General features: G+C 37.5%; 1 protein-coding gene and 1 long non-coding RNA gene across 2 annotated transcripts; one reads left to right on the top strand and one right to left on the bottom strand.

Moving 5' to 3' along the window:
- Positions 1–18,693: 18,693 nt before the first annotated feature.
- On the bottom strand, positions 18,694–35,381 carry LOC144340716 (uncharacterized). Its single transcript, XR_013416987.1, has 4 exons — positions 35,284–35,381; positions 25,374–25,492; positions 22,213–22,261; positions 18,694–19,107 (listed from the first exon to the last, which is right to left on the bottom strand). It is a non-coding gene; the product is annotated as an uncharacterized LOC144340716 (long non-coding RNA).
- Positions 35,382–40,572: 5,191 nt separating this feature from the next.
- Positions 40,573–71,798, top strand: TMEM244 (transmembrane protein 244). The gene is made up of 5 exons (XM_078001067.1): positions 40,573–40,732; positions 56,307–56,392; positions 58,525–58,598; positions 68,554–68,679; positions 70,773–71,798. The coding sequence occupies exons 1-5, from the start codon at positions 40,700–40,702 to the stop codon at positions 70,838–70,840; spliced, it is 387 nt and encodes a 128-aa protein (XP_077857193.1). The 5' UTR covers positions 40,573–40,699; the 3' UTR covers positions 70,841–71,798.
- The last annotated feature ends 291 nt before the right edge of the window (positions 71,799–72,089 follow it).

Here is a 72,089-nt window from a genome sequence, read left to right as displayed (position 1 = left end):
TACACTGTCTTTTTTGTCCCTTTTGTTCTGCTATAACAGAATACTTGAGATTGGGTAATCTCTACAGTACAGAGATTTATTTCTGAAAGTCCTGGAACTAGGAAGTTCAAGGTCAAAGGGCCCACATCTGGTGAGAATTGTCTTGCTGCGTCATCCTATGATGGAAGGCAGAAGGAAAAGAGAGCAATGTGCATGAGAGAAAGTTGGAGAGTGGGGGAGAAGGGACTGAACTTATCATTTTATCAGGAACCTACTCCTGTAATAATGGTGTTAATCCATTCATAACTGCAGAGCCCTTGTGACACAATCACTTTGTTTTGATTTATTTATGTATTTATTTTATTTTATTATTATTATTATTATTTTGAGACGGGGTCTTACTCTGTCACCCAGGCTGGAGTGCAGTGGCACAATATCGGCTCACTGCAACCTCTGCCTCCCAACTTGAAGCGATTCTCCTGCCTCAGCCTTCTGAGTAGCTGGGATTACAAGTATATGCCACCACACCCGGCTAATTTTTTTATTTTTTTATTTATAGTAGAGACAAAGTTTCACCATGTTGCTCAGGCTGGTCTTGAGCTCCTAACCTCAAGTGATCCACCTGCCTCAGCCTACCAAAGTGCTGGGATTACAGGCATGAGCCACCACACCGAGCCCTAATCACTTTTTAAAGGCCCCACCTCTTAAGGCTGTTGCTTCCAACACATGAACTTTGGGGGACACATTTAAATCACAGAACACAACTTGTAAGAAATTATGCTAAGATTCCAACCTGGCAGTCTAGCACTGAAGTCTTCTCACATAGCATCGTCTCTCCTATTCCCAAGAAGGTTGTATCAGATGGAGAAAGAAAAATCCCAGCAGTGCTTTCTCTTTCCTATATCCGACATGTTATAAAAATTGATGACTATATAGAATCCATGAAGCCAGACAAGAAGCCCAAGGACAAGAAGTTCAAGGTCTCTCAGGGCTATAGAGTTTCATCATCAGTGTATTGTCAACCATAGAGAGATGCCTAACTTGGAGAGCACAGATGAGATAATTAATAAATGTCCATGTTCCAGTTCCAAATAATGACAAATGTTAGAATTTAAGGTCAATATCTGCTATTCTCATTCTGGTTTTTTTTTTTTTTTTTTTTAATCTTACTTAAGACAAAAGAAAGTTTAACTCCTCAAAAAGTGCATTTGTCACTGTACTGTTAGGCTTGTTTCCAAGTAGTGATATTATTCACAATATGCAGAAGATACTGCATTAACCATCTACTTTGCACTGTCTCATTTAATATGCATATATGATATAGTGCATTTATAATTTTCTCTTTTGTTTAAGTCTATGTGTAGATTGTTTGCCACCTAGTGGCAGTTGTTTTCAACTCAAATATTAATATTCATGACCAATTCTAATTAGTTTGGCAATGTACTTTTTTTTTTTTAAGGAAAAATTCCAAAGTCATAAAATGTTTAAAAGTGTTGACAATGACATTATTCTGCTCTAGCAAACTTTAAAAAATGCACCTTGCAAATTTGGTTCATATTTAATCCTTGACAATGACAAATGAGGCAGTGTATTCAGAAGTCATTTCCTGTTGCAAGAAGAATGTAGAGAATGATAAAATGAACATTTCAGTTTTTAGCAAATAACACTAGGATGTTCTTTGGATGTGGTGGTTTTCTGGTTTGCATTCACTATTGCTTGGCAAAATAGATACACATAGCTACTAAATTCATTGACTTATCTCATGCGAATGTTGACCTATGTAACTTAAAAGAGTGAATCAGTTATTAGTGATGTTTTAATTGTTAACATTTTATTAAAAGTTATCCAGTCAGAATCTCATAACAGCCTGGACAGCAGGGCTGAAATAATTCCCACAAATAATATAAAAACAACATTCCACATTTTACAAAAACATAAAATCCCAAACTTCTGTATTTAATGTATTTGAATATATTAGAATGGTAGGAGGAAAGAGACATGGAATCAGGAAGTGGATATAAAAAGGAACAAGTGAAGGAATGAATTAATGACTAAGCTAACAGAAAGGAGCTTAGAGGCCGGGCGCTCACTTGTAATCCCAACACTTTGGGAGGCTGAGGTGGATGGCTCACCTGAGGTCAGGAGTTCAAAAAGGGGCTTAGAGGATAATGTGTCTTGAACTGAAAACTCAATGATGATGAAGATCAACTCAATCTCTAAATGTGAGCTCCAAACAACAATGACGGTGTTTTACATTTAGGAATCAAATTTAAAAGTATTTTTTCAAAAACAAAATTTTCCCTTTTAAGCAAAGGAGGTATTTCTCTCAAGTACAGGAGATACTTATTTTAGCTGGCTGATTTGGGGTTTGGGATCACTGTAAACAGCCTGAGGTTATTTATATTTCGAGTCCACCAGGTCTTGAGATTTTGAATATATGGTTATTAAATGGACAAAATTTTGAACTGAAAGGCAACTGTCTGATACAAACACTTGGTAGAAATAGAATAAAAGAGAACAAAGATGTAACAACAAGAACAACAAAAACACCAGAGATATTTCAGGAGAGAAATAGCTGGCGCACTTGGTTTGGGTCAGCATTTCTGAAACGTTGGCCGTTTCCCCTCTCATTAAAAAAAAAAAAAAAAAAAAGATGTCAGGTGCTGCTCCATAGGAAAAGATGGTGTTGTAGGGACACCATCTACTCTCTCCATTTTGCAGACTCACAGAGAGCATGAGCACATTAAAGCCTCAGAGATGGCCTGCATTAAATAAATAAACCTGCTTGACTTCACCAAACTTCGTATTTCTTAGACATATTTGACCAAATGATCTTTACTTCTGTAAAAGCCATTAACATCCTGCATTTTGCAAACTCAGTCTTCCACGGTCGTTTTGCAAAATGCTAGTTTAGGCAGACTCCTCTCTTCTATCCTTTTGTTTTAACCTCTATTTTTCATTTCACAGGAGTCTTTGTGATGCCTGTAACTTACATGAATTTCCTTGAAAATACTCACACACAATAGTAAAAATAGTGTATTCTTGAGGAACGGGACCAATAGGATATACCTTATGGAGAGAAAGAGACATATAGGAAGCAATTTATTATGAGAGGTTGGCTCATGTGATAATGGAGGCTGAGAAATCCCAGGATCTGTGATCTGCAAGCCAATGGTGTACTTCCAGTCCAAACCCAACAGCCCAAGAACCAGACAAGAGGAGCCAGTGTCCCAGTCTGAGTCTAGAACTGGGGTTGGGGTGCTGAGCAGGCAATGGTATAAGTCCCGGACTGAGTCAGAGAATCAGGAGCACAGAGGTTCCAAATATATATGCTTGTTGAAAAACTTTAGACCATAGAGACTTTTAAGTAACACATTTTATTTGAGAAATGAGATCATAGCACACCTCCTAAGCTATACCTCCCCTTCTTCATTCAATAATACACCTTAGACACCCTCTTCATCAGAATAGTCACATCATTTAATTTGTCCTTCCTTCCTTCCTTCTTTCTCTCTCTCTCCCCTTCCTTCCTTCCTTCTTTCCTTCCTTCCTTCCTTTTTCTTTCTTTCTTTCTTTCTTTCTTTCTCTTTCTTTCTTTCTTTCTTTCTTTCTTTCTTTCTTTCTTTCTTCCTTCCTTCCTTCCTTCCTTCCTTCCTTCCTTCCTTTCTTTCTTTCTTTCTTTCTTTCTTTCTTTCTTTCTTTCTTTCTTTCTTTCTTTCTTTCTTTCTTTCTTTCTTTTCTTTCTTTCTTTCTCTCTCTCTTTCTCTCTCTCTTTCTTTCTCTCTTTCTTTCTTTCTTTCTCTTTCTTTCTTTCTTTCTTTCTTTCTTTCTTTCTTTCTTTCTTTCTTTCTTTCTTTCTTTCTTTCTTTCTTTCTTTCTTTCTTTCTTTTTCTTTCTTTCTTTCCAGCCACAGAGTATTCCAGAGTAGGGATGAACATGAGATCTGAGGGCAGGTTTAGAAGCAGCTTTGAGGAACAGGACACACCCAGTCCACGCAGACAGCCCATTGGAGTAGAGACCCAGGAGAATGTGGCAACAGGTGAAGGAGCCTGTGGCCCTGGGCAGTGTGAGGGAATCAAGAATCCATTTTAAACATGAGAGGAATGAGGCTAAGGCAGGAGATAAAATGAGCAACCACGGAAGTTAAGAACAGACGACACAAGGCTGGGCGCAGTGGTTCACACCTGTAATCCCAGCATTTTGGGAGACTGAGGTGGGCGGATCACCTGAGGTTGGGAGTTCGAGACCAGCCTGACCAACATGATGAAACCCCGTCTCTACGAAAAATACAAAATTAGCCAGGAGTGGTAGTGTTTGCCTATAATCCCAGCTACTCAGGAGGCTGAGGCAGGAGAATTGCTTGAACCCGGAAGGTAGAGGTTGCAGTGAGCTGAGATCATGTCATTACACTCCAATCTGGACAACAAGAGCAAAACTCCATGAGGAAAAAAAAAAAAAAAAAAGAATAGACCAGGCAAGAAAATGAGATATGTATAAAGCAAAACAATATTATTCAGGAAAATTTTTGAACATTTACTATACACCAGGCACTAGAACAAGTACTTTACTAAGTACTTTTTAAAAATTGTCACACACACACACAAAAAAAAATCTTGTGAGAGAGAGATTATTATCTCCATTATACCTATGAGGAAATCAAGGATTAGGAAATTCAAGCACACTAGTAGAGATGAGAAGGCTAGCAAACTTCAGGGCCATGTGTCTGACTTGAACAGTCAAGCCTCACTTATCACTGCAGCTCACGGTCTGGGGTACACATACACACTAGGTGAGAGAGGCTATGATAACTCATATGTAGGGACATGGTGTGACCACATGCCTCAGGACAAGCCTTTTACCCAAGATGACCAATATTTTTAGTAGCATAGGAGGTAGGGAAGGTGTTAATGACAAGGTGGGAAAAATGCCACAATGCCCTGTTCTTTTCCTGAATTTAGATGTTTTCTCATCTCTTTCCTTCTAAAGCCAGCTGAAGAATGTCCCCAAACCATGTGACTTGACATCTTTTAAACTTACATTCTCCTGGTGCCCTCACTGTATTTTCTGCTCAGCTTTCTCACACTTTGTCAAAAAGTCATCCCTGGCTCTCCCTGCTCACTCTGCATTTGGAGGAGGACTTTCCCTCCTCCAGCCTCCTCCATGTCCAAGTCAGTCTCACTGGCTCCACCACCCAAACTGAGCTTCTTCTGATTCAATTGTGAGCTCCTGGAGAGCAGAAATAGTGAATTCTTGTCTTTGCACATGCAGTGCCTCGTGTTGCTCTGCCTGGAACAGACACTGGCATGAGAACAGTTCGGACATGTTTATTGTATGGAGGTTGAGACATTTGGCCACAATTAAGGAAGAAGAGAAGACAGGTGTGTAAGATTCACTTTCTTGGTTTCCGTGGGAATGACATGAATGAGAAAGACAAAATAATGTAAGTGGACATGATGTTAAGATGATTCACCAAGTAGCTAGAAGGTGTGTGGCTCACATTACACAGGGAAAGAAAAGGAATTGAATTTACCTGTTTTTCAAATGTTGTACTCAATTTTCCCTGTCTATTGTTCAGATATAAAGTAAGAGTCCGACCATATATTCTTTACATATACATATACACATATTTATCTCCATCATATATATATACACACACACACACACACTTTTCTTATATGTGTGATATCTATATAAATATCTATATACTTTATACACATGTAAGAAGCTTAGTCATCTGTACCTAAAAATCCAGCTATCATTGGGATATACACTTATAGGCATTGACATATCATGCTTTTATTTTATGAAACACTTCATCATAAATTAATTCCTTCCATATTGAGAAAAGATTTGCAGAACAAAAAGTTCTCACAATAGAGATGTTGGTGAGTCACTCCCACTTTGGTGACTCATGCCATTTTGGTTTTATAACCATTTAGTAATATGATAATAGTAATTCTTGAATTCCATGTGCCTCTACAGACCTCTAAAGATCACACAGGCAGTCTGAAGCAGCAGAGAGAGGCCTTAGAATTTTAATTCTAGCTCTACTGCTTCTGAAGTGTGTGCATTGGGGTAAACTCTAAGCTTTCATCTCTCTCTGTGTAAACTATCTACCTTAGGCAGCTACTTTGAGGATCAAAGGAGGTAAGCAACTGAAAAAGCTAACTCATACTATGTTCTCAAAAATGTTAAATGTATTTTTACCCTCCTGCTTCTTCTCCCAATGGCGATAAAAGTGTTAGGTAATAGGCACAACAGACATTAACATTCATTTAAGTTAAAGCATACATTGATATATTTTAGCCTATTTTTATCAATTAGCAAAGTGAGCTAAGATTAGTTGCCTGCCTAGATGGTAAGTGTTTAACGCAAGACTTGCATTCATGTTTTTTGTCAAAGGTATTGTGTTCTAGCATTCAGCCTTTTCTGGGAAGAGAGGCAAGGGAAAGATGAAGGTAAGAAACATGAAATTGATTATTTTGAGCATTCACTTCTCACAATCTTTCTAGGGTAGACCATACTGTGTAGTTGATAAAAGTGAAACACAGAAAAGTCGAGTAAACTTACCAAAGGTGATAGCAAAGCCAGGAACCCTGAGTGGGCAAAATTGGAAAGCTAGTATTTTATATTCCAGGGGTCTCTGTGGTCTCTTGTTACTATTGTGACTTGTTTGAGTGGCTATGGTTTGTATGCTGTAGCAATTTGCAACAATTAAAAAGATGACATATTGAAGGCCTATTTATGCCAGCTTCCAAATATTTCAATTCAGCCAACATCTACCCAGTCTCATCTGCAAATGCTACGTTTAAATGTTTCTTCCATCCGCAACATTTCCCTTGTCTTGCTAATAAGTGAAAATCTGCCATTAAAAATTAAATTTCTAGATTAATGGTTTGCTTATTGTTAAAATGCAGAGTGTTTTCCCCCATAACAGTATCAGTATCAATCTTCCCCTATATCAGTAATTTGTATCTTAAAGTGAATTAGCTTGCCAGATCCTTGCCTTCTACATTTTTATAACAATGAGGAGGAACGCCATACAGCAGTAAAAGATGAAGACTGTGAGTACATTGTGTAGGCTGACCTCACAGGACATGAACTTGATTCTCTGCTCCACTTGGCCCATTTAGATCTGTTCAGAAAAGGCTGTAGTGTATGTACATAATAGAACATCATGCAGTTATTAAAATCATATTTTTGAAGAAAATGTAAGAAAATGGGAAGACACCCCTAATGAATCATTAACTAAAAATAATAGGGCTGGGCATAGTGGCACGCACCTGTAATCCCAGCTGCTTGAGAGGCTGAAACAGGAGATCACTTGATTCCATGAGTTCAAGGCCAGCCTGGGTGATATAATGAGACCCCATCTCAAATACTACTACTACTAATAATAGAAATAAAAGTTGTACTTACCACATGATACTAGCTTTTTAACATAGATAGGTGTGTGTGAGAGACACACACACACATACGCACACACGCACACACACACAAACACAAAGAGACAGGAGACAGTATTTGGGTCAAATCAGAGACAAGATGATGTGAGCCCAGCTGCTTGCAGCATGAAACCTACCATGCTGCAGAGGTCACCTGTGAGCTAAGGGTGAAACAGCCTCTCACCTGCCATGAAATCCAGGAGCTGTTGCTGCTGCTGCTGTATCTCCTTCCACTTCCCCATGAAATAAAAATAAAAGAACTTCAAACGATACTGAAGGGTGAAAATAAAAGGGCCTTAAGATCACGTAACTCCTTGTCATATCCTAGAGGTAAACTCATCATTTCTTATTGTGGCTTCCAGAAATGTTTTATTCATATGGAAGTAGGTATCTCACCTCTATCATTTCTTTTCCATATATGGATATACTCTTCTGCCCCACTTTACTTTCTACTTCACGTACTTTAAACGACTTTCCATGTATTTATTATATTTCACAAAAACTTATATAGTGCTTTCTATGTGCCAGACCCTTTTCTAAGTGCCTTGCAAATAATGTATCATTTATCTTCATAGCAACTAGTGAGTAGGTCCTGTTCTTGTGTCCATTTCACAGACAAGCAAAATGAGACGTATGGATATTACGATACTTTCTATAGATAACCCCATCTATAAATGGTGGGGCCAAGTTTCAAACCCAGGTATGATTCCAGAGTCTGCACTGAGCCTTCAGAATCTATTCAGTAAGCTGAACTGCTGGTTTGCATACACAGTATATATAAATCTTGGTGGATAAATAGATATCATCCTTCTTAACAGCTGAGTGATATTCCCTTGTATGAATGGCCACAATCTATCAATCTAATCTATTTATAAAACAGATTGTTTTCAATTTTTTTATAGTTACAAAAATTATTACTATAGACATTATTTCATTTATCTGTCTCTGTGTAAATGCACAAGACAGACTCAGGATAAATGCTTAGTAGTGGAATTGCAAAATAAAAATCACTTAAACATTTGATAAGTAATGCCAAATTATTTCACAAAAGTATGCACCAATTTTTCTGTTATTAGCAGCCCATAGAGTGCTTATTTATTTCACACCCAGAAGCTTTTTGCTTGCCAACTTATCAACAGGGCAAGGAGGAAGCTCAGATTGGTCTCTCATTATTTCCATTTGCATTTTTTAAATTAAGAGTAAGATTGGGCATACATTTATGTGTTTATTGAACAATTATATTTTGTCTTCTAAGAGCTGCCTTTCACGCTTTTTATCCTTTGCCAATTTCTCTAGTAAGTTAAAAAAATTGATTACCAAGTGCTTTTCATCTTTTAGGGATGTTAGCTTTGGTCTGTCATATGTCATGCATATTTATTTTCCCAGGTTGGAGGAAGTCTGTATCAGCCAAGTGAACATTGTGAGGTAGGATTTTCAGAAATGGCAGCTCATGTAAGCACTTCCTTCCTTCCTTCCTTCCTTCCTTCCTTCCTTCCTTCTTCCTTCCTTCCTTTTTTTCTTTTCTTTCTTTCTTGTGATGAAGTCTCTGTCACCCAGGCTGGTGCAATCATAGGTCACTACAACCCTGAACTCCTAGGTTCAAGCTGTCCTCCTATCTCAGCCTTCTGAGTAGCTGGGATTATGCGTGTATGCCACCAGGCCCACGAGGGTATTTCTTGAAAGTTCTCTCAGTGAAAAGCAAGGTAATAATGAAGCCCAGTTAAGACAATTTCATGGGGCAACAAAACAACATGGCTCCAGTACGTAGCTTTTGGATCATCACACATGATTAGAATTAGAATATATAGTGAAATGGAGACATTGTTTTCCTTCAAAGAAACACTTTTTCATATATCTATATGCCTATATTTAGATAATGATCTACATCAAACCTAACATATAATAAAGATTTGTTTCATAGCAATGGAAAAAGAATGGACTATAAAATACATGCTATTTCGGGGCCGGGGGGGCGGAGCAAGATGGCCAAATAGGAACAGCTCCAGTCTCCAGCTCCCAGCGCGAGCTACACAGAAGATGGGTGATTTCTGCATTTTCAACTGAGGTACTGGGTTCAGCACACTAGGGAGTGCCGGACAATTGGTGCTGGTCAGCTGCTGCAGCCCGACCAGCAAGAGCTGAAGCAGGGTGAGGCATTGCCTCACTTGGAAGTGCAAGGGGGAAGGGAATCCCTTTTCCTAGCCAGGGGAACTGAGACACACAACACCTGGAAAATCGGGTAACTCTCACCCCAATACTGCACTTTACCAAGGGTCTTAGCAAACGGGCACACCAGGAGATTATATCCCACACCTGGCCGGGAGGGTCCTACGCCCACAGAGCCTCCCTCATTGCTAGCACAGCAGTCTGCGATCTAACGGCAAGGCAGCAGCGAGGCTGGGGGGGGTGATCACCATTGCTGAGGCTTAAGTAGGTAAACAAAGCTGCTGGGAAGCTGGAACTGGGTGGAGCCCACAGCAGCTCAAGGAGGCTGAGACTCCACCTCTGGGGACAGGGCACAGTAAACAACAACAAAAGCAGCAGAAACCTCTGCAGATGCAAACGACTCTGTCTGACAGCTTTGAAGAGAGCAGTGGATCTCCCAACATGGAGGTTGAGATCTGAGAAGGGACAGACTGCCTGCTCAAGTGGGTCCCTGACCCCTGAGTAGCCTAACTGGGAGACATCCCCCACTAGGGGCAGTCTGACACCCCACACCTCACAGGGTGGAGTACACCCCTGAGAGGAAGCCTCCAAAGCAAGAATCAGACAGGTACACTCGCTGTTCAGCAATATTCTATCTTCTGCAGCCTCTGCTGCTGACACCCAGGCAAACAGGGTCTGGAGTGGACCTCAAGCAATCTCCAATAGACCTACAGCTGAGGGTCCTGACTGTTAGAAGGAAAACTATCAAACAGGAAGGACACCTACACCAAAACTCCATCAGTACGTCACCATCATCATCAAAGACCAGAGGCAGATAAAACCACAAAGATGGGGAAAAAGCAGGGCAGAAAAGCTGGAAATTCAAAAAATAAGAGCGCATCTCCCCTGGCAAAGGAGCGCAGCTCATCACCAGCAATGGATCAAAGCTTGACGGGGAATGACTTTGACGAGATGAGAGAAGAAGGCTTCAGTCCATCAAACTTCTCAGAGCTAAAGGAAGAATTACGTACCCAGCGCAAAGAAACTAAAAATCTTGAAAAAAAAGTGGAAGAATTGATAACTAGAATAATCAATGCAGAGAAGGCCATAAACGAACTGACAGAGATAAAAACCATGACACAAGAAATACATGACAAATGCAGAAGCTTCAGTAACCGACTCGATCAACTGGAAGAAAGAGTATCAGCGATTGAGGATCAAATGAATGAAATGAAGTGAGAAGAGAAGTCTAAAGAAAAAAGAGGAAAAAGAAATGAACAAAGCCTTCAAGAAGTATGGGATTATGTGAAAAGACCAAATCTACGTCTGATTGGGGTGCCTGAAAGTGAGGGGGAAAATGGAACCAAGTTGGAAAACACTCTTCAGGATATCATCCAGGAGAACTTCCCCAACCTAGTAAGGCAGGCCAACATTCAAATTCAGGAAATACAGAGAATGCCACAAAGATACTCCTCAAGAAGAACAACTCCAAGACACATAATTGTCAGATTCACCAAAGTTGAAATGAAGGAAAAACTGTTAAGGGCAGCCAGAGAGAAAGGTCAGGTTACCCACAAAGGGAAGCCCATCAGACTAACAGCAGATCTTTCGGCAGAAACTCTACAAGCCAGAAGAGAGTGGGGACCAATATTCAACATTCTTAAAGAAAAGAATTTTCAACCCAGAATTTCATATCCAGCCAAACTAAGTTTCATAAGTGAGGGAGAAATAAAATCCTTTACAGATAAGCAAATGCTTAGAGATTTTGTCACCACCAGGCCTGCCTTACAAGAGACCCTGAAGGAAACACTAAACATGGAAAGGAATAACCGGTACCAGCCATTGCAAAAACATGCCAAAATGTAAAGGCCATCGATGCTAGGAAGAAACTGCATCAACTAACGAGCAAAGTAACCAGTTAATATCATAATGACAGGATCAAGTTCGCACATAACAATATTAACCTTAAGTGTCAATGGACTAAATGGTCCAATTAAAAGACACAGACTGGCAAACTGGATAAAGAGTCAAGACCCATCAGTTTGCTGTATTCAGGAGACCCATCTCACATACAGACACACAAAGGCTCAAAATAAAGGGATGGAGGAAGATCTACCAAGCAAATGGAGAACAAAAAAAAGCAGGGCTTGCAATCCTAGTCTCTGATAAAACAGACTTTAAACCATCAAAGATCAAAAGAAACAAAGAAGGCCATTACATAATGGTAAAGGGATCAATTCAACAGGAAGAGCTAACTATCCTAACTATATATGCACCCAATACAGGAGCACCCAGATTCATCAAGCAAGTCCTTAGAGACTTACAAAGAGACTTAGACTCCCATACAATAATAATGGGAGACTTCAACACCCCACTGTCAACATTAGACAGATCAACGAGACAGAAAGTTAACAAGGATATCCAGGAATTGAACTCATCTCTGCACCAAGCGGACCTAATGGACATCTACAGAACTCTCCACCTCAAATCAACAGAATATACATTCTTCTCAGCACCACATTGCACTTATTCCAAAATTGACCACATAATTGGAAGTAAAGCACTCCTCAGCAAATGTACAAGAACAGAAATTGTAACAAACTGTCTCTCAGACCACAGTGCAATCAAACTAAAACTCAGGACTAAGAAACTCAACCAAAACCACTCAACTACATGGAAACTGAACAACCTGCTCCTGAATGACTACTGAGTACATAACAAAATGAAGGCAGAAATAAAGATGTTCTTTGAAACCAATGAGAACAAAGATACAACATACCAGAATTTCTGGGACACATTAAAGCAGTGTGTAGAGGGAAATTTATAGCACTAAATGCCAACAAGAGAAAGCTGAAAAGATCAAAAATTGACACTCTAACATCACAATTAAAAGAACTAGAGAAGCAAGAGCAAACACATTCAAAAGCTAACAGAAGGCAAGAAATAACTAAGATCAGAGCAGAACTGAAGGAGATAGAGACACAAAAAACCCTCCCAAAAATCAATGAATCCAGGAGTTGGTTTTTTGAAAAGATTAACAAAATTGATAGACCGCTAGCAAGATTAATAAAGAAGAAAAGAGAGAAGAATCAAATAGATGCAATAAAAAATGATAAAGGGGATATCACCACCGACCCCACAGAAATACAAACTACCATCAGAGAATACTATAAACACCTCTACGTAAATAAACTAGAAAATCTAGAAGAAATGGATAATTTCCTGGACACTTACACTCTCCCAAGACTAAACCAGGAAGAAGTTGAATCCCTGAATAGACCAATAGCAGGCTCTGAAATTGAGGCAATAATTAATAGCCTACCAACCAAAAAAAGTCCAGGACCAGATGGATTCACAGCTGAATTCTACCAGAGGTACAAGGAGGAGTTGGTACCATTCCTTCTGAAACTATTCCAATCAATAGAAACAGAGGGAATCCTCCCTAACTCATTTTATGAGGCCAACATCATCCTGATACCAAAGCCTGGCAGAGACACAAGAAAAAAAAAGAATTTTAGACCAATATCCCTGATGAACATCGATGCAAAAATCCTCAATAAAACACTGGCAAACCGAATCCAGCAGCACATCAAAAAGCTTATCCACCATGATCAAGTGGGCTTCAACCCTGGGATGCAAGGCTGGTTCAACATATGCAAATCGATAAACGTAATCCAGCATATAAACAGAACCAAAGACAAAAACCACATGATTATCTCAATAGATGCAGAAAAGGCCTTTGACAAAATTCAACAGCCCTTCATGCTAAAAACGCTCAATAAATTTGGTATTGATGGAACGTATCTCAAAATAATAAGAGCTATTTATGACAAACCCACAGCCAATATCATACTGAATGGGCAAAAACTGGAAGCATTCCCTTTGAAAACTGGCACAAGACAGGGATGCCCTCTCTCACCACTCCTATTCAACATAGTGTTGGAAGTTCTGGCTAGGGCAATCAGGCAAGAGAAAGAAATCAAGGGTATTCAGTTAGGAAAAGAAGAAGTCAAATTGTCCCTGTTTGCAGATGACATGATTGTATATTTAGAAAACCCCATTGTCTCAGCCCAACATCTCTTTAAGCTGATAAGAAACTTCAGCAAAGTCTCAGGATATAAAATTAATGTGCAAAAATCACAAGCATTCTTATACACAACTAACAGACAAACAGAGAGCCAAATCATGAATGAACTTCCATTCACAATAGCTTCAAAGAGAATAAAGTACCTAGGAATCCAACTTACAAGGGATGTAAAGGACCTCTTCAAGGAGACCTACAAACCACTGCTCAGTGAAATAAAAGAGGACACAACAAATGGAAGAACATACCATGCTCATGGATAGGAAGAATCAATATTGTGAAAATGGCCATACTGCCCAAGGTAATTTATAGATTCAATGCCATCCCCATCAAGCTACCAATGACTTTCTTCACAGAATTGGAAAAAAACTGCTTTAAAGTTCATATGGAACCAAAAAAGAGCCCGCATTGCCAAGGCAATCCTAAGTCAAAAGAACAAAGCTGGAGGCATCACGCTACCTGACTTCAAATTATACTCCAAGGCTACAGTAACCAAAACAGCATGGTACTGGTACCAAAACAGAGATATAGACCAATGGAACAGAACAGAGTCCTCAGAAATAATACCACACATGTGCAGCCATCTGATCTTTGACAAACCTGAGAAAAACAAGAAATGGGGAAAGGATTCCCTATTTAATAAATGGTGCTGGGAAAACTGGCTAGCCATAAGTAGAAAGCTGAAACTGGATCCTTTCCTTCCTCCTTATAAGAAAATTAACTGAAGATGGATTAGAGACTTAAATGTTAGACCTAATACCATAAAAACTCTAGAAGAAAACCTAGGTAATACCATTCAGGACATAGGCATGGGCAAGGACTACATGTCTAAAACACCAAAAGCAATGGCAACAAAAGCCAAAATTGACAAATGAGATCTAATTAAACTAAAGAGCTTCTGCACAGCAAAAGAAACTACCATCAGAGTGAACAGGCAACCTACAGAATGGGAGAAAATTTTTGCAATCTACTCATCTGACCAAGGGCTAATATCCAGAACCTACAAAGAACTCAAACAAATTTACAAGAAAAAAACAAACAACCACATCAAAAAGTGGGCAAAGGATATGAACAGACATTTCTCAAAAGAAGACATGCATACAGCCAACAGACACATGAAAAAATGCTCATCATCACAGGCCATCAGAGAAATGCAAATCAAAACCACAATGAGATACCATCTCACACCAGTTAGAATGGCGATCATTAAAAAGTCAGGAAACAACAGGTGCTGGAGAGGATGTGGAGAAATAGGAACACTTTTACACTGTTGGTGGGATTGTAAACTAGTTCAATCCATTATGGAAAAGAGTATGGTGATTCTTCAAGGATCTAGAACTAGAAGTACCATATGACCCAGCCATCCCATTACTGGGTATATACCCAAAGGATTATAAATCATGCTGCTACAAAGACACATGCACACGTATGTTCATTGTGGCACTATTCACAATAGCACAGACTTGGAATCAACCCAATTGTCCATCAGTGACAGACTGGATTAAGAAAATGTGGCACATATACACCATGGAATACTATGCAGCCATAAAAATGGATGAATTTGTGTCCTTTGTAGGGACATGGATGCAGCTAGAAACCATCATTCTCAGCAAACTATCACAAGAACAGAAAACCAAATACCGCATGTTCCCACTCATAGGTGGGAACTGAACAATGAGATCACTTGGACTCAGGAAGGGGAACATCACACACCGGGGCCTATTATGGGGTGTGGGAAGAGCGGAGGGATTGCATTGGGAGTTATACCTGATGTAAATGATGAGTTGATGGATGCTGACGAGTTGATGGGTGCAGTACACCAACATGGCACAAGTATACATATGTAACAAACCTGCACGTTATGCACATGTACCCTAGAACTTAAAGTATTATAATAAAAAAAATACATGCAATTTCTGACAATTGGAACATTTGGGGAAAAAAAGCCTAAACTTCTTTGTAACCCACAAATAAAAATAAGTTATCAGATTGGCACTACATTTTTCTGGGATCATATCCAAAGGAAAATAGACCTTCATATATACTGAAAGTGTAAATCAGTGTAGGCCTTTTGGTAGTCTCTATCAGAGCTGGAAATCTGCGTCTCTTTATCCAGTGGTTCTACTTATAGCACTCTATCCTTTAGAAGTAGTCTTATTTGTGTAGTACACAATATGTGTTGCTTGTACTACCAAGCAAACCAACAACCAAACAAAGCAACCCACAGAGGAAACAATCTCAATACACACATGTAGGTGAATTACTAAGCAATTTATGGTGCATTCCTGTTACTCAATAACATAGGTGCATTCCTGTTTCTCTGTTTCTCTAAAGAAATAAGATGGCTAATGTTAGTCAACATTTATTAGCACTCAGTATATGCCACATACTGAGCTAGGTGCTTTGCATATTTTTTTCTTATACTTTAAGTTCTAGGGTACATGTACACAACGTGCAGGTTTGTTACATAGGTATACATGTGGTATGTTGGTTTGCTGCACCCATTAGGTCATCATTTACATTAGGTATTTCTCCTAATACTATGCCTCCCCCAGCCCTCCACCTGACGACAGGCCCACAGTAATACTTGCATCTTTCTACTCTTATTGAGACATTGGCTTAAACCATACATTTCACGTATGGATGGATTATCTTGAGAACACAGATCATATTTTCTAATTTCTTTTCTATACTCACATGTGATGCATTTGGAAATTTAAATTGCACTAACTGGTTTGATCCAATGCCACAAACATATTCCTTTTCATCTTTAGCTGTCAATACAAGAATTTCAAAAGCAATTTATTTTTATATTTAGTTTGGACAAAATTAGTTAGATACTTCAAATTATATAAGTCTTTATGAGAAAACATTAAAGCTAAGATCCTTTTATTGCATGGAATTCAGAAATGCTTTATGTCAAAAATTGGGGTTGAAATGCTCCTTTAACTTACGTCTTCCAATCACTTTGCATATTTGGAAAACACTTCAAATTGATGAGGTGCTTTCTTCATCAGAATACTTGATGTTAAAATCCAGTTATTGCTCTGATTTCCCTGCAATGTGTGTTTTAAATCAGAAACTTAAAATAAATCCTAAGCTTACTTAGGTATGATGAAAAGGCAATTAAAGATACACAAAATCATTCCCCTTTTATATTAGGGCTACATAAGACAATAATCATAAATTCCAACTACTTCAGTAACCCGTCTCAAAAATTAGCATTTCAATATTTTAAAAAAATATATTCTTCCCTAACAAAGTGTGGTCTGGAAGGATTGATTGCTTCCAAGGGTTGTCTGGTTTTTTTATTTTGTTTATTTAAATTCAGGAAAGACTACAACTTCCTAAAATATCACAAATTTGGGATATTGACAGGTTTATCTTTTTATCTGTGGTATAATTATATAGATCTCTTTTGCATCTACTTTGGTACTTGCCACTCTTTCATCAACTCAAATAAAGAAGTCTTTTTATGCCTTGTATTGCTTTAACATATTTCCTCTTGATATGAAAGACTATTTCACTGTCAAATTATTGTAACCTGTGCAGGGCCATATCTGCATTTATGTTGAAATCTTATTTAATTTTACTTTTGTCATATGGGAACTGAAGTAATTTAAGATGTGATATTAAATTTTGGATACTAATAAATTTATTTTTACATTAATAAAAATTCTTTTTATACCAAAGCCTTGCTTATTATTCCAATTGCCCTCTGGAAACAGCTGAAGGACCTCCTTAGGGTGAATTATGTTGCACTAAGGATTTTTTGCTTTTCTGATAATTAACCTCCCTTGGCAGACCAAGACAGAGCCACACAATGCCAAATATCAACACTGTCTTTGAATGTGTAGTCAAAATTTTTATTGAACAGAATGACTGATGTGATTTTAAAAAATTTTTAAAAAAGCTAATTTACAAATTTTAGGATCTCATAAAACTTGAAGCATATTTTGAAAGCCAATTGAATATAATCATAACAATGTTAGCAACTCTTCCAGTGTTTTTCTGAAAGCAGGTTTGAAACAAGAAGATAAAGATAAAATGAAGGCCTTTCTAAGTATAAAAAACTTATTTAGAAAAGGAAGCCAATTTCATCATGAAAATAAGTCATTACTGCCAGTGAAGATACTGAGCTAAATAGTGCTCAGATAGATTCAATGAAAACATTAATCCTAAGGTTTCCTACATTAGATGAATTGAAGGATCTCATATAATACATTTCTATTGCACTTATAATGAGTGTTATACTACTATTGGCAGCTAAGATTTAGTGGGTACTTACCATATGTCAGGCAAAAACTATATTACTGAGTTCTCACATGAACTCTCTGGGGTAGTTGCTATTATTATTCATGTTTTGAAGATGAAGGGACTGATACATACAGAGAAGTTAAGCAAATATCCCAAAGTTATGTGATTATTAAGTGGTAAGTAGCTGGGATTTGAATCTATAATCAGGCTCTAGAGTCAAATATCTTAACCACCATATCAACTCAACTGGGTCATATCTATATTTTAATAGTAGAATTTGCTTGTCATCAAGATAAGTGATTACATGACAAATGAAGTAACTGCAGACCAGAAAGTTTAAAGAAATGATCCCAAGTCATTCAGTTAATAGGAAAGCCACGAATGAATCCTGGTTTCCCTGTCCAATGTGTCCCTCCAAACTGCTGCCTCCCAGTTATATAATATGTTAAGAAAACCAGAAAGTAAATTCAGAAATAAAGTCTGTGGCAAAATGACCACAGGATAATGAAACATGACCAAAGTGATTTAATCATTTCGATTCTCATCGCCTGTCTAGGTCCCCTTCCCAACTCCCACTCAAAGTTTTCTATTCATCGTGGCATTTTAAGAAGCCTCAATAAATTGATCTGACTGAATTTCTTAGACACATATAATTCTGCCAGTGTCCTGAGTTACGGCCATGGAGATGACACAGTTTTAGCTCATTTGTAAATGATGTTATTAAAAGCATGTTATTGTTTGGATTGTAGATTAAGAAGGTAGGAGCCTTCTGAGCTATTCATCTGCCATCTTTTATTAATTTTTAATTAACCTAGAAATTAAACTGAATTACTTTTATGAGGATGAAAAATTGGTTTGGTAATTATCAGAATAGTCACTAGATTGCATTTGATTCTTAGGTCATGTCTTGAGTTGCTTATACAACCTTCAGAAAGTCAATAAATCTCTCTGTGATCCGCGGAGAGGAAGGAAGAGCAATGTGGTTCGGTGACCCGCCTGAGAGCCACAACTGGGCAGGGGAGCCCCCACCTCCCAGCCAAGGGAGGCAGTTGGTGCCCCTCGAGGTCAGAGGTCTCAGAAGAAAAAAGCAGGCACCCATCTTTGCCGTTCTCCAGCCTTCTTGAGTGACATCTCCAGGCACGGGAGCAAACCAGATGAATAGGGCCTGAAGTGAACCCCCAGCAAACCGCAGCAGCCCTGCAGAAGAGGAACTTGGCCATTGAAGGAAAAACAAACAGAAAGCAACAATAGCAACATCAACAACAAAAAGTCCCCACAAAAACCCCATCCAAGGATCAGCAGCCTCAAAGATCGAAACTAGACAAACACAAGAAGATTAGAAAGAATCAGCAAAAACACTGAAAACCCAAAAGGTCAGAGTGCCTCTTCTCCTCCAAATGATCATGACAACTCTCCAGCCAGGTTGCAGAACTGGCCAGAGGATGAGATGGATGAATTGACAGAAGTAGACTTCAGAAGATGGGTAATAAAAAACTCCACTGAACAAAAGGAGCATATTCTAACCCAATGCAAAGAAGCTAAGAACCTTGATAAAAGGTTAGAGTAGCTGCTAACCAGAATAACCAGTTTAGAGAGGAATATAAATGACCTGATGGAGCTGAAAAACACAGCACGAGAACTTCATGAAGCATACACAGATCGACCAAGTGGAAGAAAAGATATCAAAGTTTGAAGACCATCTGCTGAAATAAGGCATGCAGACAAGATTAGAGAAAAAATAGTGAAAAGGAATGAACAAAGCCTCCGAGAAATATGGGACTATGTGAAAAGACTGAACATACAATTGACTGGAGTACCTGAAGGACGCCGGGAGAATGGAAAAAGGCTGGAAAACACACTTCAGGATATTATCCAGGAGAACTTCCCCAACCTAGTAAGGCAGGCCAGCGTGCAAATTCAGGAAATACAGAGAACACCTCTAAGATACTCCAAGAGAAGATTAACTGCAAGACACATAATCATCAGATTCTCCAAGGTCGAAATGAAGGGAAAAATGTTAAGGGCAGCCAGAGAGAAAGGCCAGGTCACCTACAAAGGGAAGCCCATCAGACTAACAGCAGATCTCTCGGCAGAAACTCTACAAGCCAGAAGAGAGTGGGGGCCAATATTCAACATTCTTAAAGAAAAGAATTTTCAACCCAGAATTTCATATCCAGTCAAACTAAGCTTCATAAGTGAAGGAGAAATAAAATCCTTTCCAGGAAAGCAAATGCTGAGGGATTTTCTTACCACCAGGCTTGCCTTGCAAGAGCTCCTGAAGGAAACACTAAAAGTGGAAAGGAAAAACTGGTACCTGTCACTGCAAAAACAGCCTAAAATATAAAGTCCAATGACACCATGAAGAAACTGCATCAACTAATGTGCAAAATAACTAGATAGCATCATGATGACAGGCAAGTTGGATAAAGAGTCAAGACTCATTGGTGGGCTGTATTCAGGAGACCCATCTCGTAGAAAGACACACATAGACTCAAAACAAAGGGGTGGAGGAAAATTTACCAAGCAAATGGAAAGAAAAAAAAAAAAAAAAAAAGCAGGTGTTGCAATCCTGCTTTCTGACAAAAGACTTTAAACCAACAAAGATTAAAAAAAAAAAAAAAAAAAAAAAAAGGGCATTACGTAATGGTAAAGGGATCAATTCAACAAGAAGAGCTAACAATCCTAAATATGTATGCTATGTATGCACCTAATACAGGAGCACCCTGATTCATAAAAGAAGCTCTTAGAGACCTACAAAGAGACTTAGACTTCCACACAATAATAGTGGGAGTCTTTAACACCCCACTGTCAATATTAGACAGATCAACAAGACAGTAAATTAACAAGGATATTCAGGACTTGAACTCAGCTCTGGATCAAGTGGACGTAATAGACATCTACAGAACTGTTCACTCCAAATCAACAGAATACCCATTCTCCTCAATGCCACGTGGCACTTATTCTAAAAACAATCACATATTTGGAAGTAAAACACTCCTTAGCACATGCAAAAGAACTAAAATCATAACAAACAGTCTCTGAGACTACACTGAAATCAAATTAGAACTCAGGATTAAGAAACTCACTCAAAACCACACAATTACATGGAAATTGAACAACCTGCTACCAAATGACTCCTGGGTAAGTAATGAAATTAAGGCAGAAATTGGGAAATTCTTTGAAACCGGTGAGAACAAAGAGACAATGTACCAGAATCTATGGAACACAGCTAAAGCGGTGTTAAGAGGGAAGTTTATAGCATGAAATGCCCACATCAGAAAGTGGGAAAGATCTAAAATTGACACCCCAACATCACAATTAAAAGAGCTATAGAAGCAAAAGCAAACTAATCCAGAAGCTAGTGGAAGAAAAGAAATGATTAAGATCAGAGCAGACTTGAAGGAGACAGGGACACGAAAAACCCTTCAAAAAATAAATGAATCCAGGAGTTGGTTTTTCAAAAAACTTAACAAAATAGACCACTAGCTACACTAATTAAGAAGAGAGAGAAGAATCAAATAGACACAATAAAAAAATGATACAGGGGATATCACCGATGACCCTGTAGAAACACAAACTACCACCAGAGAATGCTAAAAACACCTCTACACAAATAAACTAGAAAATCTAGAAGAAATGGATAAATTCCTGGACACATACACCCTCCCAAGACTAAACCAGGAAGAAGTCAAATCCCTGAACAGACCAATAACAAGTTCTGAAATTGAGGCAATAATTAATAGCCTACCAACCAAAAAAGGCCCAGGAACAGACAGATTCACAGCTGAGTTCTACCAGAGCTACAAAGAGGAGCTGGTACCATTCCATCTGAAGCTATTCTAAACAATTGAAAAGGAGGGATTTCTCCCTAACTGGTTTTATGAAGCCAGCATCATCCTGATACCAAAACCTGGCAGAGACACAACAAAAAAAAGAAAACTACAGGCCAATAACCCTGATGAACATCAATGCAAAAATCCTCAATAAAATATTGGCAAACTGAATCCAGCAGCCCAACAAAAAACAGCCACCATATGGATCACCTGAAGTCAGGAGTTTGAGAGCAGCCTGACCAACATGGTGAAACCCTGTCTCTACTAAATATACAAAAATTAGCTGGGTGTGGTGGCGCATGCCTGTAATCCCAGCTACTCAGGAGGCTGAGGCAGGATAATTGCTTGAACCCGGGAGGCAGAGGTTACAGTGAGCCAAGATTGCGCCATTGCACTCCAGTGTGGGCAACAAGAGTAAAATGCCATCTCAAAACAAACAAACAAACAAACAAACAAAAAACCAACTTACCTATCATGATTAAGTCAGCTTCATCCCTGGGATGCAAGGCTGGTTCAACCTATGCAAATCAATAAACATAATCCATCACAAAGCAGAACCAAGACAAAAATCACATGATTATCTCAATTGATGCAGAAAAGGCCTTTGACAAAATTCAACATTCCTTCATGTTAAAAACTCTCAATAACCTAGGTATTGATAGAACATATCTCAAAATAAGAAGAACTATTTATGACAAACCCACACCCGATATCATATTAAATGGGCAAAAGTTGGAAACATTCCCTTTGAAAACCAGTATAAGACAAAGAGGCCTTCTCTCACCACACCCAGTCAACACAGTATTGGAAGTTCTGGCCAGGGCAATCAGGCAAGAGAAAGAAATAAAGGGTATTCAAATAGGAAGACAGGAAGTCAAATTGTTTCTGTTTGCATAATTCTATATTTAGAAAATCCTGTCATCTCAGCCCAAAAACTCCTTAACCTGATAACCAACTTCAGCAAAATCTCAGGATACAAAATCAATGTGCGAAAATCACCAGCATTCCTTTACACCAACAATAGACAAGTAGAGAGCCAAATCATGAGTGAACTCCCATTCACAATTGCTACAAAGAGAATAAAATACTGAGGAATACAGCAACAAGAGATATGAAGGACCTCTTCAAGGAGAAATACAAACCACTGCTCAAGGAAATAAGAGAGGACACAAACAAATGGAAAAACATTCCATGCTCATGGATAGGAAGAATCAATATCTTGAAGATGGCCATACTGCCCAAAGTAATTTATAGATTCAATGCTATTCACATCAAACTACAACTGATATTCTTCACAGAATTAAAAGAAACTACTTTAAATTTTATATGGACTCAAAAGAAGACCTCATATAGCCAAGACAATCCTAACCAAAAAGAACAAAGCTGGAGGCATCACACTACCTGACTTCAAACTATACTACAAGGCTATAGTAACCAAAACAGCATGGTACTGGTACCACAACAGACATGTAGACCAATGGAACAGTACAGAGACCTCAGAAATAACACTACATATTTACGACCATCCGATCTTTGACAAACCTGACAAAAACAAGCAATGGGGAAAGAATCTCCTGTTCAATAAATGATGCTGGGAAAACTGACTAGCCATATGCAGAAAACTGAAACTGGACTCCTTCCTTACACCTTATACAAAAATTAAGATGGATTAAAGATTTAAATGTAAAACCTCAAACCATAAAAACCCTGGAAGAAAAGCTAGGCAATACCATTCAGGACATAGGCATGGGCAAAGACTTCATGACTAAAACACCAAAAGCAATTGCAACAAAAGCCAAAATTGAGAAATGGGGTCTAATTAAATCAAAGAGTTTCTGCACATCAAAAGTAACTATCATCAGAGTGAATAGGCAACCTACAGAATGGGAGAAAATTTTTGCAATCTACCCATCTGACAAAGGTCTAATATCCAGAATTTACAAGAAACTTAAACATATGTACGAGATACAAACAACCCCATCAAAAAGTGGGCAAATATGAACAGACACTTCTCAAAAGAAGACATTTACATGGGCAAGAAACATATGAAAAAAAGCTCAACATCACCTATCACTAGAGAAATGCAAATCAAAACCACAATGAGATACCATCTCATGCCAGTCAGAATGGCAATTATTATAAAGTCAAGAAACAATAGATGCTGGCAAGGCTGTGGAGAAACAGGAATGTTTTTACCCTGTTGGTGGGAATGTAAATTAGTTCAACCATAATGGAAGACAGTATGGCAATTCCTCAAGGATCTAGAACCAGAAATATCATTTGCCCCAGCACCTCATTACTGGGTATATATCCAAAGGAATATAAATCATTCTACTATAAAGATACATGCACACATATGTTTATTGCAGCACTATTTACAATAGCAAAGTCATGTAACCAACCCAAATGCCCATCAGTGATAGGCTGGATAAAGAAAATGTGGTACATATACACCATGGAATACTATACAGCTGTAAAGAGGAATGAGATCATGTCCTTTGCAGGGATATGGATGAAGCTGGAAGTCATCATCCTCAGCAAACCAACACAGGAACAGAAAACCAAACACTGCATGTTCTCACTCATAAGTGGGAGTTGAACAGCGAGAACACATGGACACAAGGAGGGGAATAACATACACCAGGACCTGTTGGGGGTTGGGGGGTGAGGGAAGAGAATTTAGAGTACAGGTCAACAGGTGCAGCAAACCACCATGGCACAGGTTTACCTATGTAACAAACCTGCACTTCTGCACATGTATCCCGGAATTTAAAATAAAAATAAAAAATAAAATAAATCTCTCCTACTCTTAAGATAAAAATTATGAAGCTTAATTTTATCATGCTTTCTGTCATTTAGCACTGGCCAACAATTCTCCTATGTGTAATATGTTCCACTTACAAGATTACATGGAATAAGCAGAAGTCAAAGAAGCACAGTTGCACACATGTTTAGCAGGGCTTTCCCCTCTCCCAAATTCTAGGCCTCAGGCCCCATGCTTTTAAGACTTACTGAGACAAAATTGCAAGGGCTGAGATGGAAGCCTTGAAAAGAACCTCACCTTTCCTACATGGCTGGTTATCAATCAGTATAACCTTTCTAGAGGAGCATTTTCAATACACAACAAATGCCTAGAAAATGTGCAAATTACCTAGCAAATCCACTTTTGGTAATTTACTTTATTCAAATATTTATTCACAATCATAAAAGAATTCACATCACAGCATCATTTAAAATAGTAAAACAATAGCAACAATTACAACTAAGCCTGTGTGTGGTAAAAGTCTGGCAATAAGAGATTTGTTAAATAAAATGATACCTCCATAGTGTGCAGTATTCATTCTACAGCCATTTTAAATATATAATAGTTATTGACACATGGAAATGTCAATTAAAAGTTAATAAAACATGATCTCTATTTTTTTAAAAAAATTATGTTAATAGTCTAAAATTTAACAAGGATTATATCTGAGGAATGAAATTATGTGTTTATTTCTTATTCTTCTTTGTGAGTTTCCCTATTCCCCTACTTTCCCTAAACAAACTTGGCACATTTCCTGGTCTGATCTCTTTGTAAGTACTGACTTTGGATTATCATTAAATTTGGGTATTTCTTATCTCAATGCTCACCTTGGCCAGGTGCAGCTTCCACTATATTTATCTTCAGCAATGGTGACACATCCATCTCTTTCCCAGCATCAGTTTGACTGTTTTGTTTTGGTTTTGTTTGCCGTTGTTCCATCAATGTTCTGTTGGTAAGGTCAAGGGGAAGTCCTGATAAGAATCTTTTTCTCCTTTCAGTAATCCTTGAGCATGTTACTCATCACTGTGAGCTGAGCGATTAATTTATTCAAAGCAAAACTTCAGAGTAACTGACAAATAGGAGGAATCATTCTCTAATTAATTTTATAGATGCTATTTATGTTAGAATAAATAATGCCCTGGGGATAACCAGGCTTGCGAATGAACATTTACTTAAACATTGACAAAGGGAGTGATGTGTACGATTATAAGACTTTCTCCAAAGTCTCTATCTTACATAATAAATGTGCTCCCCAAAGTAATGGGGCATGAAGAAAAAAATGCGTGACCTTGCAATTGAAAAGAGAAGGAACAAAGAGCTTCTTACAAGACAAATATTCATTCTGTAATTTTCTGATTGGTAAGTTTAAATCTGACATATAAACTATGTTTAGTTAATAAACATATTAACTAAACAGTTAATGTCTTGAAAAGGGCAAGGCAAAGCTTTCTTGGAGGAAACTTTGTTTATCTGAGTAACTTCAGTTTTGTGTGGGTTTGGTTTCATGCAATTAGGTTTCACTTCCTGTAATAGATCATTATTTTTTTAACCCATGATGAAGAAAGTATGTCAGTTTATATCATAGCAATTTGAGCAAGCTAGCATAATTTAATTAATGTATCAGGTCTTATCTCACATGGGATTTTTCTGCAAAACTTCAAATTGTCCAAGAATGCCATTACTATATGCAAACATAAATATTTTCTGTTGGCACAAAACTTTCTATGTAAATTTTTCCATATTCAATTATGCTTAGCTGAATCGCCAGGCTCAAGAGTCATTATGATTGAGTTTCACGAGAACACTGGGCTGGAAGTGCAAATACAGAGCCTATGGAGTTATTTTTGGAACACCTGTCTGCATTGTGGTGTCTGAAACAGTATTATTGAATGGTTCTTTTTATAAATGTTCAATATGCTTAGTTCTGTAACAGTATCTTATTTTTTGATTCAAAAAACACTTATTTCACTGTCTTAAACAAAAACATAAAAACCAGACAGGCAGGGGAAGTCTAGATGACTTATGATTGAAGCAGCTCTATACAGAAATAAAGATGGTCCAATGCTGTGACTTCAAAGAAAATGACGAAAACAAACATTCACAAACATCTTCATGTTTGTAATAATATATTAATGCACAAAATATCAAAAACGCAAAGTCTGTTTTTTTCCCTATAGGTTTATGATAAGCTATCAAACTTCTATTTAACACATTTACTTTTACAAGCCTTCAGTGTTTAGAAGTATACACTATACAAGTACATACCTGCTGGGATTTTACCATGAAAATTTTAGTTTCAGTTTTAGTTTTAGTCTCATACTAGTGACTTGCCTTTTTATTCATATTTATATACATTTCACTTCCATTGTAAGCCATGTAATACCTTTCTAGTGGTATATTTTAATCAACATATATTTTTAAAATATTGATTTTTAAATGAATCATTTTAGTGCTGTGACATGATAGGTTTAGCAGATGAAGCACAATATGGTAACTACATTGTACTGTTTAAGCTAATTCACAGTTGTAGGAAAATGTTTGGTTATTAAAATATAACCAAGATGAGGCTGGACAGTAATAAACACTGAAATACTAGAAAACAGTGAGTGAATAAGTAATATGACTTTTCATCAGTGACCATTGATTATTTTGTTTTTAGAGACATGGAAGAAGTTGTCTTGAGTTTTAAACATTCTGGTAAATTGTAACAGTATCTATTTTAAGTCCAGTGGTAGTTTAGACTCATTTATTTCCAGATACTTCTCAAATACTTCAGGTTTGTTCAAACTCAGAAGACCTTCATCTAACATCGCCTTCCTACCATCCATTTGAAACTGTTCATGCCCTGGGGGTAAATTCTAGAGAAATGTGCAAAGTTAACCATCAAGTTATCATGGTGTCATTTTCTCTACCCTTTTTATTTTCTAAAAGTTGCGGAAGTTATTTCACGAACTGCTACTGCTCTTTCTCCTCCTCCTCCTTCTTTTAAACTGCTGGAAAGATGCACTCCCTAGTGCTAGGCAAAGCAAAACCCAGAAAGAGCTGGAAAATTCAGTGTATTCTAAACTTAGATTCCATGAAGTTTTGAGTGGGTCTAAATTTGGTAAAACCTGTTCTCTCATTTTTACTGTCGGCTTGTTTTAGATCATCTGGACTTGATTTTCAGAGAGAAGAACCTAAGGATCAAAATTCAGCGGCATAACTTATTGCCAAATCAGTACTTTAATGGGCATATGCATGTAGGATGTATGTGTTTGCATGTGTACGTGCGTGTGTGCTCATATATGCCTTTAAATAAAAGACAAGCTATACATTGAAACTAATGATTAATCAAATCAAGTTTTAAGGTTCCTACCCCCATCCCTGGTGCTGACCGTGGGTTTGCATTGGAAGGAAAAGTGGAAAGCTATAAAGAAATGGGTATAAATAGTCTAAAACTGTTTTTTAGAATTTTTTTAAGGTACCAATCAGTGTAGAGAGTTGTTTTTTCTACAATTTATTGGTCAAACTACTAATGCCTTTATTGACCTATATTACATTTGAAAAGAGGATGTCAAAATTCATACTTTTTTCACAGGTTCCTTCACAAGACCCTGTATATAGCAATTTTTCAATACATTTTAGTGAAATGAATGTTTGGATAAATGAGTCAGTGATCGATCCTGTCTTCAAAGGTATGCAGAACATTCAGTGATTAAAATAATTTCATGTTTTCCTATGAATATGCTATAATTATGCTTTTTTATTTAAAACTATACTCATGTTACTGATTGCTATAATCAATTCATTTCTCTTAACTTTTGTAATGTAAAAATCCTTGTTTGGTCCTCAGGCACCCTCTAATCATATTATCTACCCAAGATGTTAATATTTAATGATATTTGTGTTAGCCTCCAAAATGATCCCCAATGACCCACACCCTTATAGAGCCCTCTCTGGATTTAGTAGATGAATCAAGGCTGGCCCTGTGTGACGGAGAGAGTACAAAAGTGATTGTATATGGTCTCAGGGGTGCAAAGGTATTGTATTTATCACCCTGATCTGTTAGATTGCTTTCTCTGGGGGAAGACAGCCACCATACTACGAGGGCATTAAAGTGGCTCCTTGAAGAGGAAAACTGGAGCAGCTGATCAACTTCTCACACCTGTAAGGAAGGCACCTTAGAAGAGGATCCTGAAGCCCCAAAACCTTCAGATGACAGTCACCCCAATCAAAATCTGACTGTAGTCCTAAGTGAGAAATAACCAACAGTGCCCTTGAACTCCTGACCTAGAATTTATGGGCATAAAAAATCATTACTTTATGCCATCAAGCTTTCTGTAACTAGAATAATATTTAAAGGTCTTCATAGTTAGCAAATTTATGAATTAATTTTCACTTTTAAGAGAATTGAAAATCAATAGTGATTCTGAGATCAAGTACATGCTTAATTGTCCAAGAATCATCTATCAAATTTCTCTTAGAAAAATTTCTATGTTGAGTGTATTCAGTTCTGAGTCACTAAGTTCCTTGTTGGTTTTGTTACTATTTGACACTGAAAGGCTGCAAAGCAGTCAGTTCCAGGTCCAGCTTTTCTAGACTTTAACTGCTTTGGTGGATTTACTTCTTATCCCTCTCTGGAGACACGCAGACAGGGATAAGAAGTAAATTTTATAATCGATATCTGCAGCTTCTCTTGGGATTGGTGAGCTAGACCTGGTGAGTGAATAAATTAAGGGATTAACAAATAATAAGTGATAAACATATAAACCAATGAACAGATTTTAGTGCCTAATATGTGCTGGGGACTGTGTTAAGTGTTCTCACACATTATGCTCTGTGTTTCCACCCACATTACCCCTTTCTATGTATGCAGTGAGTTTTGTAGTACCTCGCATGCATTTGATCTTTCCAATTAGCCTGATATTCAGAAAAAAAGAAATCTCCTGGACAAAGGGAGTTTGTTAGCATTTGGTATCTTCCTGACATAATTTTCTCGTGAAGAATGTAATCAGCTTTTGATTTGTGTTAAAAAAAAAAAAAAATCTGAGAATTACCCATTAATCGAGAGCTTCAACTTCCTCCAAGAGCCACAAGACCCCTGCTCTCCAAGGTCTTCATTCTTTTAGAGAAAATGACACTAAACAAAAAGAAGAAAATTACTAAAGAGCAATAAGCTCTGTGCAGAGATGTAAAACAGAATGGTATGCTAGAGTCACTGAGTGGCTGTTTCAGAGGACAGATAATCTGAGATTTGAAAGAGGTGACAAAGATGAAGGGAAGGGTATCACAGGCAGAAGGAGCAGAAAGTAAAGGCCACACGAGGTGGGAAAGAGGTTGGCATACTTGGGATGCAACAAAGGCCAATAGGTGGAAGAAAAGTGTACAAAAGTGTACAATGGGCAGGAGAAGGGTGTACTTGTCAAATGAGGTCAGACAATTCAGCCATTCCAGGTAGGGAGACCTTTCTATGATAGAATAAACAATTAGAATCTTTTTTTTTTTTTTAAGCACTAAGAAGTTAATGAAGATTTTAAGCCAGTGATTTGACTTATATTTTAAACTGATTCTGGCTGCTTTGTGGTAAATGGGTATTATATGGTGGCAAAAGTAAAAGCAGAGTTGTTAGAATGGGCGCTAATCCAATGCGACTGATGCCCTTATAAGAAGAGGAAATTTGGACACACGAACAGCCACCAGGGATGTGCACACACAGAGAAAAGACCATGTGAGGACACAGAGGACTAGTAGAGTAGTATAAGGAAGAATAACGGTGGCTTGACCATGGAGATAGTAATAGAAAATGAGAGAAGCTGATATATGCAAGGTACACTTTGGAGGAAGATCCAGAGGAGCTTGATGGATTGCATGTGGTGAAGTTGTCTGCCAAACCTCAGCTCTTTTGGCTCTGTCAAATTTTCTGGCCGGCACAGCTCTGTTTATACACTCATTTTACCCTTTACTGCCCTTTCCCTTCTTATTTTGTAAAACAATAAAAATTGGAAAAATGAAAACATTGGTATTAGTGATAAAAACCATGGATTTCATAAATGTGACATCTCAAGACAAAGATGGATATCATTAGGCATTCTGAAAAACACAGTTTTTGGCTTCAATTTGTTTGTCTGTTAAATAGATCTAAAGCAGTCAACAGTGTATTCAATGTTGAGGAATGAAAGAAAACGAAAGGTTGTGTAAAATGAAGGAATGTATGGTTTCTTTAAGAAAAAGCACACTTGAAAATGTTTTTTAAATCTCTCTGGTCTGGAAATCTATCACGTTTAAGTCTGTTGAACTTTTGTACACTTTTGCTATTCTACTATTCATGTTTTCACACTTTCAAATGTATACAGTCCTTTAGTAGGCACTGTATTCCACTTAAAATAAAGGACCGTATATATCTGAATGTAGCCCATGATCCATTTATTTATCTGTTAATATATGTATGGATGTGTGTGTGTGTGTGTGTGTATATGTGTGTGTGTGTGTATATGTGTATATATATGTATATATGAATGTGTGTCCATGTATGTGTGCATGTGTGTGTGTCTTGGGCATTTTCTATGTGCTTGCATTGTAGAAATAAACCAGGTCAGACACAATACCCGCCTTAATAGGGTTTATAGTCTAGTGGGTATAAAGATAAGTAAATAGGCAATCACAATGGAAAGTGACAAGAGCTATGATGGGCAATGTGCAAGGTGCCATAGAAACACACAGGTAGATGCACTAACTAAGGCGAATGTGTTGGGTTGGGGAAGAGTATTGGAAAACACCCTGAGGGAAGTGAGTCTCAGGCTGAGGCTCAAATTTGAGCTCTGTTTGCTATGGAGCTCATCCATAAGAACTGGTTGCCTCACTAAGGTGAGAGTGCAGTCATTCATTCATTCATTCATTCATTCATTCATTCAGTAGCCACAACCTGGAGCAGCTTCTTTTCCCTCCGTAATAGGGCACATGCAGTAAATCTGGTAATGAGACAAAATTGCTCTTATTTTAAAAAACAGGCCCTGGAAAGAAAGACAATTGTTAAGGCCAAAGATGGAAGTGAAGATGAAGTAACCAGTGTAATAAATTAATGGCTTTTAGCCATAAAAATAGAAATCTATGATCTATTGAATTGTTTTACAATAGTTCCACTCTATGAGGCAACTGAGTTCCCTTGTGTGTTCTGTATGGAAATAAGTAAAAACAGATTGAAAAATTGATACAGCAAGTACCAGAGCCAGGAAAAATGTACTTGTAGGTGAGAGAGATCAATCACCATGTGTCTGAAGAGGTGCATAGACCTTCACTTGTGGTTTTGCTTTTGTTTTGTAGGAAAATAGTGTTTTACGGTGGCATTCACAAATTTGGAAATTCACAGAGGTCTCTGGACTTCCTTTCTGCCAACATGAAGGCCTATCCCCTTCAGATAGACATGATATTTTCTCTAAAGAAAAACTTGTAGAAATCAAGCATCCGTATTTTGGGTCTCTTAGCATCTTCTGAGCAAACCCATCCACTTTCCCATGCTTGTTTACCCTCTCCAAGTTCTCCTTCCCTGCAAAGACAGGATATTGTCAGAGGTAAGAAGTCCGTGAGACTGACTTTCAAATATTTTAAATGTTATTTACACAGCTAATTTAGTTTGCCCAAGTAAAAATGTGCACACCTAACAGGATCTATAAATGACTCCCCAGTTCAGCTCAGATTTCACTTAAAAACTGCTCCTATTATTAGCTTATTAGCTGGAAGTGCTTATGATAGGTTTTATGCTCAAATGAACCTTCCTTTTGAGAAGCTAGAACCCATCTGCAAAGTAAAAAACAGTGAATTCACTTACCCAGGGTCAAGAGCAAATTTGGGGTAAGTTGAGGTTTCTGATATTCTTGCTTATGTCCATGGTATGTCTAAATTTTAGATTCCTGGATTAAAACTACAAAGATTATCATACATATCCAACCCTATAAAAGCTCTCACCATGCATTCCATTCCTCTTCTTTACCTTCCTTTTCAACTAAACACTGAAAAGTGACTATTTAGAAAATCTCTTTGTAACTACTTTCTAAGCTATTACATGAATATAGTTATTGAATAGGATCCTGTATGAATAGGATGCTAGTTTTTGATCCACCAGAAAAAAGGCATGGGAAAAATCGTTAAACTAAGATCTTTGCTAGTGCTGAACAATATTTAGTACAATAAAAACAATAGAACTGAGATTTTTTTAAAATACATGTTTTCCTCATATATCATTTTGTTAAAACCTTTTAAAAGCTTTTAAAGCAGCTTGAAGCTTACTTTTACTTGCTAAAGCACCAAGATTAGTATAAACCTGGCTTTGTCTTACCTGATACTAGAAGTCCCAGAAGGCCTTGCTGTAGCGTGGTCACACCCTAAGAGTGATATGATATAGACATGCTGTGTACTAAAACAAACAAAAGAGCCTAATAATGCATACACGTAAGCGTCACTACGTGTTTTTCTTAAAGTGACATTTTAGTTATTGTTGTTTATTTTAGTTTCATTTAGGTTGAGGGGAAATAAAACGGCCAGCAAATGAAGCATTCTCTCCACAACATCAGGTTGTACTCCTGCTGTATCTTTGGGCACTGAGCATTTCTTTGTAGTCTGTGAAACTAATGCCAATGTTTGATTTATATTTGTGCGCAAATGCCCTCAGCCCAATCCCTTAGAAAACTAATGCTTATCTGTGAAGCTTGGTAGTTGCTGTACAAGCAGTATTCCATGTCTTCATTAAATTATAATTAGGTGACTTTTATTTCTTTTTTTAGTTTAGTGCAGTTTGTAAAAATGAAAAAAAAAAAAAAATTGGCACAGTTTTGCATCCACCCAAGAACCTCAGATAATTTCTCAAATGTTTTTGGTTCAGTAAAATCCCAAATGCATCTTGCCAAGTGCCCTTTTCTCCATGACTTCCAAATCCATGCAAATTTCAGGGAAAATTTAATCCGTATGTTTCTGATTCATTCACTCTTAACTCATCATATTGTTGTCTTCAAAAAACAATTTTATGTCCAAGAAACCCTACGGGCATGTTTTATATATACATATATATACATATAATCTGGCTTTAGTCAAATTTTTCCCCAGTTGGAGCCTGGAAGCTGTACATTTTCAAGTATTAAGGATTGCTTGAACTTTCCCCCAACTTCATTTTAACTTCAAATCATTCTGGTAAGAGGTAAGTTCCAATCAGGATACAGAGAATGTAAAATGGCTGAACATTTCTGCCAGCAGCTGCCTTGCCAGAACCAAGGCTGATACAATGAGCTCGAGCCTGCTAAACAAAGTCAGTTTGCCCCTTAATCACCTTCCGTGCTCTGGAGTCTCAGGCGAACTCCCCTCCACTGCGTCATCCTTTAAAAAGTTAGGTTCAGGGATCTGAACCCGCCATTTTGTAAAAAGTGTAAGCTCAGACACGTCTGAGCCCTTTGGGAACAATGTAGTATCACTTTGTAACCATTATTTTTGAAGGGTTGAGGGGAGCCTTTGTACAAATGGTATAGTCTGCATCTACCACAATATTGTTTGTTTAGTTTTCCAAACATCATTTTAGGGTCATCAAATCACATAACACAGGACTTTAGTTTTCATGAAAAAAAAAAAAAAAAAAAAAAAAAAAAAGGCCAGAATACATAAAGATACTGAACACATTAACAAGTAAATAACAAATACATGTTTATGCATTGGCTTCTAGTTGAAGCAGTCTGGTTGGCATTTTCTCAAGGGAGTTATTTAAATTTTAAATGGAACAACATCTCATTTAGATTTCTACAAATATGCTAGGGCACAGAAGTAATTTATATGTACATGAAACTCTTCACTTAAGCACCTGGGTACTTGACAATAATTAAAATACAAAGTAGACTTATTAACTTTTCCTTTTAAATATCCACCTTTTTGCATCTTTGCAGAGAGTGAGAAGAAATTTCTAGAGTAGATTGTCAAGTACCTAGTCTTTTTTCCCCAATATCACATAATGCCTGATTGCAATTCCCTCCTGGTTCTCTTTCTGTTGCATTCTTCAAAAGCTATGCTCTGATCTTCCCTTATACACTCACTGTCTATTTTCAGAATGTTTTTATTTCTTAAACTTTCAGCCCCTTTTACTCCCAACTGCCAGAGAATAAACATTCATTTCACTTCAATATGAGCATATAATTAAGGAAACAGTTGATGGAAGGTATCAAAATCATAGAAAGTGCTGTAAGTCAGAAATTTCCGTGACAAAATTTCAACAACAGCCTGGGTATAGATACTTCTCATACTTATGTCGTTGGCCCAGACCTCCATCCTCACCTTCAACCATCATGAATTGTCTTAGAGGACATAATTTAAATAAGTGCTTCTCAAAATATGGTACTCAGAAGTGCAAACACTAGGTCCACCCAAGACCTATTGAATTAGAAACTCTGGTTTGAGGCCCTTCTATCTGTATTGTAACAAGTCCTCCAAGTGATTCTGATGCCCACTGATGTATGAACTGACCCTGAAAGTTAATGTGTTGAATCCCACAGTTTGCTTTTCATTGCCTGTTTTCATAACCTATTCTTATCAATAGCATTGTAATCCCCTTAATTTATTGGCATTAAAATCTTGACTTTATTTTTGTTCTTCTTTGTTCCCCCTTCCTCAGTTTCTCATCAAGAAGGCTGTTATTTCCAAGGTGTTCTAAAAAATCTAACTATTCTCAATTATTCTAGGCCCCAAAATCAAACTTCAAGCCTTTTCAATAAGCCAATATATACTCACTTTGTCGTCTCTTCTCCTATATTGCTGTTAAAATAATTTTTCACATCTGCTGATTTTGTCTTTCATGCTGCTGCTCAAGAACAGTGCTGTTTTATTTTGAACCAAAATACAACGCTCCTTTTGTCCTTTGAGGCCTTCACCAATCAACATTCCACCCCTGCATTAGTCTTATTTCTCATTCTCTAGCAAAGCAGATCTCATTGCCTTGTTCTCACTTCCTTTGTACTTTATATTTCTCTTATCCGAATGCCCCCTCTCTCCTTCTCTCCACTCTATTTTATTTTCCTATTGAAGATACAACTCATATTCTTTGAATTAGGGCTCTAACTTCATCTTTCGTATTTATTTTTACTATGTGATCACTGTATTGAATTGCTCTAACTTGTATGTTTCTTTCCCAATGTGAATTCAAGTTGATACAATGTATATCTCCAGATCTTTTCTATATCCTCTTAAAGATGATCCTTTATTCCGTACTACCTATGATAAGATGCAGCACATAGTCAACTGGCTTAAAAGTAAGTAAAATGAGATACCAAAACTCAAGTGTCCACATTTGCAGTCATTGGTAAACCTGGTTTAGGTTTATGGGAGGCAGCATGGAGACTACTATCTATCTAATAACAGTTTGAATATTCATAACTAGTCATCCATGCCAACTCTTTTATGATGCCGTGCCATTCATTACCATACGGGGCACTCCTCCTTATTGTGCCTTTATCTTTCAAGACACAATTTACTGTTCAACAAATATGAAGCAGTGAAATCAGTGTGTGCTCGTGTGTATACATGTATCTTTGCCTTAACATGGGCCTAAACCTAAATTCCATGAAGGCTGTAAACAGAAAAAAAATTACCCCACTTTTGACCATTATTTTCATGGCTCCCTGAAATAAAATAGAGTCTGTTTATTCTTAATGTTTTTATGATTTAGTGATATCCTATAGAATAATTCAATTTCACAAAGGCAGTGAACAATAGATGTGGTAGAAGGGCCTGAAGGGAAGAAATGGGTTAGAGAGAATCAGTAAAACTAAAAATATAACACCATCAGACTTCCAAAGCAAAGCCAGCTATAATGGAGCAGAAAGCATCAGGGGAAATCTCTTATTTCATTCTGGCACTGAGGGCAAAGAAATTTTACTTTTTAATTTCTTGGGGACAAATTGACTTTGTCAACACAGCATTTTTATTTTTACCACATCATTTAAAATTGTATTTACAGTTTTAAAAGAAAAACTTTAGAAAAATTAAATTTAGCAGAGTTTATTTGAGGAAAGAATTATTCATCTATTGGGCAGCCCTCAGAACCAGGAGAGGTTCAGAGAGCTCCACTCAACATGGGGAGGCAATATTAGGAAAAGGAAATGACATACAGAAACAGCTTGATTGGCTACAGTTCAGTATTTGCCTGATATAGACACTCTCTGATTGGTTGACAGTCTGTGATTGGCCAAAGCTCAGCTGCTGTGATTGGCTGAGGCTCAGCAACTCCTTATAAGAATATGCTCTTAAATTAGGCTGCAGTTTGTTATGTGCAGAGGCTGCTTTAGGCCAAATTTAATTTAATTTAGCAAGAGTTCTATTATCAATGCCAATCTGTAGATTCTTATAATTAAATCTGTATTTGTCTAGTACTCCTTTTGTGAATCCAAAAATCTAAAAATCCGTGGAAACTATTTTTATTATCCTTGGGTGACAGAATATTACCAGACCTTAATGAATTTGGTGATGAAACCAAATTGACAAAATTATTTAATTTTCATTTATCCCACTTCTGGCAAATATTTATACATTTTGCTGCTCAAACAATGTTTGGATACAGAGGGAAGTTCTGGACTACTTGGACATGTGATATACTATATGGATCCTATTATTTGACTAAAATTCAAAATTTTCTGAAATTGGAAGCCTGTCTGGCCCTAACGATTTGCAATTAGTAATTGTGGATGTGAGCTCATTTTCTCTTTTGATTTTATCAAGGAGAAATTCTAAATTATGTGCTACAATCTTGAAAATGTTTCTTTAGTACCTTGAAGTTTTTGAATGCCTCTATCATGAAGGAAGTAGCTGAGTCAGATTTTTAACAAACAAAGGAGAACTCTGGATACAAATTACACAAAAGGACTGAAAATAATTTAAAACATGATGAAATATGAAGGAGCACAATTCAGAACTCAAGAATGTGAAGAGTTGTATGTATTTTATTCTTTATCATAAGTATGTGCTGAATGAATATATGTATACACTATATATATGCACACACATATACATATAAAATGTACACATGTAAATATTGCATCAGTCTAATGACAGACTTGGAAATCAGAATTGTAGTTGCTGAATGTGTATGCGCATGCCTCATGCCTTTCTCTCACAATAGATCACAGTAGCAATTCAAAAAATGATGCATAAATCCAGTGTGGTGACTCTGATGAAAAAAAAAATGCTTATTATAGATGTAAATACCCATATACACATAATCTCTACCCATCAGACTACTGGCCTTCCAATTTTTTTCCAATGTAATTATAGAAAATTAGTACTTTTCAGTATTTTATCCAGTAGAGTTGCTGGAGTATTGGTTCCCAATGTATGGTGCCAACTTCCTGAGCGATAGTTTTTGGGTGGTTATTGTTTACCTGAGTAATTCAGAAGGCATCTGAGTTGTACACAAAGCAGCCTGTGTTGGGAGTAGAGTGAGTCAGGCACAAGTCCTCTGCTTTATGCTGTGCTCTGACTCCCAGGAAGTTCCACTTGCCCTTTTTTTTTTTTTTTAATTTTTTTTATTTTGTTTGTTTGCTTGTTTTTTGAGACGGAATCCCTCATTGTCACCAGGGCTGGAGTACAATGGCGTGATCTCGGCTCACTGCAACCTCTGCCTTCCGGTTTAAACGATTCTCCTGCCTAAGCCTCCCGAGGAGTTGGGATTACAGGCGCCCGCCACCTTGCCCAGCTAATTATTTTGTATTTTTAGTACAGACAGCATTTCACTATGTTGGCCAGGCTGGTCTTGAACTCCTGACCTTGTGATCCACCAACCTCGGCCTCCCAAAGTGGGAGGATTACAGGCATGAGCCACCGCGCCTGGCCTCCGCCTGCCCTCTTTAAGGAGAAAATCTGGGTCATCACTGTTACAAACAGGGCAGGGCATGGGATTTGGACAATCAGCATTTACTTAGGGTCCACCATGTGCTGAGATCTGAAGACGACACTGGGAGCTGTTTCAGTGTTACTAGCAGACAGAAAAGTCTTTTTCTGCAAGAACTCACAATATAAGCAGAGAACAGGGCAACCCCATATTAAAGGAATTATCTAAGGTATATGAATAAAAGAGCATTGATAGTGTTATTAATATACATTATGAATGTCAAATTCAATAACATATTCAGATGAAAACTATCAAGGCCTGGACTTGCTGAAGGCACTCTTTTCACCTTTGCTTTTGGTATGCAGGTAGGTATTGCAGAATCTTCTCTTTATAGAGGTTAAGAAGATGCTGTAACGGAAAAAGGATTACAGGGCACAGCTAAGTTCCCATCTAAAGTTGGTGCCACAGCAAAGGAATCAATCAACAAAGTGAAGACACCAACCTGCAGAATGGGAAAAAAGTACTCAAACACTATCCATCTGACAAGGGGCTAACAATCAGAATATATAAGGAGCTCAAACAACTCTACAGGAAAAAATCTAATAATAGGATTTTAAAATGCTCAAAATATCTGATAGACATTTATCAGAAGACATACAAATGGTAAACGGGTATGTGAGAACTGCTCAACATCACTGATCATCAGAGAAATGCAAATTAAAACTACAAAGTAATATGACTTCACCCCAGTTAAAATAGCTTTTATCCCAAAACAGGCAATAACAAGTGCTGGTGAGGAGGTGAAGAAAAGGAAACCCTCAGACACTGTTGGTGGGAATGTAAATTAGTACAGCCACTATGGAGAACAGTTTGGAAGTTCCTCAAAGGAGCAAAAATAGGACTGCCATATGATCCAGCAATCCCACTGCTGAGTCTATACCCCAAAGAATGGAAATCAGTCTATCGAAGAGGTATCTGCATGTCCATGTATATTGCAGCATGTTTCACAATATCCTAGATTAAGAAACAACATAAGTGTCCATCAACAGACAAGTGGATAAAGAAATGTGGTACAGGTGCAGAATAGAATTCAGTCAATGGAAAGAATGAGATCCTGTCATTTGCAACAATATGGATGGAACTGGAGGTCCTTATGTTAAGTGAAATAAATCAGGCACAGAAAGACAAATTTCGTATGTCCCCACTTATTTGTGGGAGCTAGAATTGAAAACAATTGAACTCATGGAGATGGAAAGCAGAAGAATGGTTACCAGAGGCTGGGAAGGGCAGTGGGAGGAAAGGGGGAGTGTGGGGATGGTTAATGCATACAAAAAAGAGTTAGAGAGAATGTATAAGATCTAGTATTTGATAGCACAACAGAGTGACTATAGTCAATAATAATTTAATTGTACATTTGAAAATAACTAAAAGGGTATAATTGGATTGTTTGTAACACAAAGGATAAATGCTTGAAGTGATGGAAATCCCACTGACCTTGATGCGATCATTACATATTCAATGCCTATATCAAAATATATCATATACCCCATAAATACTATGGGTATATTACTGTATTACTATGTAATCACAGCAATTAAAAATAAAAAAATAATAATAATAGAGTTGGTGCCAGTAAAAAGATGAGAGAATGGATTGTAAATGAAGGATTGGTTCTGGAGCCTCAGGACTCAGAGAGACACAGAGCTCCAATACTGCCTCCTGGCAGTTTCTGGAAAACATTCCACCCACTGTACTGTGGCCATTATTTTAGAGTATGGGAATCCTTTTGTTTCCTAACAAAAAGTCATAATTTTTACATTTCTTTGTCATGATGTGAAAGGAACTGATGATTTCTTTCTCAGAACTCTGTGGCCCTTGTGAGTGAAACAGAGAGGACAGGCCATGCTTCAACATGAATGCAGCAGCATCCTTTGGAAACAATCTCAAGACCTAACTGAAAACCAATGTTTCTAATTTAAGTATGAGACAGTAATTACTCATACAGCCAGAGAGGATTCCAAGTCCCTGCCTATTTGCAGCACTATCTAAAAACAATCAACTCATCTTTCAAATCTGACCAAACTACAAATGGTATGAGAACTCCGTCGTTTAATAAGGATGTTCATTTTGGCACTCAGCAGCTTACGCATGGCTCGCAGATGGCATCTGTCTCATTTTGCGTAATCCAATCATCCTGCACTACTGCGTCTCACACTTAGTCTCCAGGAGTAATTGAAAAGCTCACGGTGACAATTGTGTCTTCTTCCAGATGTCATCGCTATAAGGAGTGGGGCTTTCATCACCTCCTTGACGTAGGATGTGTACATGGCTCTCCAGGTCAGAGTTGCTCCAAGCAAGGTAAAGAGAAATTACTTCTTTGCATTGCCTTTCAGTGGCTGCCTAGCACTGGTGTAAATGAATATGTTCTATAAATGGCCTCTCTGTCAGTGGGCAACTTGTTTCACTTTTGGCTGGGTACCATACAGAAAACATTCTGCTGCACGGCTTGTATCTTGTGGTAATAGGGCAATATAAAGGCACCCATGCCCAAGAAAGGATTCTAAAACATGTAAATAGTGGCTGTTTAGAAGGCACCATTTTATTCAGAGGTGAGCTCTCTGGTGTTAACACCTGCACGTCTGCTATCGTTTTCTGAAATCATGACAGTTTGTTCTCAATCTTTTTTTCTTTCTTTCTTTCTTTTTTTTTTTTTTACAGGGAGTGGTTTTTATTTTTGTAACTTCTAAAGGGTGTGCAAAATTTTAAAGGCAAAGTTTTGAAACATTTCAAGCTGTAGGTTTGTTAGTTTCTTTTTCCCCCCAGGCTAGTGTTAATAGTTGTGTTTTACTTCAGTGTAAAAATACCCCTTAAAAAAAAATCAAAGAATCTAAAACAAGGAAATATGCAAAGCCTCAAAGCAGCTGTGTAAATTCACACAGGCTTTAGGCCTATAACGAGCCAGGCTTAAGGGAATGATAGTGGAAATCAGATTTTTACTTAAAAATTAAATTACAATTATGAATGAGTGCTACATTCATTTTAGTAAAATATCAGCACCGTGTGTATTTCCTCAAGCTTTTTCTTTACACTGCCATCATTACCACATATGTCATCAGTGAGTAATGTTGAGCATGACAACAGCTAAGAAAAATTTTCAAGGTCAGTAAAAACATTATTTCAGGAAAAATATTTATTAAAAACTTATTTTTAAGGGGTTTTTAAATTTCATAATTTATGTATAGATTTGGGATTGAACTAGCAATAATAACTTCTGCTGAAGAGATAAAAATTAAAAGATAAAATCCTTTCTCTTAAGTAGCTTACACAAAGAATGGGGGTTCTATATTTAGTCGGGGCTTACACACACACACACACACACACACACACACACACACACACACATTGCAGGGAAAATATCCAGATAGTTGCTGCAGTTCCTCACTATCTTAGAATTATCTGAGCTTCATGTGTAGAATTACAGCCTTAGAACATTAGAATAATAGTGAATATGTTTGAAACAGACAGGTTGTTGACTATCTGGACTCTCATTATACATCCCTATAAGTTATGAGTTAACTCTTCTTTTAAGTGCTTGTTCACTGTCAGTATTATCAGCACAATAATTACCGATATGCTCATAAATTAATAGTAATAGCAAAAGTGACCATCTAGAGAGAACTCGAATACTCAACAAACATTTATTGAGTGCATGCAATGTGCCAGGCATTGGGCTAATTAAATCCCCCCTATCTCTACACTTTAAACGAGAGAAAAGCTGACTCAAGGGAAAGAGTCATGGCCAAAGGCCATTTAACTAACTTGCTGTCTGGGAAAATCGCACAAGAACTGGGAAGAAAGTCCAAGTCTGAGGACTGCTAAATTGTTCAGAATACAATGTATTCTACTCCTGTAGACGACATGTTTCCTAACTATGTTAAACTAATGTAAACTTTCCTCTGTAAAACAAATGTTGTAAAAATCTCAGAAGCACAACACATGCCTGCATATCCTCAGGGCTGTTCACCTGAACTGGAGAATTTCATTCATTCAGGCAATTTCAGAGGGAACTACTTATCGGTAGGATGGATCCTTTGCTGTGATTCTTCAGGTGAGAGAGTCATATCTCATGATTTCTCCAGGAATTGTCCAGAGAACTACAATGCAGGCTTTCCCATGGGGAGAAGAAAGAGAGAAAGTATTATCTATTGAGCACATACAGTACTTAATGTTAAGAATTGTACACATGTTCGGAATACAAATCCCTTATGAAACTTTACCTATAGACGAGTAGAACGAAACTCAGAAAGTAAGCAGCCAATGTTACACACCTGCCAGTCATTCAGATCACTGGGGGAGAAACTCCAGCATATCTGACTTAGAGTCCACATACTTTATTAATAGACTATGGTTCCGGCCAGGTGCGGGGGCTCATGCCTGTAATCCCAGCACTTTGGGAGGCCAAGCCAGACAGATCACTTTAGGTCAGGAGTTCAATACCAGCCTGGTCAACATGGTGAAACCCCATCTCTACTAAAAATACAAAAATTACCTGGCTGTGGTGGTGCACACCTGTAGTCCCAGCTACTCAGGGAGGCTGAGGCAAGAGAATCCCTTGAAGCCAGGAGGCAGAGGTTACAGTGAGCTGAGATTGTGTCACTGTACTCCAGCCTGGGTGACAGAGCAAGACTCTGTTTCAAAAAGAAAAAAAAGACTATGGTTCCTACTATAGTGGTCTTGTCTTCCATTATTTCTTTCCTTCCATCCATGATTATTATTCAAAATATATTTAATGAATACCTATGAAAGCCTGACCCGTATTTTGGGGGCTGAAGAATTAAATGTGATCAAATCAGTGTCTGTCTTTTAGAGACTGGAGAAAGAAATGTATACCTCCAAAAGTAGGTATGCTACAATGCAAGCATGATCAGATCTATAAGACAAATGTAATATTATGGAAGCAATAAAAGAAAATAGAGATTGATTCTGTCCTGAAGTGAGGGGTGGAGTGAGAAGATGGTATATGAGCCAGACCTAGTGAATATAGTTACTTGCTCTGTAAAGAAGAGTGAAACTATTGTAGGCAATGGGAACATTCTGCTTTGCAAAATCACACAAGGGCTTCCAGTTTCCATAGAATAAATGGAGAAGGCTATAACAGAAGAACTAGGCCTAGATTTCTCAAAAGAATTCTCCTAAGTCTTCAAAGATCACATACTCCCAATGCTACTTAAATCATTTTTGAGTATAGAAAAACAAGAAAAGCCACAAGGAAGTTTTATGAAATAAGAAATATATTGTCACCTAAACTATATAAGATAGTACAAAAAAAATTATAGATCAATCTCACTTATGAATACAGAAGTAAAAATCTAAACATATTAGCAAACAGAACCCAAGAACTCATCATAAAAATAAAACGTCATGACCAAGTGACATTATTCCAAAAACATAAGGATGGTTCAATATTAGGTAATCTACTAACGTAATTTAGATGTTCATAAATCTAAGCAGAAAATCATATGATCATCTTCACTCATCTTCATAGATGCTAAAACTGCCTTTGACAAAAATTGGCAATCGTTCCTGAACCATTCCTGATTAAAATACTGAATAAAATAAGAACTTATGATTTTGTCTGATCAGATATATAACTGAAATATATATATATATAACCACACATGCACACACACATTGCAGTCCTAAAGCTGGTATATTACTTAATGGAGAATACTAGCGGCATTTACAGAAAGGCCAAGAACAAGGCAAGAATGTCCACTAACTCCACTACTATCTAAACATATGTTAGGGTCAGGCGCAGTGGCTCATGTCTATAATCCCAACACTTTGGGAGGCTGAGGTGGGTAGATCACCTGAGGTCAGCAGTTCCAGACCAGCCTGGCCAACATGACAAAACCCCATCTCTACTAAAAATACAAAAAATTAGCCGGGCGTGGTGGCATGTGCCTGTAATCCCAGCTACTTGGGAGGCTAGGGCAGGAGAATTGCTTAAACCTGGGAGATGGAGGGTGTGGTGAGCCAAGATCTCACCATTGCACTCCAGTCTGGGCGATAGAGCTAGACTCCATCTCAAAAAAAAAAAAATTTTATATATATATATATGTATATAATATATATATATTTGTATATATGTATTTATATATATATTTTATATATATAAAATATATGTTAGAGATACTATTCCATTCAATCAGATCAGAACAAATGAAAGAGCCATGATAATTAAAATAGAAGTAAAACTATCTCTATTTACAGTTGATATCATAGTATATATGGAAAATCCAAAACAACAATGAAAACACTAACACAATTTTAAAAATCAGTAAGGTAATAGACTATTAAAATACAAAAATCAGAAGCCTTTCTATAAACAAACAATAGCTAGTTAGATAATATAACAGAAGAGGAAACTTCAGTTGTATTAGTAGCAAAAAGAATTTATTTAATCATAAGCTTAACAGGAAGTGTGTAAAATCTATATGAGAAAAAAATTAACATACTCCTGAAAAATACAAAAGTGGACTTGAATAAGTTTGGAAGTTTTTCTTGTTTTTGAATGGTACTCATAAACATAATAAAGCTATCATTTATTCCCATCTTAATAAGTTTGGCATAATCTCAATAAAAATAACAAAGTTGTTTTTATGGAGCTAGTCAAGTAGATTTTGAAGTTTATATGAAAAAATAAAAATAGTTATGAGAACCCTAAAGAAAAGAAAAAGGAGAGGTGACTAGCCTTACTAGATATTTTTAAGCAGTTTTATTGAGGAATAAATTAATATACAAAAAGTGTACTTATTTAATGTATACAAGTTTATACATTTGAACATTTGCAACACCTGTGAGACCATCACCATAATTAAGATAATAGACATATTTATCACCTCCACAAGTTTCCTTGTAAATGTTATAAAGTTTCCTTGTGCTCCTTTGATGGTTTCCTGTGTGTGCATGCGTGTGTGGTAAGAACACTTAATGCAAGCTCTATCCTTTTAACAAATGCCTTGCCAGATTTTAAAACATACTATAAAGCTTCTATAATTAAAACAGTGTGGTATTGATTCATCAGTAGATAGTTCAATGGAGGCGAATAGAAAGTTCACAAATAGACAAACGTGTATATGAAAATGTAGTAATGAAAAAGACAATATCCCATTGGAATGTCATAAAGCAAGGAAGTATAAAAATGATGGGGATATGTAAAAAGAACACAGGTGGTATCTGGTAGGTGCTCAAACTGATCAAACTTGGGATAATTTGAGCATCAACAGGAATCATGATGTTAATTAATTATGGCACACAGAAAACAAAAAAGACCATAAGTTATCAAAAATAAATGAATAAATAATAAATACATAAATTAATATGTAAGTTCAAGGGTAAGAAAGGAAATCTCTTCATGGAAGAATATCTACTGAAATGCAGAAGAAAAAATAAAATAATAAAACCATCGATTTACAATACCAATATAAATAATTGATTCAGACGAGATATGTTGATGAATGGCTAAAAAGTTTTGGGGGAACCGGGTATTTATATAGTCTGAAGTGTCACCCCACAGATTACTTATTAATTACAAATGATGAACAGTGCAGTGAAAATAGATCTAGTAGATAACACCTTTACCAAGTGATCAAACTGACCATCAGTAATAATGAAAGTCATATTTTACATCTTCTCATAAGATACAATGGGAAATGCACAATATTACCTTTGTAGAATTCTTCCCCAAAGAATCTGATCATGAGGAAACCATCAGACAAATTCAGAGTAGGTTACTAAAGAGACATGACAACCAAATGTAACATGTGAAAATATGATTGATTCCAGAATTCTCAGATTTTGAGAACAATAGAGAAAATCTGAATATAAACTCTATATCAATAATATTTTATATCTATGTAGGATTTATTGTGTGTAGTAATAGTTTTGAATTATAGGAGAATGTCCTTTTTCCTGCCTGTGAGAATTTGGGAAAAATACTTACTAAGTTCTTTGGAAATTTTGTCTTCACTTTCTGTCATTGAGAAATAAATGTATTATAATGTCACATTAGCTTGACACTATACCCCACCGTCTTTAGCAAGGCTGTCTAGAACAGTATGCATTTCATCCACCAGAACAAGTAATTCATTTTTTAAAAAAGAAAAATATCTTCACTAACTTGATAGAACAATAGTGTCTATGAAGTTTGGGTATGTGTTTCTTTATTGTTAGTGAAGTAAAATATTACATTTGCTCGTTTTAATTGGAAATTTGTCTCTTGCCCGTTTTGCTCAGGAACCCAGACCTGTGGCTGTCCCATGTGGAAATCCTGCCTGAGGGGAAACTCTAGGACAGGTCTAGGTTTCTGTTTGTCACCTAGACCAGTTCCTATATCCTCAGTAGTTATTTCCATTGTAATCACCTGAGAGGTTTGTTAAAATGCAGTTACCAGCGTTAAGAATAATAACCTGGCCGGGCGCGGTGGCTCAAGCCTGTAATCCCAGCACTTTGGGAGGCCGAGACGGGCGGATCACGAGGCCAGGAGATGGAGAGACGATCCCGGCTAACACGGTGAAACCCCGTCTCTACTAAAAAATACAAAAAAAACTAGCCGGGCGAGGTGGTGGGCGCCTGTAGTCCCAGCTACTCGGGAGGCTGAGGCAGGAGAATGGCGTAAACCCGGGAGGCGGAGCTTGCAGTGAGCTGAGATCCGGGCACTGCACTCCAGCCTGGGTGACAGAGCAAGACTCCGTCTCAAAAAAAAAAAAAAAAAAAAAAAAAAAGAATAATAACCTTTGTGAACCACTTAAAGGCCGTGTATGTGGGCAGATGTTGAATATGAAGAGTCTGGACCATTGTGATTGTTCCTAGGAGCCTAGATCTTCATGAAACCTAGCTTATCTCTTTTCTGTGAGGTAGCTTTGCAATTACTTTTAGCAATTATGGATGCTTCTTGACTTACAATGGGATTACGTCCCAATAAACCTGTTGTAAAGTTGAAACATTGTTAAATTGAACCATTGTAAGTCAGGGACCAGCTGTAATCAGAACCGCAAAGCTTTTTGTTCTGACCAGGATTCAATAAATTTTATATACAATTGTATATACAATTGTATATACAATTATACTCACAATTAAGTGAGTAGCTTTGTGATAATCACTTAATTTCCCTAGGCCTCTGTTTTTTCATCTATAAAGAGGTGACTATAATCCTAACTCACATGTTTAATCAGATGAGTGAGCTCATCTAGACAAGTACACAGTAAAGAGTCATAAATGTTGGGTATACTTGCTTGTTCTAATTATTTTCTGTGTGATTATTTTGTCTCTTCTTACCTCTTCCTTTTTATCCCCAGGAAGTCTGAAACAGTTTTGGGCAGAATGTCAACACCTGATAATTATCTCCTGATTGGCGACTCTCTCACTGTACAGCAAAGATTGCTTTTATCTGGGGTACTGTTCAGTGTGGCCTGGACTCTGACCAATCGTAACTCATTCTACTTAAATAACCAGAATGTCTGTAGAGCCATCCTTCTATTAATTCTAAAACTGTAACAAATCATCCAACAACTTATATTCTTTGAATACCTAATGTGTGTCAGGAACCACACCAGACACTACACATATATTAGTGAGCCAAATGGACACATCTCTTCCTCCCAGTCCCTTCTTAAATAAAATGAGGTAAGTAGCATAGAAAAAGTAGACCCTGTATCTTTTAGCAATTACTTGCAGAACCATAAAGTAATATCTAGAAGACATCCCACTAGGGTGTTATTAAACGCAACAACAAGAAAAACTCGAGAGCTAAATGAAGAGAGGTGGCTCTCAGCTCCAGGAGAGTGGAATGAATGTGAGCTTTTCCTTTTTGAATTATGCCCCATCGAGCCAGTGTAGAAATTGGCAAGGCAGTTAAGTGAGTTACACTGCTGAAGTACTCAGCTCCACTTAAGCTCTGAATCCTTAGGGATGCCACCTGCACATACTCATATTCTATCCAGGTTCCAGCCTACCCTTAGCAAAGATAGTGCTCATGGTTTTGGGAGATTCTAAGTGTGCAAATCAATAGCACTTTCCTCTATCCTTTTTTACATAGGTATAGCCGTTTCTTAATTTCAACTTATTAAAACTGCTTTAGTTTTTAGGGCAGTAGAAGGAAGGCTGGTATCAAAATATTTTGATCGAAAAAGATGACAAAGATGTAAAGACCAGTTGTAGCAGACCATTTTCTGAAAGCAACTTGTAAAAACATTCATTACATCATAAATGTGCACATTTTGCAGACTGGTGCACATTTATTTCATTTTCAGAATAGGATTGTAAAACAAAAAAAAAGGTGGAAGCTTTTTAATAAAGAAATTGCAGTTGTAATGATCTGTGTTTGAATATTATAAATCTTCAGACTAATGAGGGCTTTTTTGGGAGAAAAGAGAGTGTTAGGGAGCATACAGTAGAGACTAAGAAGTCAGGGGGACTTCTTGGAGGAAGTGAGGTATCAGTTTAGACCTGAAAAGATGAGTGGGAGTTAGTTTTCCAAAGAGAGGAGTCATTAATTCTAGATAGGGGGAATAGCATTGAACTTTTCCAGATATAGGAAGTACTTAAGAATGGCTGGAGCACCAAAGAGGAAAGTGAACACAAAGGAAATAACAGGACCCACGGGTGACTTTCTCATATGCACAAGATAATATTGTGAAATGTTCTTGTGTTTTCCTTTTCTACCAGTTCCTCCATTGGAGGTGATGTTGTGCCGGAGAATTAGACTTGGTGTAGTGGGAAAGCAATGAAGAGGAACATTCACTGCTGTGGGTGCTCGTTTGTTTTTTCAACTTCCAAAATGAGCTCCATCAATAGACTGGAAAGAAAATTCCAGAGGGAGCTTGAATAGGCTCTGCAGGGATCTGCCTGAGGAGCACCAGATCTTGAGGGAGGTGGTGAGGAGGTGGCTGGGGGAGAGGCTGAGACTGGATTGCAGGTTGTGGGGCTCCTATGGAGAAGAGCTGGAGAAGGCAGGAGAAGGCTACCTAGAACGGTTTGTGGCTGGCGCCAGGGCGCTAAAAGGAAGGTGAGGCACTGTTTGCAGACAAACCCCTCGTAGAGCCCTGTTAACCTGCTGTTACTGGGGGAAGGTGTGTTTCTCCTTGCCAGTAGGCATAGCTACCTGCCTCTTCATTGCCCTTGTATAGTCCAGCAGAACAACACGCCCTCTGGTCCCTGGGACTTTGCTGAGTCCATGGACTTGCTCAGTGACCCTTTTCTCTTCATGCCAGCCCCATCTCAATGGGCCAGAGTACTTGTAAACCCCCTGAAACCGTATGTCCTTGACCCCAGAGGAACAAACAAGGCGAAGTGCCAGCTTCTGTGCTCCAATGATAAAGATGGATCATACTTGCTGTCTGGCAGTGTTGTTGTGAGGATTAAAGGAGATAAGGTTTGCAAAGTGGCTAGCTTAGCGTCTCGCACGTACAGGTATTAAGCAAAGGTTACCCCTTACCGCATCCCTCAGGGATGTTCCTCAAAATTGTATTAATCAAAGCATGCTTTAAATTTTGTGAAGATGCTCACTGGTTGAATAAATTTATTGAAAAAAAGGTATTACCAAAAAAGTAAACATATGCAAATTTAAATAAAATGGTATAATGAATCCCATTTATCCTTCACCTAGCTTCAAAATTATCAACTCCTATTCAATCTTGTTTCATCTTCATTTCCAGCTATTCTCTTATCTTTTTATTTGGAAACTAAACCAGACATCATATTGTTTCAACTGCAAACATGTCCTTATGCATCTTCAAAGACAACGACTTAGAAAAAAACACCATACCATTATCTTACCTTAAAAACGTAGCAATAATTTTTTTAACATTATTAAATATCCAGTCAAGTTTAAATAGCCAAATGTCTCATAAATGTCTTAATTTTTAAAAGTTTATTTGATTCAGGATCCAAATATATTTAAAAACATAATAAAAAGTTTGGCAGTAGCCAAATATCTAGACAGCTACAAATTCTGAATCTCACATATTGGCTTTTCCTAGAGTGCAGCAATAATATTGTATCATAATAAAATAATGCTCCCTCATTTGGACCGCATTATTCAGTGCTTTTACTTTGTTAATTCAATACAATTATTTTCCTAATCTCAACTTGGCCACTAAATAAAGGTGTGTCCTTGGGCTATTCAATCAACTTGTCTGAGTCACAGTTTTCATACTTTTAAAAACAGAGTGTTGAACTAAAATTGATTATTCATGCCAGGTGCAGTGACTCATACCTGCAATCCCAGCACTTTGGGAGGCTAAGACAGGCAGATCACTTGAAGTCAGCAGTTTGAGACCACCCTGGCCAACATGGTGAAACCCCGTCTCTAGATAAAAATACAAAAAATTTGCTGGGCGTGGTGGTGGACGCCTGTAATCCCAGCTACTCGGGAGGCTGAGGCAGGAGAATTGCTTGAGCCTGGGAGGTGGAGGTTGCAGTGAGCCAAGATCATGCCATGGGACTCCAGCCTAGGCGACAAAACAAGACTCCTTCTCTAAATAAATAAATAAAGATTATTCAGCATGCTTTCATTGTGAACTTCTGGGTGGGGGCAGGACAGCACAGGGTTGAGAGGAAACATCCAGCAGATCTGGCCTAGAGCCCTGCCACATGTAGGCCACATGAGCTGGGATTAGTTCCTTAATCTCTCTTTGTCTCGGTTTCCAAGTCTGTGAAATGCAAATGAAAGACAGCCAAACCCAGAAAGTTTTTCCTGTATGCATATAGTGGTGGGGTACAGGGAAGGGTGAATACAATGAGAACATATGAGTACAGTGATTGTCACGTAGGAATCCTCAATAAAATAGTCAATATAGTTAGGCTATCGACTGGGGCAGGGGATGAGGAGATGAGGCTGGAGGACAGGCAGAGGTGAGAACTGTCTTGTCCACTGTCCACACATGGCAATTTAGTACTTGAAATGTGGCTAGTCTGAATTGAGATGTCTTGTAAATAAATTACCTTTTGTACTTGTAAGACGTAGTATGAACAAACAACATAAAATATCTCTATCTTTGATGATTCATTTATGTCAAAATCATAATATCTTGGATATGGTGTGTTAAATAAATATTATTAAAATTAATTTTACCTTATCAACATTTTTATAAATGTGGCTATTAAAAAATTTAAAATTACATATGTGGCTTGCATTGTATTTCTGCTGGACAGCACTGGGCTAGATTATGGATTACCATTCCAGTCATTTAGAACTGATAGTGCTCCCCTTATTGTCCAACCAATCAATAAAATTGGGTTGGAAAACTGGGAGATAGAGTCAACAGTTTCCTCTCCCTTAACCCCCACAAGTTATCTATTCTGTTTCCTTAATAGTTCACATACCTGTCCTCCTCCCCATTTCCATTGCAAACCCATTTAAATGCTTCCCCGACCTAATGGCCCCTCTCTAGTCTATACTACTCCTTAAATCTTTCAGCCTCCCCAGGGCCTTCAGAGATATGCAAAATTCCTCATTAAGGCATAAACTTCCCTTCACCTCTGACTTCAGCTCTTTAAACCTCTCCTACCAAAACTCCTCTCCATCAAGTTTGGCTTCACCCAGGTCTTTGCAAGTGCTTCTTGTGCCTATGGACACCCCTGCCACTGCTCCAGCTCATCATAAGTAGAATAAGGGTTGAGTCAGAGCAGCACTTGCATCTCAGCTCAGCATTTGACTGTCAAATGTTCAGAAAGTTACAAGAGCTCTCTGAGCCTCATTTTTCTTCTCTCTAAAAAAGGATTCTACCACTCAGAAGTTTTATAAGGATTAAATGAGGTAATGCAGATGTGATATCGTAACTCAAGAAAACCTACAATAAATGTTGTCAAGATTTTCTGGGGAATGTTCACGCCCCCTTCACACATGTGCATAGAAGCACACAAACACACACACACACATAACCTACCCATTCTCTGCTGTTGTCTTGCTTGGGCTTACATAGCACTCCATACCCTCCTCAATTATACCTCTTCTCTTCGTATTGTAGCCATTTCTTCACTCATTCTTGCCTCTAGATCAGTAGTTCTCAAAGTGTGGTAATAGGTACAGCTGATGCAGCATCAGCTGGGAACTTGTTATGAACACAAATTCCTGGAACCCATCCCAGAATTACCAAATCAGAAACTCTGGGACTTGGGCCCTGTAATCTGTGTTTTAATAGGACCTTAATGTGAGTCTGACGCTTGTACATTTGAGAACAACAGCTCAACTGCATCTCTATGGCTTGGACCACATCCAATTTACCTTGCATTGCCACCCCGCCCAGTAACTATTTGTCAAATGAAAAAAGTGGAAGAATAAATCCTGATAATGATGTGAGGCCATAAAAGGATATAAAGCAGAGGAAGTGATGGTCTGATTGTTTTTTAGAAAATACTTAGGTTCCATAGACTCTGTAGGGTGTAGATTCGAGGAAGAACATAGTAAAAGCAAATGAATTTGCTTATGAGAAAAGTATTATTTGAAAATCTAGACTTATAATTCAGGTAGAAAAATTGTTTACAAACATTATGCCTTGCTTTTCCAAATATTTCTTACAAATCATTTTAAAATATGTTATTTTGATATTATATTTATATTTAATGTTTTCTAAATTTGTCAGGAAAAGTAAGTGTATCTCTATGTAAAGTTTGTCAACAAATATATTGTCTCACAAATTATAATTTAATTAAAAAATGGTGCCAAATGTCTTACACAGATTTAGTATTTGTAGGTTTTCTGGGTATGTAGTACAATCCTCATGTTTTTGGATTATACAAGGGAAATTTTATAGTAAGTGAATGTATTAAAACATTAAAATGTTATTTAAATTTTAATATTAACAGAGATAAGAATAGTTTCATGGTTGAAAATACGTGTTAGTATAGAGACTATATATTATTCATCTTATTTTGGATTGAAATGAAATAAAGCAATCATCTAGAAAGATCTAAAGGCTATTAATGCTCAAATTAAAAGAAAAACAATTGATATATCAATACATGGTAGGAAGAATAAAGCAAACCCAAAGACACATGACTCTTAAAAAAATTATAGTGCTGAAGAAGCTCCCAGCTGCTCCGTTTTACATACCCATCTCCCAGCAGCAAATTCTTATTCCAGCAGTTGGGGAAGAATTGAGCCAGTTGATGCATGGGCCTCAACTCAGTCAATACCTCCACATTTTCTTTTGACCTTCAAAGACTCTTTGCTACAAAATGAGGGCTTTTAGCTATTTCCGTATTGATTCCTTCCCAGTGGAAGATGTAGTTTCCTGCCCAACTCCTTCTTCCCTGCTAATAGAACTCCAATTTTTCTTTTATTGAGGCAGTAGGTGCCTGTCCCCGGGAGCGCAGTCACGATGTCATAAAGCTGCCATGGTAAACCCTTTTACTCTACCTGTGATTGTTCAGTAAGTGGACATGTGGCCCTGTGGCGGACAATGAGACATAATGGGAAGGCTGTTTGCAGCTTCTAGGAAGGATTTTTATTCTCTGATAAAAGAAAGACAGCTGTGGGAAGAAGGTCTCTTTTGTACACATTCCTTTTAAAAAATCATGTTGTGTCAGCTATCATGGAACCACAGGCTATGCAGGTCTTAGGGAGAGAATGAGGAGCATGGACAGGAGGGGACCAAGGGTTGAGGAAGGAGAGACTGAAGGTCATAAGGGAGGAGAGATTAAGAGACAAGGAATGTGAAGGCCAGGCACGGGGTGGCTCATGCCTGTAATCCCAGCACTGTGGGAGGCCGAGGCAGGCGAGTTTGAGACTAGCCTGGCCAACATGGAGAAACCTCGACTCTATTAAAAATACAAAATTAGCTGGGCTTGGTGGTGCATGCCTGTAATCCCAGCTACTAGGGAGGCTGAGGCAGGAGAATTGCTTGAACCTGGGAGACTGAGGTTGTGGTGAGCCGTGATAGTGCCATTGCACTCCAGCCTGGGCAACAAGAGCGAAACTCTGTCTCAAAAAAAAAAACAAAAAAAAACCCCCAAAAAACAGAGACAAGGAATGTGAGATCCTGAGGGTGAACTGGGGATAAGAATCAGCGAAGAGAGATGAGACTTGGTGAGCAAGGCTGGGGGTGGACATAGGCAAAGAGTAGGGGGTGTTGAGGATGGTGTGGGAGCAAGGGATGGGGGAAGACTCTGAAGGTCCCAGAACCTTGGAGTCCTGTTTTCTCATGGCCCTGTCAGGCTTCACATCCTACCCATTTAAAAATAGTTGAAAGAAGTAGGTTCTTGGTAGATCCGTAAATCTGGTCCATTCAGCCACTTGGTTGTGGTCTACTCTCTGCTAACTAGCTTCTCCTCCTGCCTCTAGCTGTGGGCTCCTTCTGTACCTAGGCAAGTGAAAATATGTGGTCAGTTTGGTGAATTGGTCATTCAAGTAAAAATAATAATAAATCTAAAGTGCTGGAGTGTGGGTTAAGCAAAAATGGCTTTAAGATTCTAAAATAAAAGAATAAACTGAGTAAATTGAGCATTTCTCATGTGAAATGCTGCAACCTTTATTATAGTCATAAGGATATCTTTGAAAAGGTTAATAGCGAAGTTTGGCACATTTTTGATTGTTTGTTGGCTTTTTAAGTATTTCTTCATGTGAATTGCCTATTTATATACTTTGTCCATTTTTCTATTGGTTTGTCTTTTTCTAACATTTGTGTGAGTTTATATATTATAGATATCAATCCTTTTCCTGTGATATATATTGCAAATATTTTCTCCCAACCTATTCCTTGGCATTTAAGCCTATAATCCCCTTGAAATTTATTGTGGTGTCTGGTACAAGACTGGAATCTAATGGGATTTTTCTGTTTAGAAGTTAGACTATTTTCACAGGACCATTTGTCAAATAATCTTTCCAATTCTCATTAATCTGCAGTGCTTCTTTCTTAGGTCTCAGATGTGGAAGAGTCCATTTCAGGACCATCTATTGTGTTTTACCAAATTGCTCTGTAAATTCTTGTACAGAGGTTTAATTATTGTGGTATTATGTGGGTTTTTTGATAATATTATTTGGAATTTACCTGTTCTCATCTTTCTATAGGTTGGTGCAAAAGTAACTGTGGTTCTTGCCATTATTACTATGACTGGCAAGATTATATTATTATCACAGCTGAGGTTTAGAGTCATTTTGTCAAGTTAAAATACAAATATTGGCATTTAGGAAGTTTGTTCCAGTGAATGGAGCGTAAGTGATATGGATTTGTATATTGCATTAATTCTTGGTGCAAATGTGTGAGATGGTAACCTCTTCAGCTAGCAACATTTTAAAAATATGTAGTGTTTTATAAATTTGTCAGGAAAAGTCAGTGTATCTCTATGTAAAATTTGTCAACAAATATATTGTCTCACAAATTATAATTTAATTTAAAAAATAGTGCCAAATGTCTTACACAGATTTAGTATTTGTAGGTTTTCTGGGTATGTAGTACAATCCTCATGTTTTTGGATTACACAAGGAAAATTTTATAGTAAGTGAATGTACTAAAAAATTAAAATGTTATTTGAATTTTAATATTAACAGAAATAAGAAAAGTTTAATGGTTGAAAACACATACTAATATAGAGACTATATATTATTCATCTTATTTTGGATCGAAATGAAAGCAATCATCTAGAAATATCTAGAGGCTATTAATGTTCAAATGAAAAGAAAAACTAACTGATTTCAATACATGGTAGGAAGGATAAACCAAACCCAAGACACATGACACTTAAGAAAATTATACCGCCGAAGTAGCTCCAAGATGGACACTTTGAAGTCCTTCCCATCCCGTGGGTCCTTAAGCAATACAAGGCTAGCCAGCACTATCTAGTAATCATTCATCATCTTTTGCCAAACTAGTTACCAAAGACCATGTGAAAAATCCCAGGCTCTTGGACCTCACATCTGTTTTCTCCACAGGTTGTTTTGCAGAAGCTTCTTCTGTGTGTCATCCTGTTCTACACCGTGTACTACGTGACCCTGAGCACGGGGTGCATGTTGTTTGAGTAAGTAGCACATTGTCTTCAAACAGAAGTAAAAAGCTAACATTGAATAGGAAAGACTTTTATAGTTAACGTTTCATATGTCTTTATGGATTAGAGGATGTGGATTTTTTTTTAAGACATAGTTTCTTACTTTTGTTTATTTTTTATTTTTTGGTAGAGATAAGGTCTCACTATGTTGCCTAGGCTGGTCTTGAACCCCTGGCCTCAAATGATCCTCCTGCCTTGGTCTCCCAAAGTGCTAGGATTACAGGCATGAACCACTGCATCCAGCCTACTTTCATTATTTAAGTGAAAATAGGCAAATGTTCTATCTCTGAAAATGATAAAAGTAACAATCATGAAATGAAGTGGATAGAATCAGTTAGGACTGTTTCTCTTACCTCTTTGGAGGATGTTCATGGAAAGAAAGTGAACCCATTACTCCCTGGTCTGGTATTGAATCAGAGAAGGCTTGAACAAGAAAGGCACTTAAAGATCATCCACATCCAATTTAAATAATTTCTGTTAGGTTGGAGATAGCTTTTGGGAGGCAAGAGACCCAAGTTCTTACTAACTTTCTGAATCATCTTGACCAAACCACAGTGTATCTCCTATTTCAGTGCCTTCGTTTGTCAAATGGAATAATCCAAAAAAGAGTTATTATGAGGACAAAATGGGACAATACACGTATTTTAATGGTATTGTTTTTATGTAAGTGTAAAACATTATTTTTTCAGGTAATTTTTTGTCTTGCTATGGTTGAATTTTGTCTCTACAAATTTTGGCTGCCAATATATTGGTTGCCTTGAGATTCATTATGTGTATTTACAAATGATTTCTTAGAAATTGAGTGCTTACACAATTGAATTTTATTGTGCAAGCAAGGAATTCTATTTCAATGCGCAAATTAATACCAATATGCAACTATCAAAACATAATGGTACCAGTGTTTGCAATGGAAAGAATGTTACTCAGCATGCTTGCAGGCAAGCCCATGGAGGAAGTATCTGGCGCTCACATGTAGCCTCAGCCTGTTTGCTGGGACTGGAGATGGTGAGGCTATGCCGGGGGCAAGGAGAAGGCAAGACTCTGTAGGATTCTCTGAGCATTCAAGGGTTTGTAGTTAACATGAGTCAGAGGTGAGGAATTTGAAGTAATTAGACCTTAAAGCTTCAGGAGGCAGCAAACTGGTTGGCCAGCTGCACACAACTACAAACTTGGGTATAGTATAAAGTCCAGTTGTGTGCTTTATAGTCTCAGATTTTAGAACAGGAAGGGAACTCAGAGATTAATCTCTTCGATTTACAGATAGGAAATTGGAGCCCAGAGAGGTTAGGTGACTTGCCCAAGTTCATGGTTATAGCACCACCGGGATTAGAACCTGTATCTTGTTGTTTTTCAAGCCTCCGCTGTCTCCATGGTATTACATTCTCCTTCCATGTTTGATGGCAGGAAATACCAAGATTCTAGCTGAGACATCAAATAAAATTAAAGTGGAACTTAATTGGACAAAGAAGACAATGTGGACAAAGTGTTATTTGGCTGTCATCCAAGTCAGCCAGTTTTTAAAAACTCTTTCTTTTTAGCTCACTTCATTTTTTTCTGCTTAGTAAGTTTTTTTTATATAAATGGTATCATATAATAGGTGTCATTTTATAACTTTTTTCAACATTACATTTCAAAAATATATCCATGATGAGATGTATTTAGCATTTTATTAATTCTAACTGCTACAGTAGCTCACTTAATGTTAAAAAATATGTTATAGCACCATTTGGGTGAACCTATTTTACATCTGTAGAACTACTGGTTTGGCCCTAAAGTGAGCTTACATTTTGTAGCTAGACATTGCCTTGTCCCTTGTTACCTTTTTTCCCTCTCACCTAATGATTGATCTGAAAGTTTGCTGTAACTGTTACCACAACTTGTAATTCTAGCAAGAAGAGTGAGACGTTTGAGTCAGAAAAAAATTCTATAGAGATTATTATCTTCACTGGTGATTTCTTCCCATTTCAGCCAGTTTTGAAATGTGCCATAATGTGGGTAAATGGAGTAACTTATCCTTGTATGAGAATAGTAATATGCGTTGCTTTGATGTGCAGTTATGAACTGCTTCATCCAGAGTAAACTGTTTTCATTTATAACATCTTTAGGGTGCATGAGTTGGATGTCCTGGCACCATTTGATTTCAAAACAAATCCCTCATGGCTCAACATAAACTATAAAGGTAATTGTTTTAATTTAAAATTCTTATCAATTAGTGAACAAAATGCCACTAAAAATAAATTTTTTAATAAAAAAATTTTAAATATCAGGCCTATCTCACAGTCATCTATGTATTTTATCTGACTTCAAAAATTAATTAGGAAAAGTGCTATCAAACATTTTAAAGTTGTAATTCCATGGAGGTGGAATAAGATGGAATAAGTGGAGAAAAGGAAGGAGAATTCTTATATAAATTTTCATTTCATTGTATTGGGGGTGAATTTTTATTCATTATTTTTAAAGAAAAGGACGAATAATAATGTGTTGATGTAGAAAAATATTTGTGAGATATAAAATAGAAAATTAAATACAGCAAAAGAGTTCATATAATACAATTTCATTTTTGTAGCATAAAGTAAAATACATGGTGTCAGTGATAAGAAGTCTGGAGAATTATGCAACAAATTGTTATCTCCCATTTGGGATGACAGAGAACTTTCATTTTCTACTTTGTACATTTCTGCTTGGTTTTATTTTTCTTCCCAAAATAGTATAGAACTTGTTGCAGAAGAAAAACAATAAGAAAGAATACACTAAGGCAAAATTTGTCTCTTTTAAATTTGGCATTTTTGTTGAATAGTTATTAATTAATATCTAGTATGTTCATTAACCTTATGTATATTAATAATTATACCTATGTACCTTGAATATATGTAAAATATTCTTGTTTGGGGGCTCTTCATGGTGAGTTTCCTACATCTTTAGAAAAGTAAAATTTTAATGTGTTCTATCATAAAATAAAACATATTAATTAATGAAAGTTTAGAAAATATCTACAAGCAGAAAAAAGTAAAATAAATCACATACTTATATTCTATATACAGTAATTACTCTTACTATTTTGTTAAGTTTTTCCCTATTCTTGTTTTTTAATGTATTGTCAATTCCTTAAATCATACAATTCACTAGAAAACCATTGGAGAATCTTTTTGGGGTACAAATATGCAAATATGGAAAAATTGCTGGAGGCCAGTGAAATGGGATTTCTAGTATAATTTGCATAGGAAACTTGTTCAGTTAGAGTGACTGAATTGAAATAAAAAGCTTTAGAACAGCCTCCTCAAATGGGTATCCTTTTTTGGTGCCATTATTGATTCAATTTTGGATAGCAAAGCATACGTGAGAACGAGATACTTCGATTCTGAGATACAAGAGGTCTAACACTTTATCTTAACTTTCTTTCAGGCACTTCCCTAGCTTTTACCAACACTATCCACAAACGATTAAAAAATATAGTCCCAGTAAAGAGTCAGGTATGGGCCATGTGTGTGTTTTGGGTAGAGGGAGAGATTGAACACTCAATTGTCATTATTTAATTCTAGTCTTTGGGTCAGTCATTAAAGAAAAGGCAATATCACAGGCTTATTGGAGAAGGCTGTGTTTTTTCATAGCGGAGACCAGTGATGATCTTGTACATAGCAGGGATTAGTGAAGATCCCCAAAATGCCTGGCAGAGTTTACAGTCGTCCTTTCCTCTCATGAAACACAAACATTTGTACAAAGATATCAATAAACCCTAAGCCTATTAAATCTTTAATTTTGGGCTTGGGGAGATAAATGTCATAACTCTTCAAAGTTGTTGCTCTGAGAATCTATACTTGTCTAATCTCAGAGATATTAATAAAATATAAGAGTAATCTCAGAGACTTTGGCATGTATTTATTATGGTCAGGTTTTGTGTAGGTTTCAATAATTTTGTCACCCAAGAGATCAGTTTTAGCAAGGACACTGGAAAGTGTGAGTCCAGTTAAAACACTCCAATTACTAGTATCTTTCCTCTGCATCGCAGAGAATAGTTTGCAAATTTCTTTCATTTTACATTAAAATCCTCCCAACAACTTTTTGAGATAAATAATACTCCATATTCCAATTTATGGAGAAGAAAACAGACTTATCTAAAAGTTAAAATCCTGCTCAACATCTTATAATTCTTTATTATTATTATTATATTTTAAGTTCTAGGGTACATGTGCACAATATGCAGGTTTGTTACATAGGTATACATGTGCCATGTTGGTTTGCTGAACCCATCAACTTGTCATTTACATTAGGTATTTCTCCTAATGATATTCACCCCCAGCCCCCGACCCCCCCGACAGGCCCCAGTGTGATGTTCCTCGCCCTGGGTCCATGTGTTCTCATTGTTCAACTCCCACCTATGAGTGAGAACATGTGGTGTTTGGTTTTCTGTTCTTGTGATAGTTTGCTTAGAATGATGGTTTCCAGCTTCATCCACATCCCTGTAAAGAACATGAACTCATCCTTTTTTAAGGATGAATAGTATTCCATGGTGTATATGTGCCATATTTTCTTAATCCAGTCTATCATTGATGGACATTTGGGTTGGTTCCAAGTCTTTGCTATGTGAATAGTGCCTCAATAAATGTATACGTGCATGTGTCTTTATCATAGAAAGATTTATAATCCTTTGGGTATATGCCCAGTAATGGAATTGCTGGGTCAAATGGTATTTCTAGTTCTAGATCCTTGAGGGATTGCCACACAGTCTTCCACAATGGTGGAACTAACTTACAATCCCACCAACAATGTATAAAAGTGTTCCTATTTCTTCACCTCCTTTGCAGAATCTGTTGTTTCCTGACTTTTTAATGATTGTCATTCTAACTGGCATGAGATGGTATCTCATTGTGGTTTTGATTTGCATTTCTCTGATGACTAGTGATGATGAGCATTTTTTCATATGTCTGTTGGCTCCATAAATGTCTTCTTTTGAGAAGTGTCTGTTCATATACTTTGCCCGCTTTTTGATGGGTTTGTTTTTTTCTTGTAAATTTGTTTAAGTTCTTTCTAGATTCTGAATATTAGCCCTTTGTCAGATGGATAGATTGCAAAAATTTTCTCCCATTCTGTAGGTTGCCTGTACACTCTGATGATAGTTTCCTTTGCTGTGCAGAAGCTCTTTAGTTTAATTGGATCCCATTTGTCTATTTTGGCTTTTTTTGCCATTGCTTTTGGTGTTTTAGTCATGAAGTCTTTGCCCATGACTATGTCCTAAATGATATTGCCTAGGTTTTCTTCTAGGGTTTTTATGGTGTTAGGTATTACATTTAAGTCTTTATCCATCTTGAGTCAATTTTTGTATAAGACATAAGGAAGGGATCCAGTTTCAGCTTTCTACATATGGCTAGCTAGGTTTCCCACCACCATTTATTAAATAGGGAATCCTTTCCCCATCTCTTGTTTTTTTCAGGTTTGTCAAAGATCACATGGTTGTAGATGTGTGGTGTTATTTCCAAGGCCTCTGTTCTGTTCCATTGGTCTAGATATCTGTTTTGGTACCAGTACCATGCTGTTTTGGTTACTGTAGACTTGGAGTATAATTTGAAGTCAGGTAGTGTGATGCCTCCAGCTTTGTTCTTTTTACTTAGGATTGTCTTGGTTATGTGGGCTTTCTTTTGGTTCCATATGAACTTTAGAGTAGTTTTTTCCAATTCTGTGAAGAAAGTCATTGGTAGCTTGATGGGTATAGCATTGAATCTATAAATTACTTTGGGTAGTATGGCCATTTTCATGATATTGATTCTTCCTATTCATGAGCATGGAATGTTCTTCCATTTGTTTGTGTCCTCTTTTATTTCGTTAAGCAGAGGTTTGTAGTTCTCCTTGAAGAGGTCCTTCATATCCCTTGTAAGTTGGATTCCTACGTACCTTATTGTCTTTGTAGCAATTGTGAATGGGAATTCACTCATGTTTTGGGTCTCTGTTTGTCTATTCTTGGTGTATAGGAATGCTTGTGATTTTTGCATGTTGATTTTATATCCTGAGACTTTGCTGAAATTGCTTATCAGTTTAAGGAGATTTTGGGCTGAGACGATGGGGGTTTCTAAATATTCGATCATGTCATCTGCAAACACAGACAATTTGACTTCCTCTTTTCCTAATTGAATACCCTTGATTTCTTTCTCTTGCCTGATTGCCCTAGCCAGAACTTCCAACACTATGTTGAATAGGAGTGGTGAGAGAGGGCATCCCTGTCTTGTGCCAGTTTTCAAAGGGAATGCTTCCAGTTTTTGCCCATTCAGTATGATATTGGCTGTGGGTTTGTCATAAATAGCTCTTTTTATTTTGAGATACGTTCCATCAATACCAAATTTATTGAGAGTTTTTAGCATGAAGGGCTGTTGAATTTTGTCAAAGGCCTTTTCTGCACCTATTGAGATACTCATGTGGTTTTTGTCATTGGTTCTGTTTACATGATGGATTACGTTTATTGATTTGAGTATGTTGAACCAGCCTTGTATCCCAGGGATGAAGTCGACTTGTTCCTGGTGGATAAACTTTTTAATGTGCTGCTGGATTCAGTTTGACAGTATTTTATTGAGGATTTTTGCATTGATGTTCATCAGAAATATTGGCCAAAATTTCTCTTTTTTTGTTGTGTCTCTACCAGGCTTTGTTATCAGGATGATGCTAGCCTCATGAAATGAGTTAGGGAGGATTCTCTCTTTTCTATTGATTGGAATACTTTCAGAAGGAATGATACCAGCTCCTCTTTGTACCTCTGGTAGAATTCGGCTGTGAATCTATCTGGTCCTGGACTTTTTTTGGTTGATAGGTTATTAATTATTGCCTTAATTTCAGAACCTGTTATTTGTCTATTCAGAGATTCAACTTCTTCCTGGTTTAGTCTTGGGAGGGTGTATGTGTCCAGGAATTTATCCATTTCTTTTAGATTTTCTAGTTTATTAGGGTAGAGGTGTTTATAGTAGTCTCTGATGGTAGTTTGTATTTCTGTGTGATCAGTGGTGATATCCCCTTTATCATTTTTTATTGTGTCTATTTGATTATTCTATCTTTACTTCTTTATTAGTGTTGCTATCAGTCTGTTTTGTTCATCTTTTCAAAAAACCAGCTCCTGTATTCACTGATTTTTTGAAGGGTTTTTCATGTCTCTATCTCCTTCAGTTCTGCTCTGATCTTAGTTGTTTCTTGCCTTCCGCTAGCTTTTGAATGTGTTTGTTCTTGCTTCTTTAGTTATTTTAATTGTGATGTTAGGGTGTCGACTTTACATCTTTCTTGCTTTCTCTTGTGGGCATTTAGTGCTATAAATTTCCCTCTACATACTGCTTTAAATGTGTCCCAGAGATTCTGATATGCTGTGTCTTTGTTCTTATTGGTTTCAAAGAACATCTTTATTTCTGCCTTCATTTTGTTATGTACCCAGTAGTCATTCAGGACCAGGTTGTTCAGTTTCCACATAGTGGTGCAGTTTTGAGTGAGTTTCTTAATCCTGAGTGCCAATTTGATTGCACTGTGGTCTGAGAGACAGTTTGTTGTGATTTCTGTTCTTTTACATTTGCTGAGGAGTGTTTTACTACCAATTATGTGGTCGATTTTAGAATAACTGCAATGTGGTGCTGAGAAGAATGTATATTCTGTTGATTTGGGGTATAGAATTCTATAGATGTCTATTAGGTCCACTTAGTGCAGAGCTGAGTTCAAGTCCTGGGTATCCTTGTTAACCTTCTGTCTTGTTGACCTGTCTAATACTGACAGTGGGGTGTTAAAGTCTCCCAATATTATTGTGTGGGAGTCTAAGTCTCTTTGTAGGTCTCTGAGGAGTTGCTTTATGAATCTGGGGGCTCCTGTATTGGGTGCATATATATTTAGGATAGTTAGCATTTCTTGTTGAATTGATCCCTTTAGCATTATGTAGTGGTCTTCTTTGTCTCTTTTGATCTTTGTTGGTTTAAAGTCTATTTTATCAGAGACTAAGATTGTAACCCCTGCTCTTTTTTGCTTTCCATTTGCTTGGTAGGTCTTCCTCCATCCCTTTATTTTCAGCCTATGTGCATCTTTGCATGTGAGATGGTCTCCTGAATACAGCATACCAATGGGTCTTGACTCTTTATCCAATTTGCCAGTCTGTATCTTTTAATTGGGGCATTTAGCCCATTTACATTTAAGGTTAATATTGTTATGTTTGAATTTAATCCTGTCATTATTATGTTAGCTGGTTATTTTGCCCATTAATTGATGCAGTTTCTTCATAGCGTCGATGGTCTTTACCATTTGGCATGTTTTTGCGGTGGCTGGTACCGGTTATTCCTTTCCATGTTTAGTGCTTCCTTCAGGAGCTCTTGTAAGGCAGGCCTGGTGGTGACAAAATCTCTCAGCATTTGCTTGTCTGTAAAGGATTTTAATTCTCCTTAACTTATGAAGCTTAGTTTGGCTGGATACGAAATTCTGGGTTGAAAACACTTTTCTTTAAGAATGTTACATAGTGGCCCCCCACTCTCTTCTGGTTTGTAGGGTTTCTGCCAAGAGATCCACTGTTAGTCTGATGGGCTTCCCTTTGTGGGTAACTTGACCTTTCTCTCTGGCTGCCCTTAACATTTTTTCCCTCATTTCAACCTTGGTGAATCTGACAATTATGTGTCTTGGAATTGCTCTTCTTGAGGATTATCTTTGTGGTGTCTCTGTATTTTCTGAATTTGAATGTTTGTCTGCCTTGCTAGGTTAGGGAAGTTCTCCTGAATGATATCCTGAAGAGTGTGGTTTCTAACTTGGTTCCATTCTCCCGTCACTTTCAGGTACACCCTTCAAACGTATATCTGGTCTTTTCATATAGTCCCATATTTCTTGGAGGCTTTGTTCATCTCTTTTCAGTCTTTTTTCTCGAATCTTGTCTTCTCGCTTTATTTCATTAATTGATCTTCAGTCACTGATACCCTTTCTTCCTCTTGATCAAATCGGCTATTGAAGCTGGTGCATGCATCACAAAGTTCTCATTCCATGTTTTTCAGCTCCTTCAGGTCATTTAACATCATCTCTACACTGTTTATTCTAGTTAGCCATTCATCTAACCTTTTTTCAAGGTTTTTAGCTTCGTTGCAATGGGTTAGAACATGCTCCTTTAGCTCGGAGAAGTTTGTTATTGCCAGTCTTCTGAAGCCTACTTCTGTCAACTCGTCAAACTCATTCTCCATCCAGTTTTGTTCCCTCTCTGGCAAGAAGCTGTGATCCTTCGGAGGAGAAGAGGCACTCTGTTTTTTAAAATTTTCAGCTTTTCTGTTCTGGTTTCTCCCCATCTTTGTGGTTTTATCTACCTTTGGTCTTTGATGTTGGTGACCTACAGATGGGGTTTTGGTGTGGATGTTCCTTTTGTTGATATATATGCTATTTTTTTCGCTTTGTTAGTTTTCCTCTAACAGTCAGACCCCTCAGCTGTAGGTCTGTTGGAGTTTGCTGGAGGTCCACTCCAGACCCTGTTTGCCTGGGTATCACCAGTGGAGGCTGCAGAATGGCAAATATTGTTGCCTGATCCTTCCTCTGGAAGCTTTGTCCCAGAGGGGCACCTGCCTGTTTGAGGTGTCTGTCAGCCCCTACTGGGAGGTGTTTCCCAGTCAGGCTACATGGCGGTCAGGGACCCATTTGAGGAGCAGTCTGTCTGTTCTTGGAGCTTGAACACCATGCTGAGAGAACCACTGCTCTCTTCAGAACTGTCAGACAGGGACGTTTAAGTCTGCAGAAGCTGACTGCTGCCTTTTGTTCTACTATGCCCTGTCCACAGAGGTGGAATCTACAGAGGCAGCAGGCCTTGCTGAGCTGCAGTGGGCTCCACCAGTTCATGCTTCCAGGCCTCTTTGTTTACACTGTGAGCTACTCAAGCCTCAGCAATGGCAGACACCCCTCCCCCCATCAAGATGCAGTGTCACGGGTCTATCTCAGACTGCTGCACTAGCAGTGAGCAAGGCTCCGTGGGTGTGGAATCTGCCAAGCTAGGCAGGGGAGGGTATCTCCTGGTCTGCTGGTTGCTAAGACTGTGGGAATAGCACAGTATTTTGTCAGGAGTGTACTGTTTCTCCAGATACAGTCTGTCATGGCTTCCCTTAGCTAGGAGAGGGAAATCCCCCAACCCCTTGCACTTCCCAGGTGAGGCGATGCCCTGCCCTGCTCACCCTCTGTGGGCTGCAGCCACTGTCCAACCAGTCCCAGTGAAATGAACCAGGTTCTTTAGTTGGAAATGCAGAAATCACCTGTCTTCTGTGTCAGTCTCGCTGGGAGCTGCAGACAAGAGCTGTTCTTATTCGGCCATCTTGGAACCGACTCCATAACTCTTTTTTTTTTTTTTAAAAGAGACAGAGATTCACTCTGTCACCTGGTCTGGAGTGCAGTGCAGTGGCACGATCATAGCTTATTGTAATCTCAAACTCCTGCACTCAAGAGATCCTCCCATCTCAGCCTCCTGAGTAGCTAGGACTATGGGGCAAACTATTATGCCAGGCTAAGTTTTTTTCAATTTCTTTTAGAGACAGAGTCTTGCTATGTTTCCCAGGGTGGCCTTGAACTCCTAGCTTCAAGTGATGTTCCCACCTCGGCCTCACAAAGTACTGGAATTACAGGTGTGAACCACCGTGCCCAGACAAGGTCTTATGACTCTTTAGCTGTAAAAGCGAGACTAGAATGCTGTTATCTTGACTTCAAATTTTGTATTACTTCCCTTAAGTCATGCTTTCTTTCCTATCATGAACAAAGCATAAGTATTCTGTATTAATAAACATGAATACAGCTTGTGCAAGACTAAAATCACTGTCTCCAAGCAGCTGCAAGTTAACCTATAAAATCTCTAAATGCTGACAAAAGAGGCATCTCTCTTTCTCTACAATAATGTAGTGATTCTGTAAACCAGTGGGGGAGGGAGGAATGAAATGTGATGGAAAGAGATGGTGTCAATATGACACAACAGGACAGTTCTTTCTTGGATATTAGGTGGCAGGACATGCTGAACTGATCTCCACTGATCAAAGGAATTCCTGTACAATAGAAAAGAAGTTAGTATGAATTCTGTATTTAACTTTTGAAACCAGTTAAGTTAAATTAAATAGAATTGAAGAGGAATATGTGTGAGGCCTTTAAAAAGATTGCACCTGGGGCTTGCTTCCTTGGTACCTCCCTTACCGACTGCAATTGCTGGCTTGCTGGATAATAAATTACTTCTACACAGTAGGACATAAGGTGATTATTTTATTTTTTGCTTTGAAAAATATTAGAGTTTGCCTAGATTTATTTATCCCTGAATTATATGAACATATCACTTATTTTCTGTGTTTTAAGAGGAAAGGTAATTTTTATGGAAAGTGGTATCATTTACAAAGGGACCTTGGTGGTGTATCACATATATTTGTCACTTTAAAGTTTGATGGATTTCTCTTTTGAAACCATGATAGTCTTAAAGATCCATATCAAAGACAAGAGGCAAAAGATTGACCCATCACATGTTCAGGGCTCTTAGAGATTTGTGGTTCTCACGTGTAAATATCTAGCTCTTCATACGTGTTCAGGTAAACCACTCTGTCACAACTAGTGGATTTAGGAGAGTGTCTCCATCCATACCTGTCATCTATGAGACTTTCTTTCATTCATGGTTATCAGTTATGTTTCCCAAGTGACGATCTGAACGAACCATTTTATTACAAAGACACAAAGGAACTCATTTCCAAGTTAGGCAGTGCTTGGTATCAAACAAATGTTATAGTTCAATAAACTCTTACATTTGGTTTAATTTTTTTTTTTCATTTCTCAAAACTCAGAACTGGATTTTTTCATTAGTTTTTAATATATCTTAAAATGAGATTTGCAATCCAATTACAGATTTGCACATATTGGTTACACTGTAACACTTCTTTATTGTATTTCACTTTCTAAAATGTTAAATACAAAGAATGTGAAACAGAAATGATATATTGTGGTTTTCTACAAATCTAAAAATTGTTAAAAGATAAAATGCGTTAATCATTTTATCCAAATATGAGGATTGTTAGGAAATGGAACATTTAAAAAATTCTTACCAAAATTTCTTCTCAGAGTAAGCTTTCCTGGTCTTATTACTAGTTGTATATCAGAATGTTAGTTGCTCTAGTCCCCAATAATTATATTCTTCCTTGTATTTGCAGTTCTTTTAGTTTCAACAGAGGTCACCTACTTTGTTTGTGGATTGCTTTTTGTTCCGGTTGTGGAAGAATGGGTTTGGGATTATGCTATTTCAGTAACTATTCTTCATGTTGTCATCACTTCAACTGGTAAGCAAAATGAAATAACAGAAACAAGGAAAATGTATTAAAACAGATGTTGGACGTAAACCACTTCCTGAGTAGAACTTTGTTGTCTGCATATTCTTGTATGATAGCTAAATGATAAAAACTGAAGATGAAAGGTCTTCCTCCCTCTTTCCAGCCACATTTTTTTCTACCGCTCTTCTCAGGGAGGTTTTTTAAAACTCTTTAAAAAATGTTTTATTTTGAAATAATTTTAGAGTTACAGAAAAGTTACAAAAATATAACTGAGAGTTCCCATGTACCCTTCACCCAGCTTCCCCTAATGTTAGCATTTCATATAACCATAGTACAATTGTCAAAACTAATGAATTAACATTGGTATAATACTATTATTAGCTAAACTTCATTTGTATTACCCTGGTTTTCCCTGCATCATTTTTCTGTTTCAAGATCCAACCTGATTCAGAACTAAACTGAAATAGAGATCTTTCCCTTTCACATTCAACTTATCACCAACTTGGCAAGGTTTGCCCTGTAGGACATATTTTTCCTCCAAAACCCTTCCATGAGGGCAGAAACTGATCAAAGACTGGGAACTGGGATTCATGGACACCTGTCCAGCAACAGTTATTTTAAAACAAATACCAGTTCTTAGATTAAGTGGTTTTTATTTCTACCTATGATTTTTGGAGTCAGAAGAAAATATATACAAATTCCAGTCCTACATTTTACTAGGTGGGTAGTTGTGGCCAAGTCACATCTCTCACATCAGTTTCCTTCTCTACAAAATGTGGGAAACCTGATGAGGTTTCAATTAGATAATAAGAAATTGTCTGACATGTGTCTAGTATATAATATTCACTCAGTAAATGACTATTTCATCCATTTGTTCGCCTATCCACTCAAAATTTACTCATCCACTGTATTTTTTTCTCCCTTACTATACTGCCTTATTTTTTAAAGCATATCAGTCAAAATATGAGTGATAACCAACCACAGGTTATAATTCAAAGTTTATTCTTACTTATGACCAACTTAAATCACTGTCATATTTTCAGTGCCCTGATCTGTTGATAGTATAATCTGTCTCTGCCAGGTGCAGTGGCTCACGCCGGTAATCCCAGCACTTTGGGAGGCTGAGGTGGACAGATCACCTGAGGTCAGGAGTTCAAGACCAGCCTGATCAACATGGTGAAACCCCATCTCTACTAAAAATACAAAAATTAGCCAGGCATGGTGGCGGGCACCTGTAATCCCAGCTACTTGGGAGGCTGAGGCAGGGAGAATCCCTTGAACCCAGGAGGCAGAGGTTGCAGTGAGCTGAGACTGCACCATTGCACTCCAGCCTGGGTGACAGAGTGAGACTCTGTCTCAAAAAACAAAAAACAAACAAACAAACAAAAACAGTACAATCTGTCTCCAACTGAAGAACACACAATTTCCAAATGAATTACAACTTCCCAGCTTCACTGCTATTAAAGAATGCCAGTATATTCATGGCCTAGTATCAGTTTCCACAGACACAAGCCCTCCCTCAGTAACTCAAAGAATCACTGAAGGCCCTGCCCCCATCACTCTACTTCTGAAGTGCTCTACTTTACTTTGGGGCTTAATTTTTTCTGCAAGACAACCACCAATATTTGTAAAAGGACTTGGAGTATAGGTGGTTCAATCCTCAGGGTTGAGATGAGCTATAGGTTCTGGACCTAGAAAAGTTATGAGTTAATCATCTAACACGTGGCACTTAGAAAATGTTAACAAATGACTACTGGACAGAAGTGACTTACTTCAGCATGAAGTGGTTTGGAATTCCTGAGGGAACTAGGCATTGAGGATTCAGGATGGCCTTAGGATGATCACTTAAAATCAACTTTGGGAGCTAACCTGAGAACCTCACAATTCATAGTATTATTTCTAGGAGAAGAGTTGTAAAGGTTTGACTTAACAAGTGACCTTTTAGACCAGGACTGAAGTACAACTGGGGGCTACCTGATTTCGTGAACATGGATAAACCTTTTCTTGTTGGGTGGACATATTTTGACCAAACAGGATTATTTCGTCTTGAGTAAAAGATAAAAATGCATGTTTTGAAATTAAACATTTTTTTTCTATTGCAGTTATGTTGGAATTCCCCTTGACATCACATTGGTGGGCTGCTTTAGGTATAATGAAATTGTTTGTTTAGATTCTTTAATGCACAGAAACAACGTTAAATAGAACAACTGTGGAAATATATTTTATTTTCTCATAGATTTTATAATCATTACCTTTCTAAGATAATAATAATATCTAAGATAATTTTTAAAAAAACACAGTTTTACTGAAGATGGACTCCACTGATTGTCTCTTTTGGCCCAAATATACTCTCAGGCCAACCCAGATACCATCCATGGGAGAGAAGGTGCAATCTTAACATGTATTTAGAAACAAAAATACATCCGGTAAATAGACATATAAGACGTATAGTGGCCGAGTGCGGTGGCTCATGCCTGTAATCCCAGCACTTTGGGAGGCCAAGGCAGGCAGATCACTTGAGGTCAGGAGTTTGAGACAAGCCTGGTCAACATGGTGAAACTCCGTCTCTACTAAAAATACAAAAATTAGCCATGGCGTGGTGGTGGGCACCTGTAATCCCAGCTCCTCAGGAGGCTGAGGCAGGAGAATCGCTTGAACCTGGGAGGTAGCGGTTGCATAGAGTTGAGATTGCACCCCTGCACTTCAGCCTAGGAGAGGCAGAGCAGACTGTGTCTCAAAAAAAAAAAAAAAAAAAAAAGAGAAGAAAAGAAAAAGGAAAAAAAGTATAGCATACTCTACTTCTGCTTCTGGTACAATTTGAATTTACAGAGGAATAACAGATGTTGATGTCAATAATGAAGGAGCTGGAGTGAAAGTCAGTAAAGACTATATTCTGGCACAGTCTTCAATAAGCCATGGATTTTCTTAGCTTGCCTCCAAGACTGATCTGCACCAGTTTTTTCTCCCTTTCTTCTCCTCTCATTTTTCCTTTATAGTAGGAAATAGGGACTGCGTTTCCACGAGGAGCAAAACTTGAGCAGATAGATATAACTTTCTTTAAAAAGTGTTTTAGGGACCATTTTTGCACTTGTAATGGAATCTACATACACACTTGATTATATGCTCATGGGTGCATCAAACATTCTACTGTAAAAACAGGCAGACTGGGTAGACTCAGAAACAGTATGAGTTACAGGTACATGAAAGAACGGATGCCAAACAATACAGTTCCTCTTCTTTCCTTCTCTGACATTTCCTCATCTATTCACAAAGCTTCATGCTCTCACAGCTTATTATGGGACTATATTTTATTTATTCCTATGTTCCAAGACACAGTTTTCTCTAACTTCTTATTGTACACAACTTATCTAAATAAGCCCTCTCATAACATTTATGGATCCTCAAAAGGTTGAATTTTT

The sequence above is a fragment of the Macaca mulatta genome, chromosome 4 (assembly GCF_049350105.2).
Source record: "Macaca mulatta isolate MMU2019108-1 chromosome 4, T2T-MMU8v2.0, whole genome shotgun sequence".
Classification (NCBI taxonomy): domain Eukaryota; kingdom Metazoa; phylum Chordata; class Mammalia; order Primates; family Cercopithecidae; genus Macaca; species Macaca mulatta.
This window is presented reverse-complemented; position numbering and strand designations above follow the sequence as displayed.

Coding starts and splice junctions, on each gene's coding strand:
- TMEM244 (XM_078001067.1), top strand. CDS start 40,700: ATGGCTCTCCAGGTCAGAGTTGCTCCAAGCAAG. Junction 40,733..56,306: donor TCAGAGTTGCTCCAAGCAAG/GTAAAGAGAAAT, acceptor TTTTCTCCACAG/GTTGTTTTGCAGAAGCTTCT. Junction 56,393..58,524: donor ACGGGGTGCATGTTGTTTGA/GTAAGTAGCACA, acceptor TAACATCTTTAG/GGTGCATGAGTTGGATGTCC.